At 42.3% G+C, this 70,678-nt stretch overlaps 5 protein-coding genes across 9 annotated transcripts in view; 3 read left to right on the top strand and 2 right to left on the bottom strand.

Annotated features, from left to right (window-relative positions):
* LOC146670856 (vesicle-fusing ATPase) overlaps positions 1-8,194 on the bottom strand; it is a 98,125-nt gene extending 89,931 nt beyond the window's left edge. For both annotated transcript variants that reach the window (XM_085402972.1, XM_085402971.1), the window contains exon 1: positions 8,071-8,194. In XM_085402972.1, the coding sequence (XP_085259098.1) occupies positions 8,071-8,082 (12 nt within the window). In that variant the 5' untranslated portion in view covers positions 8,083-8,194. The remainder of the gene's footprint in view (positions 1-8,070) is intronic.
* Positions 8,195-15,974: 7,780 nt separating this feature from the next.
* LOC146670858 (cyclin-dependent kinase 5 activator 1-like) lies at positions 15,975-25,666 on the bottom strand. Of its 3 annotated transcripts, none has more exons than XM_085402976.1 (3): positions 25,519-25,666; positions 20,072-20,711; positions 15,975-19,983 (listed from the first exon to the last, which is right to left on the bottom strand). In XM_085402976.1, the coding sequence occupies exons 2-3, from the start codon at positions 20,585-20,587 to the stop codon at positions 19,492-19,494; spliced, it is 1,008 nt and encodes a 335-aa protein (XP_085259102.1). In that variant the 5' UTR covers positions 20,588-20,711; positions 25,519-25,666; the 3' UTR covers positions 15,975-19,491. The 3 variants fall into 3 exon arrangements, with proteins under 3 accessions (XP_085259102.1, XP_085259099.1, XP_085259100.1); XM_085402973.1 differs by lacking the exon at positions 25,519-25,666 and adding an exon at positions 24,358-25,456; XM_085402974.1 differs by lacking the exon at positions 25,519-25,666 and adding an exon at positions 23,117-24,347.
* Positions 25,667-28,575: 2,909 nt separating this feature from the next.
* rpain (RPA interacting protein) lies at positions 28,576-31,292 on the top strand. Of its 2 annotated transcripts, none has more exons than XM_085402979.1 (7): positions 28,576-28,763; positions 28,863-29,054; positions 29,297-29,369; positions 29,449-29,560; positions 29,813-29,876; positions 30,904-31,044; positions 31,157-31,292. In XM_085402979.1, the coding sequence occupies exons 1-7, from the start codon at positions 28,692-28,694 to the stop codon at positions 31,184-31,186; spliced, it is 684 nt and encodes a 227-aa protein (XP_085259105.1). In that variant the 5' UTR covers positions 28,576-28,691; the 3' UTR covers positions 31,187-31,292. The 2 variants fall into 2 exon arrangements, with proteins under 2 accessions (XP_085259105.1, XP_085259106.1); XM_085402980.1 differs by having other exon boundaries at positions 30,907-31,044.
* A 1,072-nt stretch (positions 31,293-32,364) lies between these two features.
* Positions 32,365-44,369, top strand: LOC146670860 (26S proteasome non-ATPase regulatory subunit 11A). The gene is made up of 13 exons (XM_085402977.1): positions 32,365-32,515; positions 33,226-33,327; positions 35,307-35,503; positions 35,962-36,019; positions 36,227-36,421; positions 36,511-36,655; positions 36,772-36,832; positions 38,415-38,477; positions 38,611-38,736; positions 38,858-38,893; positions 39,013-39,064; positions 41,047-41,190; positions 43,103-44,369. Exons 1-12 carry the CDS (start codon positions 32,425-32,427, stop codon positions 41,187-41,189), a joined length of 1,269 nt encoding a protein of 422 aa, XP_085259103.1. The 5' UTR covers positions 32,365-32,424; the 3' UTR covers position 41,190; positions 43,103-44,369.
* Positions 44,370-45,867: 1,498 nt separating this feature from the next.
* On the top strand, positions 45,868-53,681 carry LOC146670861 (homeobox protein Dlx3b-like). The gene is made up of 3 exons (XM_085402978.1): positions 45,868-46,390; positions 48,752-48,936; positions 51,049-53,681. The coding sequence occupies exons 1-3, from the start codon at positions 46,039-46,041 to the stop codon at positions 51,493-51,495; spliced, it is 984 nt and encodes a 327-aa protein (XP_085259104.1). The 5' UTR covers positions 45,868-46,038; the 3' UTR covers positions 51,496-53,681.
* Positions 53,682-70,678: the final 16,997 nt, after the last annotated feature.

The raw sequence follows: 70,678 nt of genomic DNA on the forward strand, positions 1-70,678 counted from the left end.
CCTATATTGTTTATAATGCAGTGAAAATCAGACAAGAGTAGCATGACAGATATTTCGTTTGATTGCACAAAGGGTAAGTGATGGATAACAGCTCGTTTTATAAGGTTTTAAAGACATTTTTTTGAAAGTTTGACCTTATTTGACCTTGAAGATGAGGCCAGAGGTCCAAAGTCCCCATATATCATTCCCTATATGCCTATATGTTGTCAATTCAAATGATGGTGGGAAGAAACATAGTTTAAATGTCTCAACATTATCACTTTGACCTTCAGATCAATCTGCTGACCTTGAGGTCAAAGGTCTAAGCCTTTTGTCAGTTTTTGACCAGTAAATCAATAAATATGTTGACACTGAAGTCCAAGGTGGATGTAAGCCAAATTTTAATCAGCTGTTAGCATGACTCCACTCTGCGCACCTCCAAAGTTTTATCAGAATTAATTGAAAACTTTTCGAGCTATTGTCTTTATAGACAGAATGACGCGCACGCAAACACTATCAAAAACCTAACCTACTGTATTGTAAAACTGACAATAGTCACATATCATGTTTGGATTAAAATTTCCCTGATAACGGTTTTCCATCACTTTTATGTCTTGGTGAACTCTTGGCCCATGCTCATAATCGCCTACATTTAGTTTAAAAAAAGTCGAGATGAGAAAGTAAAAAGTGCGTCGTCAGCGACGTTCTGGCCCTCATTAGCTGATATGGTTTCAGGATTTTATCCACAAGCTCAGCATAATTCTCTGCTCTGTGATTGCCAAGAAAATTCTGGACATCTCGCACCAATGCATTCCCCGTGCTGAGTTACTGAACTCCTTGTCAAGAATCAGTTTACCAACAAACATTGGATGTGGTGTCACTTTTCATAAGACTGAACTTATTTCTTAAATTCTGAATCTCACTGACATTTCTGTCCAGTCATCCTAGTTGTCCAATCCTTGGAACATAAAAGCTAAAAATCAAAAATGGGACATGCTAGACCAAAACGGTTTATACAGTAAATCAAGCAGTATGGTGCATTTACAGTAACTTTGGCTTTAAGTCTTGAGCTTGTGCTCTCTAATCCAGAAGGCTTTATGAGGACCAGATGGCTGGTGAGACTGAATAGTGAGCCAAAGGTCATTAGTTCAATCGGCAAAGGGAACCCAAGTGTCTTACTAAACCATTTACTTCTCTCCAACCATAACCTGACTCGCTGCAAATTGGCACGAAAGCTATTACGAGGCAAAGGCAGAATATTCCCACATGAATTCTAATTTCAGTTTAGCATTTAACCTCAGATCAATAGTCACTTACTGCCTCACCATACTACCCAGGGTCGACACATCTTGTTCTTAAAGGTGATGTAAGGTTTATTATAAGCACTTTGACTGTGGTTATTTATTATTAGTGTAATGCACAACTCTGGGTCCTGCTGCTGACTGGTATTGCCGGTAGTGAACCCAGAGGAAAGGCTCCAATGAACAGCTGTTCATTCATTCCTGTAACCTGTTACAGACTCTGTTAACAAGCTGTATTTTATGGAGAGTTTAAAAAAAAGTGGGCAAACTCAGTAAGTGAAAACATAATGTGGGGTTTTTGTGATTTTGGAGGTCTGGTGTGGATGCATAAAATAAACCTGTATGATATGGGCAAAGGTATTGAGCCACACTTTCTTTTAGTCTTTACACACCTGATCTGTATTGTCAGGCTAGCAGCTGTGTAAACACTGTGAGTTCAGCATCACAGCGGGAAACCCATAGTTGTATCTTTTTTTGTCATTCCCGCCTCTAGAGCAAAGCCAACACAGTGTCAGAAACAGGAGATGAATGCTGGGCTTTTACAAATATGCTAACTCGTGCCGACATCTGGTCCATTAAGGATTTTTCTCTACTGCCTTCTAACCTCAAAGCTGGATGCACTTGAATAAAAATTGCTTGCTGACAAGCCACACGAGCTTTCCACGTTCTGGGCTTAATGCGTACATTTTGCTGGATGACTGTGCACACTGTAAACTGCTTTCATAGACTTTCTGAATGTTTCGCAGACAAAATCTTTAATGGTTTCTGGCTGATTATAAACAGGAGATGTGGCATTCATGGACTCCTGAACAGCAATCCATCGGAAAACTCCAAAATGCTACAGGCAGCATTTTTCTACCCTCAACAGCAAAGAATCAGAGAAAAGCTGAACCAAGAAAACATATGAGCTGATGTGTTGCAGTGACAACAGTGACAACAGTGATAACAGTGTTGACAGTGCGATCTTCCTATATTATGGTCCCGGTGTATGGTTACCATAGTAAACATGTGAGATATTAGAGGGCATAAGCGTTCTTGTTTTTATTGACTAATCGTATCCATATCTCAAGTTTGCATGTACTTATATTGAAGTATTTATTTGTATCTTGGTCACCAGTGAAATAAATGTTAAGGCTCTTAGCAGACCTAGCAAGTTTCTTTGATAATTTCATGCTTGCTAGCTTGTGTGGTAATATGCTTTAGAACAGGATTCTCTTGCTGAGACTGTTGTTGATGCCAGGACCGTTTCAGTTTGGGGAACTGTTTGCTTTGTCCTGATATCCTCTGACAGATGACTTTATGCCCTGAAACAGTACAAACTGTGCTGGGCACTTCAGAATGAAGGGTATACGAGTGAGTGCCAGCTGGGGACATCAAAAATCATGCCTGTGGACACTTCTGACAAGCTGGGTGACCAGGGGGGAGGACATGCTATCTCACACACACACACACACACACACACACACACACACACACACACACACACACACACACACACACACTGCACACAGACTTGGGGAAATGTGATACATTACTAAGTCTGGTAAAGGGAAACATGATAAGCTTTGTATTCATTTGTGGAACATGCTCTAATGCAAAGACACTGCTCAGTGCTACAACAAAGAGGTAGAAGATAATGAATGCACAGTAATGATTAGAATGTAATATAGACAGCAGAATGTTTTCAGTATTAGAGCACGGTCATTGATTTCCTTTTATCTTGTAAAACTAAAGTCAAAAAATTGTGAAAAGTTTAAAAATTTTCTGATGTGAATTTGAGGCCCAACGTATATATACACTGGAAGCATTAGATGTTTGTGAATAAAAACATGCACTGTAAAAAGATGATGATGCTTCTAAACAAGAAAAGAAAGAAAGAAAAGATTCTGGGTTCAAACGATTCTCAGGAGAAGACAGCAGCAGGGAGAATTTCAAGGTTTCCAGGAGTTGAAGCTTTATCGGCATCTAGCTGTGTGTATGTGTCAGGTACAATAGTATCTTAGATTATTGCATATTCAGTACTGGTGACCATTTTCAACTCAGAGTGCACTTGTTGCCAAATGCAGTGGTCTGATTGGTCAGATCTGTTTATTGAGCTGATAAAATAAATACTGCAAATTGGTCCTTTAAAGTTATGTGTTCAGTGTAAATGGCTGATAAAGAACAGGTGAGTTGGCAGAAAAAAATCGAATGCACAAAATATTAATACAAATTTTATGTGTCAGGTCTGTGAAGGTCTTAAGATTTAATTTTTTTTTTTACACTGAAATGTAAGCTAATTCTTCATGGCTCGAGAAAGGAAGACATTTTTCCTGGTGACAGAGAGCTAGTTTCAGTCTTTTAGCGTGATTTTAAGGATGTAACTCTTTTACTTTATGCACTTCTTTTAAAAATAAATTAACTGGAAACATCAAAAACTCAGACAGATGCAATCTTGTTTTGTCAGTTTACTTGGAGAACTGAGGTTAGCACAATTAGCTTGCTAGCTAATGTGAAATAAGAAGCTGCTTGTTCCCTTAACAGATTTTTTTTTAAAAAGCATTGCTTCATAAAAACAGCTAAGAACATGGAAATTAAACTAGCCTCTGTTGTCAGAGTAAACTCCAAAGAAGCTGTTTGACAGGGAAAGGTTTCTCTAAGTGTTAAAAAAAATCTTAAGAAGCTTTGATTTCTGCTCCCTCTAAAAATGTTTTAGAAAAATTTCCATCTTGAATTTTTATGGTCTTCATGGCTTGTCAACTTCATTTGTATTAGTTTGCGTTGGTTTTGAGTCTTTGTGCAGTTTTATTGATCCTTTGTGCTCATTTTGTGTCTCCATAGTCGTATAGGCTTGAATAGTTTGTATGAGCCTCTTTGTGATGATCGTCCATGTCTTTTTGTTCTTTTATGCTCTTTTTGTCTCTGTGCATACAGGAAGCTTTGGCCACACAATTATTATTAAATGATGCGTGGGTCTAGCTCATGTTAAGTTGTTAAAATATAGTACTATGAATTGTTGTTATATACAGCAATATAATGACAAAAACACATTAATAACACGCAGGCAGATTCCTCATCTAAATCATGATAAAAATAAAACCTGTGGTCATTTCCATGCAGTGTTGACTGAGCTCCCTTGAATGCTGAACCTCATAAATCAGGCAGCAGTTGGAATGTAAAGACATGCTGATAGAGTAAAACGACTGCTGGAGTATCAGAAAACAGTCCCACTGAGGGAGGAGGTGCTTCCACTTTAAGTGTGATGTAGCAGTCATGTTTTCCACTGACACATGAAATCCGGGCACACGCAGCTTGAGTCTCGTTGGATAACAGCACCAAGCTAATGGTGTGTGCTTGTGCTACTCTCCAGCTTTAGCATGCAGAGAGGTGATCAAGAGGTTAAAGACGTTATGTTAAAATACAGTAAATGTACCAGCACAAGGCACACCCTCAATCAGAAGCACACTGGGTTTCACTGTTTTTAGATGAGCACAGTGAGAAAGTTGTTGTGTGGAATGCTAAGGCTGTTAGCACCTTGCATCATGACTCGGCAGACCACCTGCACTTTTGTGCTGATGAGTCTGTCTTCAACTCAAATTAATACAAGCTCTGCACTGGAAATGAAGCTGCACTGCACCATTTACATGGTGACGTGGTAGGATGGGCTTTTTTCAGAAAGCCATTGTGTCGTAGACTTTGTAAGTGACTTGTTGGTTTGATCCATTTGCCTTCTGGCCAATGGTGACATGAGAAGGTTTAAACCTTTCTCATATTTGTGTAGTATGTAGCCAACAGCTGATGTGCTTAGCTCAGCACAAAGCCTGGATGCGGAGTTGGAAAAATGAGAATTGTGCTTTTAAGAAGAACTTTGTGCCAGGCTAAAGACCTATTTCATAACATCCATTTGACATTAAAAATAGGTGTTAACCATACTAATTAAAGTTCTGCACCTAAATAAAGCTGGACCTTCATTAATGCAGTTGGTAACACCACTGTTTACCTAAGATTTCATGTTAAAACAGCAGAACCTGAGACATTAAGAATCTCCAGGCAATAACTAATAAAGGGGACTTCTTATATTAATTTCAAGTTCCATATTTTATCATCTGTGTCTACAGAAGTTGCTTATTTATCTCACTGAGGAATCATGTGACTGCTAACTGTGTCATTAACTTGCCCGCCATTTTGGATAAGTGACAATCATGGTGACAATGTAGAGTGAGTGCACAAAGTCCCAGAGTCATGCAGGCCTACAGACTGATCCACAACCATCTGGCAACCACTGTCGGTGAGGCAAACACCTCTCTGCAACTGCTTTGGGTTGCTGGCAGACTGGTACAGTCACTGGAACATGCTGGGAATCTGTGATTGCCTATTAATGTTTGCAGACAAATACATGTCTTCCATCCAAAGTAAAGCTGCCCCAGCAACCTTCCATATGAATGGAAGACATCAGTTTGTCTGCAAACAATAATAGTCAAGCGGAAGCTATCATATATAAATCATAAGGAGGTTTTTGGTACAGACACTCCAGCGACAACTGGTGACCGTCAGGAACCACTCTCCAATCAGATACACATTTCCCCTTGTAACTAGTAGTTGTATCACATCCTATATGGTGGAAAGCTCTTGTGTAAAGTCCACATAATGTTGCATGAAAAACTTCTATACTGGGATGCGATGCTGCTCCTCAGTTCAGTGTTTCCTGTAGGGTAGGGTTTGTGCTCGGTCATGGACACGTAGCAGCGTAAGAGAGTGCGGACAAATAGTCATTACTGGCTTTTCAAGTCCACTTAAAGTTTGCCTGAAGTGAACATGTGTAAGTTAGCATCATAGTGTAGTATCTTGTAAAAAGGTCTTCGCAGTTACAAAAAAATGACAGACACGCATGTATCTAGTGATAAAATTCTGTCACTCTGAGACAAACTGACTTACATGATGCCAGATGTCAAATTTATCTTAAACTGGAGAGCTGGTGGGACAGACTCAATGCAAATAAGCTGTGGAACACTGAGAATACCCATATGGAAAAGAAATAGTAAAAACTTATATGATTTACTCATGAAAGTGGCCACTTTCTCATTACTTTCATACATTGTTTTAGTAAGTATCCAAAACATACAAGTTTCATTATATAATTTTTCAAGGGATCTTATATCTGTTTTCACTCTTGTATGCTTTTCATACAAGTTTCACACAAGACAGATACAAACTTTATAAGATTTATATATATCTTTTCCATATGGGTAAGGAGTGAAACTCAGTTAAATGAATTTCAATGTTTGGGTTATTTATGACACTGCTGATCTTAATTTCACATTAATTAACTTGAATTATTTTTTGTAATTGAAACTGTGCGGCGCCTGCTCAGGGCAGGTAGAAAACTTTCCGATTCGCAGCATGTAGGAGAAAAAAATCCCCCAAAGTTGATTACATGCAGACAGCTTAATATTGCCATCGCAATTTATACTCGATGGTTACGATAAAGCCATTTTAACCATTGTACGTGGACAAACGAACACATCGAGTACATTCGATATATTGCCCTATAATTCACCATTATAACAGTGTAGTCTTGGCACTTTCTTTTTACACAGTGAAAACAAATGTGATAAAACGTTATCTGGTAAGCTTTAGAGAAGAGCTTAGTCTGACTTGACTAACCATGTCCACTGTTTGCCTGTTTTATGCTAAGCTAAGCTGAGCAGCTGCTGGACGTAGTATCATAGTGATAGCAGGTGTCAATATGTTTCTCCAAAGTCATACATGGAGTCATGGAGGTAAAAGAGGCCTGGAATAATGATATATATACATCCACAAAAACGAGAACATCTGTCAACTGTCGATATTTATCTTTTGTGTTGGCTAAAAGTTCAGAAGCCCTGCAAACAGTATTGTTTGTTTACAAAGATTTCTCTGTTGGCTGAGGACAAAGGGCTAATAAATTACAACACAGACACAGAGGTGTTGGTGCTAGCTTTTCTCAGTATATGCCACCCTAGTGACCAGGTTGCTATTTACTGCGTTGCATAATAAAGGCAGCAGTTTGGGGGTATCAGGGTTTAACCCAATAATTCCTACTGCAGTACCAGTCCTGGTGTTATTGCCAGGTGTGACCTGTATAACTGGGGCTGTGTGAGAATGACACCGGGCCACTAGGGGAAGCTGAGGCCGGTTACCTGACATCATCCTCCCTCCTTTTCGACAGGTTGCACGCAACCTACATGTGCATATGTAGGTAGGTTACAGCCCACCAGTCAGCCGTGCTGCTCTGCTGCTTCACACCGCATCCAGCGCTCCCTAACGCCAAACACACACACACACACACACACACACACACACACACACACACACACACACACACACACACACACACTGGAGCACGTAAGGCTGTTTTCACCCTTGTCACCAAAGCACCACTCTGCGCGTCCCACACAACACCGTGCACCCTTCCACGCATCCACGAAGCTTCTCAGTGGTCGCTTTTCACGCAGTCGCGTCAAGGACAAGCAGAGCCCAGGATTAAGCACCGAAGCAGCTGTAACGGGGTGGGGGGGTGGGGGGGCTGGTGGCGAACACACCGTCCTGTAGCAAATTGCTGCACAAGCTACGCGTTATCACACGGTGTGAAATAAACACCAGAGTCCGCAGTCGCGGTGACATTCAGGTGCTCCGTGTACCGAGACCCCTGACAGTCCGCACATACGGCTCGTCCGACATTTTGCTCTGCGGGTGCGCTTCTTTCATTACCAGCCACGAGCCGGACTGAGAGCGATTTGTTACAGGAATAAACGCAGCGCACGGAGCTTACCCGGGTCGCCATCTTCACGGTTGCGGTAGATCAGGGGCTGCAGTTTGAGTCAGCGGCACACAGGACAGCAGGGACGGTCAGGGCGAAAGGATCGACAGCAGATGGGCTTATAAGCTGCGGCGCACTCGGCTCTGATTGGCTGATTCGAGCGGAAGCGGAGGGAGACGTCACCCTACTCGTCTGGCTCTTTGAGCAAAAGTGGGTCTACATTGTTAAGGGTGGCATCCCGGTGGATAGCGTTTGCATATTTGGCACGCGCACATATATTAGACAGTTTCTTTTCCCTTTTTCTAATAACAATAATGTGAACTCTCTAAATTCTAAAGTGACTTTCAGTGCAGTAAGTGTCATCCCGCCTCCATTCATCGGCTTTTTATTTTTTGGTAAATGAAACCGGAGCCTCAGATTTCTGCATGTCAGCACCACGGACAGCGCTCTGCCCCACACGCTGCTGAACTGCACCACCCCACGGCTGAACTAATTCAGCACCACGGACAGCAGCGCTCCGTCCAGGCTGTATGTTTGTTTGATCGCTTAAAGGTCCTGACAGCAGCTGAGACTTGCTAAAGCGTACAAAGTTAGAGCAGGAAGAAGCAGGAAGCTGAAGAAAGTCTCAGGCAACGATGATCGGCTAACTTCTGTGTTTACATTAAAGAATCATATTGACACAACAGATAACACTCTAACATAAACTGGACATTAATGTAGGGGTGTTTTTAAATGATTATTTTTACTCTAATATTATTCCTGCAAGATCTCTTAGCTAACTAGCAAAAGCACATTGAAACTTAAAACTTAAAAGCATACTTCTATTCTATTCTGTTCTATTTTATCAAAAGTTGGGAAGTTGTGTAAAATGTAAATAAAAACAGAATATAATGATTTGCAGATCTCAAAAACCCAAAATCTTTATGACAGAAAGCAAAGAAACCACCTGGGAAGGGACCATTGATGCTCAAAGGTCTATATACAGATTTCATAGCAACATCTGCTCCCATCCAGTGACGCCTCTTTAAGGGAAGGCCTTGAATATGTCAGTAAGACAATGCTAAACCAAACACTGCATCTATTATAGCAGCATGGAACAGCCTGCCTGCAATGCAGACTTTTCACCAACTCAAAATATTTGAAGTGTCATAAAACAGAAAGCAGAGCCAGGACTGCTGAGCAGCCAGAATCCTCCATCAGACAAGAACGGCACAACATTCCTCTCCAGCAGCTTCTCTCCTCAGTTCCCAGAAGTGGATGTGCTGTTGTTGAAAGAAGAAGTGATGCTGCACAGTGGTAAACATCACCGTTCCCAGCTTTTAGAGACACGTTGATGCAATCATATTCAAGGTGATCTCTCATTAAAACAATTAAACCCTTTAAGGCAGTGGTTCCCAAACTTTTTTTGCTAAGCCCCCCTTTGCTTTACAAGAAAAATGTTCGACCCCCCCCCCCCCACACACACACACACACACTCATATTTTGCTCCATTGCTGTTTATTTAACACCTCAAACATTTAGTAAACAATTAGGCAAATACAAGTAATTTGCAATAAATCACAGGCAGTAATAAAATAAACTACTAATTCTTTTACGCTGCGTCCGCACCTACACGGGTATTTTTTGAAAAAGCAGCTGTTTTGTCCACAGGTATACGGCATTTCGAATCACCAAAAACGCAGATTTTTTAAAACTGATTTTTGCGTTTACGTGTGGACGAGGAATACAGAGTTCGTAACACAATGTCAAAGGTATGTGCCTTTTTCACGTCATGCTGTGGCCACGTTATTGTTTACATGAGATGAATTGCAGAATGGCAGATAGAGACAAAATACTGTTAATCTGACTGTCTGCAGGTTTTACACGCTTACCTACACACACGCAGTTACTGTCCCTCCATTTACAAAGGCAGAGGCGTCACAGTGTGATTATTTTACGTGTAGTTGTTTTTTCCTGTGTAATAATATTCAACATTGCTGTCAATACATTTTTCAAAAAAATGCCTCTCTGTGCAAAATGGGTTTAAAAACATAAACAACTGTAGGATCCTGTTTGTCCGGTATTTGAACCGGGGAACAAATCGTGGCAGGATCAGCCTGATATTATTTGTATCCCACTGTAGCTTTACTGTATAAAGAGCTAACACCTCCAAAATGTCAGGAGTAGTTAGTCATTACAACAAGTGTTTGTGAACTAAAAATCAAGAATGTGAGATTCTGTGCTGCTCCCAACACAGGGAAAACCAATTCTGCAGGGAGACCTACCTCAGCACCTGTGCAGGTGAAACCAAAGGGAAGATTTGCTTCACCATATTTTCTAGTCTTTGGTTTAGAATGAAGTTGGTTTGGAAACATATTCAGCGATGCTTCATCTCCTGCTTTGCGTTTGTGTGGGCGCCCCAAGCATGTCCAAGCATTTGTTTGTTTTGGGGGTTTTTTCTTCCCTTTTCATACCGCGCCCCCCCCCCCTGCAATGGCTCTGCGCCCCACCTAGGGGGCGGCCCCCACACTTTGGCAAGGTTTGTGTGGTGGGGCGTGGTTTGCGGTGCCGTGCGGACGCACCTGCACGGCATCCGCAATCACGCCCGCCGTGTTAAAACACGGGGACTCAGGGGTTGGTGTGTGTGTGTGGTGTGGTGAGATGTAAATAAAGATGACTCTGAACGTTGCTCCGTGGTCCCGCCGTGTCTTATTCACGCCACATTGGTGCCGAAACCCAGGAGGCAGCACGGCGGGTCCATATCGGAGCCAGGGAATGGAGGAGCTGGCCCAGAGGGTGGCCGAAATGGCGGCCGCCCAGCGGGAGCAGGCGGCGGAGGTGCGTCGCCAGCAGGAAGAGCTGCAGGACCAGTCCGAGCGGCACCTGGAAAGGATTGGGGAGCTGGCGGCGCTGCTCTGGGCCTGGGCGCCACCCCCACAGGTGTGTCCCGAGGACAGTGAAGCGGTGGAGGAGCCGCGTGAGGCACCTCAGCAGCCGGAGGTGGCAGACGAGGCGCGCGGGGATCTGCGCCTGCCGGAGGAGGGGGAACAGCCAGGTGAAGGGCTGCTCCTGCCGGGAGTGGTGGATGAGCCGCTCCAACCGGAGGCGGCAGACGAGGTGCGCGAGGGTCTGCGCCGGTTGGAGAAAGAGGAGCTGCACGAGGGGCTGCTCGAGCCGGGAGTGGCGGCGGAGGGAGCAGTAGTGACGGAGGTGGTGGACGAGTCACGCGGGGGTCCGAGCCTGCCGGAGGAGGAGGAGCAGCCGGGTGAAGGGCTGCTCCTGCCGGGAGCGGTGGAGGAGCCGCTCCAATCGGAGGCGGAGGACGAGGCGGGCGAGGGTCTACACCTGCCGGAGGAAGAGGAGCCGCTCCAAACGGGAGTGGCGGAGGCGGTGGCGGAGCAGCTGTGCGAGGAGACGGAGGTCCCTGCTCCAGGGCAGCCTGCGCAGCCGGAGTTGGAGGCAGAGGAGCGGGACAGCCCCGCTAAGCCGGGGGTCGGCGGGCTGGCTAGTCCAGCCTCGCTGCCACCAGTCGATTCTGCGCGCCTGACGTCTGCCCAGCCGCCTGGGTACAGGAGCTCACGGCCATGCCTGTGGGGCCGTGTCCGCTTGCTACGCGGCCGACCTCCGGACCAACTTCGCCGTTGCCGCTGGATGCGCGGGCGGCCACCAGAATGGACGCTTCCCCGTCGCTTGGGCTGGGGCGCCGATGTTTTGGGCCGAGTCTCGCCCCAGTTCGCGGGGGGGGGGGGGAGTAGGTTCGGCCAGATTGCTCCCCGGCCTCAATCGGGCGATGGGGGTATGTGGTGGGGCGTGGTTTGCGGTGCCGTGCGGACGCACCTGCACGGCATCCGCAATCACGCCCGCCGTGTTAAAACACGGGGACTCAGGGGTTGGTGTGTGTGTGGTGTGGTGAGATGTAAATAAAGATGACTCTGAACGTTGCTCCGTGGTCCCGCCGTGTCTTATTCACGCCACAGTTTGCTTTAAGGGAAGAAGTAGAAGATTGTTACTGCACTTTAATTACTTCATTTCAATCTTTAAGTTTCCAAAATTTTGAGTTTGACTCTAACTTTGATCAAACATGCGTAACTTCTTCAGCTGTTGAGGTGGAAGGTTAGCTGACAGAGTTCAGTTAAGTTCAGTTTAAATGTACAGAATTAGACTCGTCTATATTCACTAGTGTTTGATTCAGATTCAGACAACTCCACACTTTAGTTAGTTATGGTGATTTATTGTTAAAAAAAATGGAATCACAAAGTTATTCCTGCCAGAGTGGGGCAACTACACTGGGAAAAGCAACTGATTGGGCTCCTTTGTTTTCCAAGCATTCAAAGGAAGCAGGTCAGAGGTTACATCAGCTGACTTATGTACAGTCATATTGTGTCATATGAGGTCTGTTCTGTAAGTCTGCCTCGTTCTTCTCTTTTCGTCTGTTTCTTAGTCATTTTCTCACCATGCAGGATCTAAGGACCAGTTTGGGCCTCCATCCTGGTGGTGTGAAATGTTCTTCTTCAAAGATGGTTGGATGGTTATCCTCTCTGGTTCCTGTAAGCACAGAGGAAAAATAAACTCACGAATAACAGTTCACCTGCACTCACGACCAGCACCTACCTGCATCTCGCCTACCTGACCATTCTCCACTGCCCTTCCTCTCACTTCTTGTTGATTATCTTGGCCTGCCTGCTACCCCACCATCACCACCTTAAAGAAACAAACTATATTTCCATTTAGGCTCTTGTAAATAATCTATAGACTTGCTATACTCACCAGACCTAAAGGTCTCTTTCTGTGAATTTCATAGCCTCTTTAATAAAAGTTGCAAACGCTCCCTGGTGTCAAATCAGGATTGAAATCAGGATGCTGTGCTGTGTCTCTTTCTTAGACAAGTCTCTGGTAATACCTTGGGTCTTTTGTCCCTTCAGTTTAGTGTAAAACTAGGTCTGTAGAAGGACTGTATGTACTATATGCTCAGAAGCCTAGCAGCCGTTGTTTTTTTGTTTTGTTTTGTTTCTCGCTTTTTATCAGACTACAGAGGTTAGTATGATCAGTTTTTCAATTGAATATAAACTCATCAGAAACTACGATTAAAGTTCAAGTATTTAAGTGTTTAGCATTATCAGTACGTTTCTCTTTATGTCAGATGTATAGAGCAGAATAATCAATGAATTGAGGGATTTGGTATTAAATTTTTTATCACCAATAAAAATTAAACCTGCTCTTAATGACTCTCAAGTGTCAGGTTAGGGAGCTAGTGAGCAGTAATTGCATTTTTTCAAAATTATTATGATGCTCTTCCTCCCAGCTCCTCTTCAGCTGCCTCAAATGTGCAGCTTCAGAGACTCTCTGCTGCCTTTCTGTGGTCCGAGTAAGAACTGTCTCAATGTCAGTCATAACACCTGAACAAAATACAGAACACCATGCTTGTAAAGGTTTTTATATAAAGTACCTGTAACAGTTGATCAAAGTATTCTTAATTTCTCACATACATATTCATACATCCACATAGTAACAGATTGCAGCATCAGCACTCTAGTAACACTAGTAGCCTTGACTTTGTTCACCAAAGATTCTTGTTTACACAATATGATTCACAAATGAAAAGGAAGGAAAACCAACTTCATCATTAGAAGCATATGTCACACAATAGTTTTTTTCTTTTGTTTTTTGTTGTTTTTTTGTCTTGTATGTCTCGCAAGATAAAATATGGCACATGGTTATGAGTTAATCAATGAGAGCATGAATCGGAGGGGGTGTTATCAACTCATACTTTCATTCTCCATTGCAAGAAAAAGGTTCATTTAGAGGACGGCTTTCCTTTACCTTCAGTTTTCTCTTTCTTTGTTGTCCCTGCACAGCTGACAGGCCTGGAGCAGGTGGAAAGTGGTCATAAATATTTTGGTAATTTTACACATTAAGAATCATCACTCCTAACATCAGTGTCAAAATCTGACACTACAAGGGTACTGAATACAGAAAATAGAATATTCAGTGTATCAGAGAACGAGTAGCGCTGACCGCTTGTGAAAAATCACGGCTTGTTTAATGATTGTTCAATCACAGCTTAGCAACTGTAACGCAGCACAAAAGGTCTTTCAAGCTTTGGGTTTGTTCACAATGTGGAAAGACGTATTTCCAGAGTTTAAGGTGGTTCCTTATCGGTGCCATTCCATGACAAATGAGTTAAGGTGTGTTTCTCATCGCTAACATAAGATACAATCATTAGCTTAACCAACAGTTGTTACCTAAAAGGCCAAGCAGCTAATTTTTTAAATAATGCAGTGCCCCTTTTATCACTAGCACATCCACTTAGTTGTATATACACTATCTGTGACGTTGATCCTATCAGAGTTTAAGCTAGTGTTAGCAGTGTTGTCCATTAGATCCAATAACATTTACTGTAGCAACCCTAGCTAGCATCACCCAAGATAACGTCACATTTAACAGACATCTTACTGTCCTAGCATTAAAAGGAAGAAAAAATAAGAGTCCTATTGACATTATTCCCTATAAGGTATGAACTGAACAGACTAAGTTGATAAGACCAATGTTTTTATTTGGTGAAGAAGCTAACTTTATGCTTGTTAGCTGTAGCCTTTGTCTTCAAGCATGAAGTTGTTTGTAGCAACCAGTTGCTTCATTAAAAGCCGTTTCATATCTCTCTAATAAATCAATAACTTTTTGTATCCGCTTGAGTGTGTCTGTTCTTAAAACTCTTGATAAATGTTCATCTACTTCACCCTTACTTTTGGTGTGTTTTGCTGAACATACTTTGGTTAAAGGTTGTTTTGTAAGAGACTACCAGTGACGAACAAACACTGGCAACCACAGTGACATCTAATCCCCATTTAACAGAGCCATGGGTGTTGGACAATTACATCTCATTAGGAAACCTGTTGTTTTGCTTTCCCTGTTTCAATTTAGCTGTTTATTAGCAACCATATATGCACACTTTATCCATTAAGTGTCAGCGATAGGGTTTCTTTAAAAAAAATACTAGCCACTAAAGCAATAGCTCGCTTCAGCTACTGGTTTATTATAGTGACACAAACAAGGCAAATGCTATTGTTAGCATTCACAGTTCACCTCTGCATTTTACAGACAGAATTCATTCCAACAAGTAATTTTGACATGACTCAGCTATGATTAATAAAAAATAATTTAGAGAATATTTTAGCTAATGTTTATGTCAAATAGCCATCAAGTTAGTTAGCCTTTGACTGTTGTTCTTTAAGCCAGTAACCGTTGTTAGCTAGAAATGAGAAATTTGTTTAATGGAATTCTTTTAAGTAATGAATTAATTATTTACTTTTGGATCAATTACAATCTAAGATTTGCCACCACACCTGCTGCCCTTATCAATGTAAGATTAGACAACTAAAGGCCTGGCCTGTGTTGTGGGGCTAAGCAAACCTTTACCCTTTAATTGGAAAACTGTGTCATTCTTCTATTAAATCTGTTAGATACTGAAAGTACTGACATGAATAAAAATTGCAAATTCTTGTATAACATTAACTTATTACAGTTCACATACATCTTGTTATGGAGTTGATGATTTGTAACCATTTGACCTTTCTTTTATCCTTTTGCCTGCAGAGAGAGATCCTTCTGGATCGTCAAGTACAACAAATTACAAACAGGATTATTCAACAGTCATCTTGTGAATGCCTTTGAGGAATATGCTACTTGTCTACTATTCAACCCATCAGAAACAGCTAGGAGGAAGGACATGTAAACAAGCATGTTTGCCATGGATTCATAGAGTGCATATTTGTCTCATGAGGTCTGACTCTGGAACAAGGCTACATGTTTTTCTTCAGAGCATGAAAGCGCTGCAGCCCAGTTGGTAATCATCTGAACATGAAACATCTCCTGCTTTGTGAAGACACGAGTCTGGAAAGAGGCATGACATTCTGTTTGATTAAAAATCCATTTCCTCATTTTTAAAAGTAAAGTCTTCATTTCTGTGTTTGTTTTGTTTTTTTCATATTACAAGGGAAGGCCAAATATTATTATACACAAATTAAACTGAATGTTGAACGCTCCAGTGTTGGATGACTCCAATTTTGGCATACATTTTGCAAAGTGACACACACAACTTCTCTGTATATTGAATTTACAAGCTTTCCATTTTGGCATGTATTCCTTACCATGTAAAGAAAGTCTTTTTCTTCTGGTCTACATGTCGGATGTACAATGCAGCAACATTATGAAAAGCTTACTCATGACAACTTTATAGTCTTTCTTGGCTCATGTTTTTTTGTTTTCTTTTTCTTTTTGTATGAAATAATGAGTCTTAGAATGATATGGCACAAGACCTCCGCCCTGCCGACAGGGCGCAGGTTTTCAAAAACTGAAAACATCTTATTGGCCGTTGTTAGACTTAGAGATATGACATCATCAAGGATAACACTCTCACCTCAGGGGGACATGTATAGGATCAGTATATCCATTTATCCATCATAATGTTTTGAAGGACTACCCTTACAATGGTCCTGTAATGGACCATCAAAGTTTTCCATAAATTTATTGGTGACACAGACTGAAAACTCTTCTATAATCTCTCTTGTGATTCTGGAGGAGCTTTCCAAAACCGAATCATAATTCCTTTGAGCTTCTTCATAAAATTCAGTTTTGGGGTTGAAGCTTCTAACAAGAAAGACCCATACAATCTGAAGATGTGGGGTCTTTAAAGGTGGACTTTAGGTGATTTAGGAAGAAAAAAGCACCAGATTTAAGCACATTATGGAAATTGTTTGATCACGCATCTTTAGACAGGAAGTCTGGAGATTTTATTCTGCCTTTTATAAGTTTTCAGCCTGAAAACATGGCTGCTTACCAAAAGTCAGAACTATTGTACTCTTTACCCTCTGAGGCCCAAGTAATCACCCTATACTATCAGAATATGTAATATTTGTTCATTTTTTCTAGCAATAAGGGGACAAAGAACATATTGGTTCTAACCGACACATCAAAATGTGTTGACGTTTGTCAAAAAAACCCCTGTTTTTCTTGTCTACAAAACTTAGGGTTTGGGGCTTAGATCTCAGATGGTTAATGTACAATAGGTTGCTGTAGAGCCACATAGGGGTAGGATTAGGGATGAAATGCATTTTAGCAACATGCTCAACAGGTATAGTTGCAGAAACGAGATGAAATTACCTTCTAAATCAATTCTTACTAAGATCGCATTTACGTTTGATCCAAAATGTAAAACATTTTGCTTTTACAGTTCATTAGTTCTCAGATTTCTCTTTGGACATACCAAATAAGTGACCAAAGAGACATAGAGGCTAATCTCGGTGGGCTCTTTTAGTCCTCTGTGTACATGAATACCAAAAACCTGTTTTAAGGGCAAGTGTTTGACCTTGCCTTGACTGATGGATTTATAGTAATGGCATGTCCACTTCTAACCTTTCACATATTGTCCTCATTGGATCGTCCTTGCGCCTGGATGTCACATCGCTCAGTCTAGCTTTCAGCAGTTCAGCATAGCAACTGCTCAGTCTCTTTCGTAACATGAGGCATGGCGTGCCCAACACAAAGCAGCATGCTAGGAAACCTATAGAAGCACACATGCATGTCAAACAACTCCGTGAATAAGTAAGCCATCAGGTCAGTGGACCAGAGAGTCTCTAAATATGGGACAACTGGACTGAACTGCACCAGACAGGACACGACCGGTTCAGACCAGACCGGAGCGATCGAAATGAGAGAGAGAGAATCTGTGTTGATTTATTTTGTCCATGTTGCTGTGGAGGGCCATGAGCAGAAGAAAGAGGGGTGGGTGTTGGGACTTCAAACAGCAGCCGAGGTCTCTGGTACCAAGTGGTGACGGCAACATCAAAGTGTTGTTGTGGAAGAAAAGTCACATCTACAATTGTTGTGTCTGGCTCTGCACTTCCACAGCTGGAGCATACTCACATTTACTTTTGATTACTAATGTGTGTAGTCATTGGCCGAGAAAAGCGATCACATGATCTGCTATAAGAACATATCCTCCATGACCCATCACCACCAGTCATTCACACAGTGTGATGCACCCAACACGAGTGTAGTCGTTTAAAAGTATTCTTTCTTTCTTTCTTTCTTTCTTTCTTTCTTTCTTTCTTTCTTTCTTTCTTTCTTTCTTTCTTTCTTTCGTCAGCACCAATATGGACTGCAGGAGAAAGTGCAGGGTAAGAGAAATAAATGAGCTCATTCCCTGTGTAAAATGTGCCCTGGAGGGGTCAGTATTGCATTTTCCCACGTATTTGTAAACAGCTTACACAAGGGCTTGTTTAATAATTATTCATCTGTGCCAAAAGGTTTAGCATGTCATCCTCTTAAAAATAGACAAATGGTCTCCTAATTCCCAGAATATTTGACTGGATAAACCCAAATGTTCCTTTAAAACTACAGTACTTTATATAATATGCGGATGCATGAATCCACTTCAGTACAATAAATAGGAGTGCCAATTAAACAATCTGGTTGACTTGATCTCATCCATGCTATGCAAGTTAATACTCTTTATGTTATGTGAATGGACCTTGCAGAACCACTTTTGATGAGTGCAATAAAGCTTGGGAAGGACTTTAGGAATAAGGTAAAGCGGAGTTGGCAATAAGCAAGTGGTCATGTGCAAGGACATATGAAGTGACCTCATGCAATGGTTCAATTCTCTATAGATAAAAATGCCTCAATGCTAAATATATACTGTATACATATACAGTATATATATATATTTATATATCCAGCCTCAGTAACTAAATCTGTGTTGTCTGGCGTCTCTAAACCCATTTATGTTTCTATTAACTTTCACAATAAAACTTAGTCAGGACTTTATTTCTTAACATAAAGGCCAGACTGACAAATTTCTTTACACCCAAGGTAAAAGGTAAGTACAATGGATCTCTTGCTCTCTCTATCATGCTGTTAATGTCACATCATGATCTCTGCTAGTCATGCTTTTGATGAAATATGACTTTCCTTTTCTTCATTGTCAGATATATTGTTACTGGGAATCACCGAATTTCCCAGAGGAACCCACCCGAGGGATTAATAAAGTTTTATCTTATCTCCTCTTATCTTATCTCAACAATTGTATCTCAGCTTTAAAACTTGTTACCCTGAGCTCAGGGACCTGGATGCTGAATGCCAACAAGTAGCCTGTTAATCTTGGGAATCTAATCAGATCCAGTCAACATGACTGGCGGTTTGAGAAACACCTCAGCAACCCTGATTTTATCTACTTTGTTGTTTAACTGCAGCCTTCGGGTAAATTTATCATCAACACTGTTTCATACAACGAGCTCTATCTTCTACATTTGAAAAGTTGGTTAATCATCACCAGTAGAGACGCCAGACAACATTACAGCTCAAAGGTAACATTACACTGGATTACATTAGTCTTCCTGTCCTTAACATATTCACTGTCTATCCTTCCACCCCCACCCCCCCACTCCCGGCGCCCTCTTATCGGTCAAGGCCTATGAGGAGCTTGGTCTTCTCTTCCTCTTTCTTGCTCTCATTTTTCAGATCAGCAAACACCTGGGTAAAGAAGTGTGGGTCGGTGTTGATCTGGAGCATCTTGCCACTCATGCGGTTGATGATGTCCAGGCAGCGGTCCCAGAAGGCTTCTTTCTCTGCTTCCACCAAGAAGGGCTTCAGTGGGTAGGAGATCTCGTTGCCCATGTAGGAGTAGGACAGGTAGAGGCAGGTAAGCAGTGAGGCCTGCAGCTCGCGCTCCGAGGCCACCTCAGTTGAGACCACGTCGCGGCACAGCATGTAGAGGAAGACCACGTTGGCTGGAGTAATGAAGCCCTGATCCTGCCAGCCCTGAAGAAGGAGGGAGCGGTCCACACTGCGCAGCCAAAGCACTGGATCTGTCGGGGATAGACGCTTTAATCTGTAACACCGACGGCACAGGAACTCGCCCAGGCTGCGCATAAGTTCACTCGTGGATGCCTGTGTTTAGGAGGGAAGGAGAGAAGACTTGATCAAATTATGCATGCGTGAGTTTTTAGTTTTCCTTTTGCTATAGAGTGAAGGTTACCTGAACAATGACTCGTTTTGGCGTTCCAGCTGCAGTGGAAGGCTGGATCCCAGAACCTGTGAGGGAATTCTTTTTGGCAACGACAGTAGCTACGTTAGCCAAGGTTTTGGAGGCGGGCAGGTGGGAGGAGGTAGTGGTAGTGGTGGCTGCTGGGTCCTGGCTGGATGAATAGGATGAGAGGTTAGCACAGGACTGAGACTTCTTGAGCTTCAGGCTATTGGAGGCTGAGTTGGTGGTGGCGGCTGCATGACCATCCGGAGAGCTTCCTTTCCCCCCATCCCCGCTGTCTGACTGTAATTTCTTGGACCCCTTCCTCTTCGCTGATACAGCCACTATACGTTTCCATGGGAGCACACTGATGATTGAGGGACGTTTTAGGGACTTTGCTGCTGCAGCAGCGGCATCCTTGGCATTCTTGCTGTTCTGGACGGCGGTGTAGTGGCCCACCGTGGCCGGCCCATCCTCAAACAAGGCTGCCTTGCGGTAGCTAGGAGACAGCGATAACACTGTACCCATGATGTCTGGTTAGAGTTAGCAGCAGAAACAGGGTACAGTGGAAAGTAGTGGGGGAAAGCTCTTTGACTAGTCTAGACAAAAAGCTTGGAAAGGGTCAGCGTCTCACTTCTGGAGGAGTTTGAACCTGTGAACAAACAAACAACAGAAAAAAAAGCAGCAATATTAGTTCGATTTCATTTCAACTGATGAAGTTTCATCAGTCTTCTCTCAGTAGAGAATGAGATGTAGATGTGGAGTGGTTTATCAAAGCAAAGAATAGACCTAGACGCTAAAGTTTTGCACAACCATGACAACTTAACACTCCACTCGCTGATGAATATTGAACACGAATGATGAATATTTTTTGCCTGTTTGCAAGACCAGAAGTGACATAAGACACTGACTCAAAAGAGAATATTTATCGTTGGGATGGTGAACTTTCCCCTAGAGCGTTCAGTCTATCGCCTTCCTCTGCTAAGAGACTTTCCTCACTATGAATTCAACCATCCAGTTAGATAATTTCATGAGGTTGCTGCTGTCAGCCTTGTCAAACATGAAAAATGAGCTACAGTCTCTGAAAAAGATCCTGGGATGAAAGAAAGGCTCGTAGTAATCGTAGTATGAGTTAAGTTTTCTTTTTACTATTTCAAATGCTACAATCCTCACGTCTGAGCTTTGGCTTGTTTTGGTGAGGAGAGAATGAGGAAAACCAAGAAACATTGTTAAAATCTCCCCAAAACATCTGTAAGTGGACCCTGAGTTAAATGGGTTGGGTTATACACAAACTAGTTTTCCAAGAGCAGAATGAACTGAAGCCTACAGCCATGACAAGGTATCCAGATGAAACACCCCAAATGGCTGCTGGACTTTCAGATAAGACTTTTCACAGTTTTCTCGCACAGGACTAAGGAGAGTTTTTACTTCTCCTTTTGAAAAAAGAGTAAAGAAAGTAACCATTGAGGCCCATTGAGTTTGACTACTGTCGGCTCCAGTCAACCATGAAATGTGGTTGAAAGGCTATTTAAGTCCAAAAAGGACCGCACACACTTTGGTGCTTGAGGTCTTCACACTAGTCTAGAAATGACCCCTTACCTTCTTTTAACCATAAAAAGTGACAAATTTGGTTGAGAGTCCAAAGATATTTTGATATCTTTAAGATCAGAAACATTCTATTTGTTTTAGTGAGGGAAAATGGGAAAACATGGGAAAATGTTTGGGAAAACCTATCAAGATATACTTTCTATTTGTTCCTCTTGGGTTTCCAAGTAACAAAGACCTTGAATATGATTTTAGAAAGTGAGGTTAGTTTTCGAAACCAGAAAGGACACTCTGGTTCCTACTTTGTGAAAGCAAAAGCAAGTCAGATGAAAATGGCCCAAACAACAGTTCTCAAGGTCTTCTTGCTAGTTATTCCTCCAAGGCCCTCAGCTTGGCTAAATTTTCTTTTAACGAGGAAGTCAAATTCATGACATTTCAGTATCTCTTTTGCAAACAGCATTCAGACACTTTTTGTTTTCTTTTGATGGAGGAAGAAATCCAAGCTCCTGGAGAAAACCCAGTGGACAAACATGGTTTTCAAGCTACAGGAAAATTTTGTTGTGATGCAACACTGCTAGCTGCCTGCTAGCTGCAGTAACATACAATAAATATCAATCATATCAATGTTTACAAATCACACATATATCATTGGTGATCATTGGTGAAAAACCTGGATTCTTATCTGCTAGACCATGAGAAACAACCTGTAACCGGCCAGATAGATATTTACACAGTGAATCTGCTATCCACTTGTAACAATGACAACTGAAGAAGCTCCTGCCTGGAGGAAGAGCCTGCAAATGCAGATGAAAGCAGGTCACAAGACCAGCTTCCCCTTTCAGAACACGTCAATAAGATGAGTTTAGGTTAGGTGGTGGGAGTGGGTTTTTTTTTTTTACTGCGCAAATCTCTGCTTCCAAGGTCCACATTGAGCTGTTGGTACTGTATGTTCATTAAGTGAAGAAAAGCACCCCAGAGCTTATGGTTACAGCAATATACCAACGAGAGAAAGAGTCAGCCAACTGCATTAGGTGTCTGTGCAGAAACTTCATAATAAATCGTGCAGCCACACAAATAGCTGGCATTCCATCACAGCAGTCATGTATAAATGGCGCACCTCCCCACATAAAGCTGCATATAGACGGCACTGGTAGCCCCAGCATGGGCCTACCAGTGTTCACCAGCATTATATAAGAACCGAGATAAGGCCACGGAGGCAGGGAAAAGAAATGTGCGCAAGCATCCATCTTAGCTTCAAAATGGAAGCCTTGAACACCCCCCCCCCCCCCCCCCCACACACACACACACACCCGAACACCACCAACACCAGGCAGCATCAGAAGCACACACCGAGAGGCAGCCCTGAACATTAGGAGAAAATGCTTTTTTCTCTCTTTTTGAGCAGGTGGCTGTGTACTGACTGATCCTGCGTTTATCTGAGAATTATTTGAGCGTCTTTAATATTTCATCACCTCACAAGGCTGGTGTTACAGGGAAGAACATGTTTCCTACCTTCTAATTAATCTTCTCTTCTTGTGAAATCCATGTATCCCACCTTGACCTCCCCCGTACCCTCGCTGCTGGGTAAGATCAAAATGTGAAAAGGCTTTCCGCCCACGGAATCCACAACCGCCGGCACGAGCTCGTCCAGCCAAACGGGTCTCGCTCGAACACCGACAGGTCTGCTGCCCGCGCCCCTTCCCTTCAGAGCCTCATTCAGAAAGAGTCTCTCGCTCCTCTGCGGGAATACACACGCAAAGCGAATATGTGCCGCACTCCTTCGCTCGCAGCGAGTGGAGAGATGTCTTCCATTGAGAAGCCCAAAAAACTACACGGTGGAGGCTGTTTGATGCTCACAACTCGCCCAGACATGAATCAAACAGCACGCCGGCCCGCTGGTCTAAAAACCTACATTAACACAAAAAAGCGGCGACAGAGAGAGAGGGGGACAGAAAAACATGGCCACGATAAAGTCCAAAAATAGACGGCAGCTTATTCCCTCGGTAAAGCAGCAAAGCAAAGAGCGAGCGAGACAGGGAGAGAGAGAGAGATGCGGGCATCAGCACTTATTCGGGTTGGATGTGCGAGAGAAACGGCGCTCTCTCATTGGCTGCTGCCTGGATGCTGCTGCCGCCGCTGAAGTCGTTCAGCCTATCGCTCTCCGAGGTGCTGAAGCAGCCGGCCAAACGTGTCGAAGCTGCTGCTGCCGTGCTGTGGTGGTGGAGGTGGTGGAGGGTGGCTGCTGAGGATCAGCGCAGTGATTTTTGTGAATCACTTCATCACAGCGAGTGAGGCCCCGTTAACACCGTGTTTGCTAACAAAAATAGCAGATTCACAGGCGAATCCACCTCTTACAGGTACAACCCCCCCCCCCCCCCCCACCAACACACACACACACACACACACACACACACACACACACACACACACACACACACACCCCTTCCCTTCCATCACAGGGCTAATACTGAGGGATGTACTAGTTGCTCTCTGATGTGTTCACTGAAATATGAATGTGTGTGAAGGTTAGACAGAAAGAACTTATGTTGTATAAATGAGTGAAAGGGGTTGTATAAAGTGCGCAAGCTGAGTAGATAAGAACCATTTAGTCAGCTGACTCAGTCTTAACCAGCTCCTCTCTCAGAAAGATGTTAAAAAATTATTTTCTCCTTACATACACAATCTACATAAATGTAGTGCCCTGGGACTATATTTTCTATTTAACATTCTTAAAGAGACAGAAAGCTACATACATGTTCCCAGTGTGTCCGCGCAGGTTGTGGCTGTCCAGGTCAGGGCTTCTTTGAGTGGTTGAAAAAAGGAAGTCAAATGGACTTCATCCAAGAGGTTTCTTCAGTTCTAAAACCAAATGGTGGAGAGTCCCAGGTATTTAACTCCTAGTAGGGATTGTTCCCATAGTTCCGAGGGTCACTAACCCTATTAATCATGTGAGTCATCACATGAGCCAAGGTGTGAAAAAAGGCGTGGATCTTTATCATCACCGGGATTAAGGGTGGAACCCCAGTAAAGAGATGAGATCTTCCCCCACCTCATCCTGCGCCTGAGAAGGGACCTCAGGACTCCTTAGGTGTTTTGTCCTTGTTTACTGGGATCATGATTTCCTCAGAGCTGAAACTTCCACTCTGATCCTGAAACCACGACTCCTACATTCCTGCTTTCTGAACCGTTTTATCCGTAAGCTGGTTGACATCACTACAACAGCAGGGATGACGTCTCACAATCAGAACCTGGCTAGAAAGCTGAAGCTGGCTCGGTTCACACAGATATTGCTGGTACATTTATTTACTTATTTTTTGCAATAAAAACCATGAAGAGCGTGCTCTTTCCAACTGTGTTACATTGGCCACCCCTTGATTGAATCACAGCAATCTGGCAGACGGCTCAGAACAATCAATGCCCACACGCACAGACTGAAAAACAATTGCTTCCTTAGAGCTATGGCCTTCATCACAACCCTCCTGCTCATCAAAGCACTGATTACTGGAAATACCCCCCCCATCCACACACACATTGCACTTACACATACAGATCTGACGCCGCTGCTCTTTTTTGGCTAAGGAGAGTGTTCACCTAAAATGTCATTTAACACTTAAGTAGCATTAAACGATATCTAAAATTGGAAACTATTATGAAAATAAACAGTGACTTCAGTGAAATTAGGTTTAAGGGTCTGTCAGCACAATTAATCAAAGAAGGCATTATTTTGATGAAGTCAGTGAACAGCAAAATGCTTTTAAAAAAAAGGAAAACTAGTGTAACTCTGAAAGAAGATAATGAGACAATAATCAGTTTGTCAGTTCAGCCAATCACTACCCAGATATTTCCAAAATGTACTTAGTTATGACATTATTTAAAAATGACAACCAGCACTGATCAGGAGGAAAATCACAAACCCTTTTGCAGCCACTTCCCTGACACTCTGCAGCAGACACCAAAACCCGATGCTTCCCGCAGTCTCTCTCCAGATGAAAGTCAGTGTAAAATCAGCCTGTACAGCTGTTTTCCAACAGCAGTAACACTTTTTCATCCATGATCCAGACTCCGTAAAAAGGCAGTGAGCTGGAAAATGGATTTATCTGAATGGCTCTCTTCCCAAATACAGCTCTACCCACGGGCAACAGAGGCCACTGAGTGCACACGAGGAGGGACTTTTGTAAAGCTTCTTAAAGAGGAAGCTTTATCTAAATCCTGCAAAGAATAAGATACACAGTAAAGCACAGCTGATGGGTGACTGTATGAATATATGACAAATAAATCAATATTCAGATTTATGGATCAGATGCTTAATGATTTTCAATATTCTTAAAGGTACAATGAAGCACAGTGGGGATACAGTATTGATCAGCAATCAGTGCGTTGCTGTTGAGCTTATGCTTTGTGGCATGATGCATTCAGGATGCCGAAACAAAGCAGTATTCAGGCTCACCTCTTGCACCATTGTGTCAACTCTCCCTGGTCCTTTGTCCTGTGTCTTGTGGTATAACCCTCAGCTTATTCCACTAAGGTTACAACTTACAATTGTCTTTAATTACAGTTTGTTCAGTGAACAAAACTTTTTTTAAATTACCAAACTGTTGCCAGATACATTTCTGCATCCTGGTTGGTTCCCAGTTGGCCCAGCGACATCTTTTTTCCTTTCCTGTGGCCCCGTAGTTAACCTGGCAATGAGCAGAAGTAATTTTAGGATTTAAATGAGTGTAGGAGACTGAGGATGACACAAGACTGTGTGTCAACAGCTGAATAAATCAAATCACTTTTATTGTCACATCACATGTGCAGGTACACTGGTGCAGTACATGTGAGTGAAATTCTTGTGTGCGAGCTTCACAAGCAACAGAGTTGTGCAAAAATACAATAACATAAAACAAGCAAAATATAAGAATGGCTAAATCTAAGACTAATAAATATATGTACAATATATAATAGTATATGCATTACTGTATAACAGATCAGGAAAGCTTTTAAAAATTTTAACATTTGATTGTTTTGCTTTGTTGAATTAGAAATATTATATTTAACTTATTATTGTTATTATTATTTATTATTTCAGGTGTAATTTATTAATTTTGTTTGTGGTATAGTATCTTAAAGGGTCAAAGCACCCCTCCAATAAAACCTCTGAAATATCGTCAGTTTCTTACTACAGTAAAAACATGTCTTTATATTCGTTTTTTGGTGTTTTCTCTCATAACATCTATCCCATAAATGGTGGTTTGGACACAGTTTAGAAATCTTTAAAGCAAGGGTGTCAAACATAAGCCCTGGGTGCCATAATTGGCCCGGCAAAAGCTCCATTCTGGCCCTGCTGCATTGGAAAACATGAAGGAGGAAAAATTACATTTTTGGACTTTTAACTGTTTAAGTTTTACAGCTTTATTTATTTATTTATTTTTACTAATGTTACACCAAAGTAATCAGGAAATAGATTTAAAAAAATACACGAAAGAGGAAAGTTCCTGTTTTTTCACTTTTTCACAGTGACTTAAACCCCCCCCCCCCCCCCCCCCCCCCCCCATTCAATTTTAGAGGCGAGTCACTGAGCTACACCTTCCAGAAGTTTTTCTAAAATTTGACACGTTTATTTCCGTACAGTTTCTTTATCATGTAGAAACATTGAGATGCTCTGTAGAAATTATACTTCTTATTATTTTAATGTATCTCAGGGCTTAAATATGCAATTAAACCTCTTTATGCTGATAGAAGATTAAAGTGGGATTTGCGTGGTCCATGAAGTAAAATCAGTTTGACTTTCATAAATTTTAATACACTCGTGTCTAATCTATAGATATAATAGATATAGATATAATTTATTTCGAACATGCAAATATAATTGAAATAACAACAGAAAAAAACAAAAAACAAAACTTAAAAATCATCAAGTTTTCATGAATATATCTTTGTCTACAGAATGCGTATGCTCGAAAAGGAGTAGATGAAGTTTACACTTTTCTTGTTCCTACCCCCTTATTTCAAATTTCATTGCTTACAAATCCATATCCAGGATTCAACATTATTTGATCATATATGGTTAACTATGTACAAGTCTAACACATTGAACATACACAAATAAAAACCATTTTCAGCACGTAAACCAGAACAACAACAAACTACATTTTTACATAAACGAATCACCCTGTCTATAACACCCGCTTAATCTCTGAGCTTGTTTTATATCTATGTGACAAACACCTTAATGAACACTTAAGGTTGGGTTACTCAGGCCTTGATCTATATAAAACAAAAAAATGAGGACACAATGAGACAACTCAGTCACTGAGAGGAAGATTTCTTATATTCATGCAATTTATTATTTTTGAACAATCATGTGAATTTTTGTATTGATGTACTTGTCTTGATTTCATCTGTACAGGTGTTCCACACACTAATTCCTCTGACTGTAATGCTCTGATATTTTACATTTGTCCTTACTACTGGCCTGCTGAACACAAGGATTCCTCTCAGGTCATGAGTATTTGGTCTTATTTGGAACAAGTTCTGAATGTTGTGGGGAAAAGATTTATTTGCTGCTTTATACATTGTTTGCACTTTAAATTTGAGAATATTTAATTTGATAAAAAGTGGATTTGATGGTTCCCTTGAAGTAGCTTTATTTATTATCCTTATTGCTCTTTTTTGCAGAATGTATATTGGATAAGTGTGTGTCTTATACGTGTTTCCCCACACTTCCACACAGTATGTCATGTATAATAGAACAATAGAGAGTATATAATGATGTTTGATTTATGAGATCCTTGACCTTATAGAGACTTCGATATTTTGCCTCTGATATGAGTAATGTGGGGAATCCAATTATTCATTACCCATATTATTTCAATTCTTTAAAGCTGACAGGACTTTTATTTTATTTATTTTATTATTTATTTATCTATTGTTTTAGTATTTTTCAGTCAAAAACGACATAACCCGTCATGCAATCCGGTCCAGTACACGCCAACTTCCGGGTGGCGGGGCGTAAAGCCGGAATGTTTTGATTTTGAAGTCTTCTCCAACTTTAGCCGGTTGTTTCAAAGAGCAATTGTAAACGGACATCCTCCACAGACGGTTGATGGACGCTCTGCACAGGCACCGCTCACTTTATAAAGGAACGACTCCGCCATGGAAAGAAACATATCGCAAGGTATTGCAAGGTGTCGGAGAGCTAGTTAGCTAGCGTGTTGCTAACTTTTTCAGGCTATGACTCTAACGCTGCAGTGCGATATTTTCTTGTGCTTTTAAGCGCTGTGTAGACAGGCTAAAAAACAGTCGGGCCAGGCTGCTGGAGAAATACCGGCAAATGGGGGAGAGCCAGCAGTGTAGCAGCTCCGGGGCCTCCATCATCGTCCAGGAGGTGATGGAGGAGGAGTGGAGCGCGCTGCAGTCCGAGGACCAGAGACTGCCCTCACTGTGGGGACCTGCGGGCATGGCAGAGGTCTGTCTCTCCCAGCATATCCTCATTTCTTATTAGGAATGTCTTCTGTGTTTGGATTTCGTTTGTCTCTCATTATTTGGTCATTTTTAGCTGTTAATTTAGATAAAAATCTTTATAATGTGAAAACTGCTTTGGCGTTCACACTGTGCTGCATGTAAAGGCTTGATTACAATCACTGAGAGCAGACGAGAGCTTAGTTGGTGTAATCTGAAGGAGAACTGGTCTGACACTTTTCTTTACAGATGTTGGGTGTAATGAGGGAGTATGATGAACTGGCGGTGTTTGAGGAAATCCAGCAGGAGCTCATGTCTGAAGGTAACACGGGTATTTTCAGTGGAGATCCAGCCTGTGTGATCCTGTTGATTCTGAGCCTCTGTGTTTCTCTGTGCTGCAGAGATGTCCATTATTGAAGAGTACGAGAAGAACCAGCTGTTTGAGCAGCAGTACATATCATCTGTCGTGGAAGGAATGGATGAGATGCGTATTATTTGCCCCATATGTCACACGTGAGTTTGGAAATCAATCGCTTTAAACACGTGACAGCAACAATTGGTTGTTTCTCATTTCGCGATTTCTAACTGGGATTTAAAGCGGTCGACTTGCCTTAAAATGTTTTCTGTCAGAGCGGTCGCACGCACACTTTCTTCTTTGTCACAAATAGAATCTGAAGGCCATTTCACACCGAGTGTGTCATGAAACACTGACATGAAATTCAGAATTTTTGTCAGTCAACCTGAGCTTGCTTCTTAATCTTACAGGAACAACTTGAACCTCAACAGCTTCTTTATCTCCTGCCCCTGTGGAGTTTATATCAACACTAAGGTTTGTCTGCTGAACTCTAATCTATTAAAAAAAACAACTCATTATGAAGGCTTCACTAACTTTAGAAATCATAGCTGGTTGGCACTCTGTTATTGTCCATGATAGCCTTATTTCTGTCAGTTTGCATCGTAAATTCAGTCTTTGTTCTCCTCCTTAATAATTTGACACAGTTTCGTAGGCCTGTGTGTTCTTCCCCTGTCCCAGCAGCCGTCTGTCCCGAGTTTAGATTTAGGCTAAAATGCCCCAAAAGTGACAATCTGCTCCTCTCTGTGTGTACGGGCACACAGTGCTGTGTCAGCTCGATTGCCTTAGTGAGGAGATTCCTTCACAGTGTATTCCCTAGCCTGTTCATCCTAACCACAACAATTATGGTTGCATGAAAAAGAACAGGCCATTATAAAAACTAAGCTTTTAAAATGATCTAAATACAACTACAGAACCTTGCAAAAGCACCTTTAGCTGCAATAACCTGAAGCCATCATTTCCTGTATTACCACCAGAATTTTGCTCTTAAGTTTCTACCACAACATTTCAGTATTTTTTCTTCTTCTGAGCCCTTCTGTTGTTGTTGCTGTTCTTGGATCATTGTCCTGTTGCATGATCTAGTTTCAGCCCAGCTGTAACTGTTGGACTAATGTCCTCACATTTGACTCTTCAGATGTGTGACTCTGTTACTGCAAGGCGCCCAAATCATGACCCCTCCTCCACTGTGCTTCACAGCTGTTATGGCCAAACATCTCCACTTGTAGTATTAAAAGGAATTTGTTCTTTTGGTTTTCCTTGTAGTTCCTTCATATGCAGCCTTCCAGACCTAAGCTGAGCTACTGTGTTCTTTTTAGAGACTTGGCAAACCTGCTGAGGACCAGATGTTTTATTTGAAAACTTTCTTATTAGAATGACTGTACGGACTGTCTTGATTTGAATAAAATAAAAATAGTGTACGTGGCTAAAATATGCTGAAAGCCTGTGAAGGTAAAGGAAGAGGAGAGAAAGTGGAAACATGATGAAATGTCTGCATTGTCCTTAGAAGCAGAGCATCACTCCTGATGTCCTGCAGCATCTTCTGGAGTCCAGGGTGTCGGAGCACATGGAAGACTGCCTCCACAACCCGGTGTTCTCTGTAGCTCCTAACATAGAAGGCTCTCCCAACCTCATGATAAGCTGCAAGGTATGGTGCCCGTTCATCCACACAGCTCGCACGTCAAGTGTCATTAACGTCTCAGAGTTTGAGGTGCTGTCGGTCTAAAACATCCAGATGTTCTCGTTTACTCTCACTTTAGGTTTGTGACTACCTATCCATCGTCCTGTGAACGCAGACGGCTGTCATGAGTGACTCCACTCGTGAGATTTGATTTTGAGTTTTTTGTGCTCTTTGTCTATTTTATTAAATAAAGGCAATTTTGTATATTAAACGGATGATGACGTTTCTTTTCTTTACTTTTTTAGCTCGGTAGAGTCGAGCTCTGATTTTCTCACTTTATCTCAGTCATGATGAAAATAAAATCAAGAATAAAACAAAAAATATACACAATATATACAATTTAGACAGTTTAACATTATTACGCTTGTCTGAGTTTACACAGCATATCATAAATGGCAAAGCTGTCACTGCTAAACTTCACCAAAAACTAGGAGCAAAACAGAAACAGTGTTGGTTTTCTAAACAATAATCGTGCTTGAGTTTTACTTTTTTTTTTTCTTTCATGCTTGTAGAACAAAATGACTGGTTTTAAATCAGAAGTTAGTCAAACTGGTCTCTGCATATACAGCTACCACTGGAAAAACCCAGAAACGATTCTAATGGTCAAATCACGTCTTTATTGATATACTCAGATGGCAAAACTCACCGTTAAGGGTAAAGTGGAAGCAGTTAAATGTTGTCTTTATGGGGAAAAAGTTAATATTTGCACCTTTACTGTATGTAAAGGATGTAGCTACATTCTGCTAACTCCCTGGTTTGGAAAGTCCCTTTGTAAAACCTGAGTGGTGTAGTTTTTTGTGTAAATGAGTGCACTGCACGGTACCATCATTTAGAACATATAAACCATGCTGTGTTCAGTATGAGTTAAAACTGAAAATTGAGCCCATCAGCAAAGTGTTTATTGAGGACACTACTGTAACACGTGATGTGTTTTTTGCACAAGAGAAAGGGGTTTAAAGCCCCGTCGCATTGGTTTGAAAACTGGAATATGTGTCCATCTTTAATATACAGTCTTTCCCTTGCTGCGTAAAAACCCATTCCTCAGCATTTTTAAAAAAACTTGTCACAGAAATGGCCTCGTTGAGGCTCTGCAGCCCCAGTCATTAACGCTCTGCATTAATGACTGGAGGAAACATGTATGTTAAAAATTGTTAAAACATAATTAACAAATGAGACAGTTAATGCTGTGCATTGCTGTTAGAGCTTAATATGCCGTGAAACTTTTCCAAGCGCCGTTTCCCAGCGTAGTACTGGGCGCGACCTGTAGAGGGAGACATTGTTCCAACCCTGTGAACGACCTGACCGGAAAACCACCAGCCAAGTGGAGCGGAGGCAGGCAGAGGAAAGATGGCAGCCGCGGCAGTGGCTGAGTTTCAGAGAGCACAGTCTCTTCTTGGAACAGACCGGAATGCCTCTATTGATATCTTACATTCAATAGGTAAATATATTCCGCAAAACGTGGCGCTAGAGAGAAAGTTATTTCACGAGTAGACACAGAGCCTTTTACTTTGCTCCATCAGTCCTGGAGCAGCTCAGTTAGCCAGGCTTGCTCTTTGCTCGCTAGGTAGCGGCTAAGCTAACGCGAGCTAGCTAGCTCAGTGCTGCCCGTGTCTTTTTGCCGACTGCTTTGCACAGTGAGTCAGCAGCAGCGGGCTAGCCGGCTAGCAATATACCGGCTAGCTTATTAGACAAGCTAATGTTAGCTACCCCGCTCATTCATTTGACAGTGACTTGGGTGACAGCTGGCTAGTTAATGTTAGCTAGCAGCCAGCGTTGTTAGCAGCTATCCCTTGTCTAGTCAGATGACAGGCCGACAAAGAAACTTAAGTGAAAATGAGTTTGTTGCCTAATATCACCGTCTTAATCATAACGCATGTCAGTGCGGGGTTGTGATTCTTTCTGTCGTTTGTAAAGGCTTAGCGGTTTAGTCGCCAATGCCGTTTATTGTTTCACTGTGACAGCTCCGGTATTTCGCAGCTTCTGGAGCCTCTTGGCTGCTCGCCACCCACCTCATTCCGCTCATGATAGCTATATCTTGTAGCGTTAAGAGACGGAGTGGTAATGGGACATCTGCATTTTCACTGTTTGTATATCGCGGTGATTCACGTTAACACGGATCAGATGACATCATCATTATGTGTGTTGTAGTGAAGCGGGACATCCAGGACAGCGATGAGGAGGCGGTGCGTGTCAAAGAACAGAGCATCCTGGAGCTGGGGGGGCTGCTGGCGAAGACGGGACAGGCCGCAGGTAAACACAACGCAGTGTCCTGATTTTTAACACACTGTTTATGATTTGTTTACATACGTTGTGAATGTTGAGCAGCTAGACCAATAGGAAACCAACTTTAACCAACTCTTGTTTGGGCGTCTTTGAGCAAACTCCTGAAAAACCTGATCAAGTACGATTGTTGTGTGTCCTAGGAGTTTGTTCTGGTCTAGGGGTTTGGTTGAATCATCAGGTTTGCTAAGAAAGGTTCATAAGTGAGTGAATGAAGTGAACCAGAAGTTAGGAAAGGTGTTTCATTGCTTCCTTCATTACCCCCTTTAGTTATGGATTCACTGGACCACTGAAAGGCAAAGAGACTGGATGAAAAATTATATTTTTGCCCTCTCAGTGTGAGCAGGACTGGAATGACCAACATGTTTACAGGCTTCCCGGCTGACATGGGCAGATGCCAGATCTCTGGACATAATGGTGTCACACAGGTCACAGCTAGGTTTAATAAAACTCGCTGTTCAGGGAAGCAAATAGGCAACACTACTGAAGCTTGATTTAGGCTTCTGCGGGAAACAATTGGGTTCGAATTTTAATGTAAGCTGTGATGTAGATCTGATGCAGAAGTATAATATATAAGTGACGAAGACGATCATGTCAATGAGTTCTGTCACTTCCTAGTATACTGACAGGCCTGTGTCTTGAACACCCACAGCTGAATTCTGAACCTTCGTGAAATCAGCTTGCTATGAAATTGTTTGGTATTGTATTAAATATGATGGTGGTGGGCTCTGTAGTGTAAATGTTTACATTCATCTAACACATGACAGGTCCTGGGTTCGAGACCAGGAGGAGTTATAAATACCTGCGAGGGTTGTGTCAGGAAGTGGGAAGAAAATCACGTCAAGGATGTAGATCCACCTGCTGTGGACGCAGCAACTGAAAGAAACTTCATTTGAAACGATAAAAGTGACATTTTTGCCATGTTTTAGGGTGATCATTAATTAACTGACTGCTGAGATAATGAAAGCCTTTATAAGAAAAAAGTTCATGTGGCTAATGGTAGCAGAAAAGAGATTACGTGAGCAGCATTTCTTAATACAGCTGTTTGATTTGACTGCTAATGAAGTGGTATGTTTGAGTTTCCTTGTTTGTGTAACCAGAATAAAACACCGACTATGATAATATAGGCATTGAAACTGTGCTTTTTGTAGTTCGACATTGGGACAAAGTAGTTTGAACACTTCAGACCCACAACATCAAAATTCACTGTCCCCTGTGAGGCTTTCTTTGTCTAAAGCCTTTAAGGAGAACCTAAAATCTCCTTCACATCTGTCATTAACTCCATGACGTTTTCACAATGAGGTCAACATAAGGTGACTGATTTTTGCCATGAAATCTGCCATGACTGATCCAGGGAAGAACATATGGAAGAGGCAAATGAAAGGAAACGTGCCAGGAGCTAGTAGAGAGGTGGGCTGCAGAGGCTTTGCAGGGTGCTCACTCTGCAAAGTCCTAAACCAACTGGGCCTAACAGGAGTGGCTAGGAAGAGCGCCTTCTGGTCTGTAGGTGAAGCCACAGAGAAGGCCACAAGGTGGCTGTGGATAAAGAGGACTGATCCATGGGTGGCTGCTGCTGGGATGCAGGCTGGGGTCTGATCAACCTTTGCTGGGTCGCCTGGGTGTAGGTGTCCGATGTTGAATGACCTGAAAGACCTGAATGCTGACAACTGCTGAGGACTTTAAAGGATCGAGTTTGTATTTTTATTGGCAGCAGTGAATGACACAGGCCATTCTTTTAAGTTGTCGGTTGAGTCCAAAGACAGAAAACATTGAGGTTTGTGACTTACAGATGAATCATAAGACATGTGGCTTTATTGAAATCTAAAAGTAACAGACTTAGCTTTTTCCTCCATTACTGAGAAAACAGTTTGAAGTTGCCTTTTTCTGAAATTGCAGTTTGTTTTTATTTGCCCAGATAAATAATTTTTTTCTATTTATCCTCTTCTCAGAGCTCGGGGGGCTGCTAAAATATGTCCGGCCCTTCCTCAACTCCATCTCCAAGGCCAAGGCAGCCCGGCTGGTCCGCTCCCTGCTGGACCTGTTCCTGGACATGGAGGCTGCCACGGGTCAGGAGGTAGAGCTCTGCCTTGAATGCATAGAGTGGGCCAAGGCTGAGAAGAGGACCTTCCTCAGACAGGCGCTAGAGGTGAGATGTGCTGCCGTTATGCCTCAACTGCACTGATCACTTTGTTCAGTGGCCGGGTCTTTACCTTTCACGTTTATTTGGGCGAGCAGTAACGCTCTGTGAACAGGCGGATGTGTTTAGTTCCCTTTTTTATTATAGTCTAGTCTTTTCTTGTGGGAAAGAAAAAGTGAGAAGGAAAAACTCCCTTTTAACAGGAAGAAGACCAGGATCAGGATTGGAAGACACCCAGAGAGGAGTAATAATAACTTAATTTGTACAGCACTTTATTTTTTTACCCATGGGAACCTAATAATAACATATAGCAGAGCTACAAACTAAATCTCAATAATCTGGATTGTGAGCAGCAAAGGAACCCAGCTCATCACCCTTTACATATCCCAGGATGTTCTTATCAGCAGAAATTAACAGTTTTTCAGGTTTACATTCAGGGGGAGAAATAACCTCTCCTCTCTCCTCAGGCTCGACTCATCTCACTGTACTTCGACACAAAGTGCTACCAGGAGGCTCTGCAGCTTGGTGGGTGAAAATCTCCTCACATTTCAGTTTTTAATTTGCCTGACAAGACAAACCTTGTGTGTACAACTTGCAGAAAACATATTAGTGTTCTATAAAACTATTTTTTAAAACAGTTTTAGTCCTTATTTAAGGACTCCAGGTTTTCCGCCTGTCTGAAGAAGAATCTCACGCTGAGATCTGACTCTACTGCATGTCTTCTTTCTCCAGGCTCCCAGTTGCTGCAGGAGCTCAAGAAGATGGATGATAAGGCCCTGCTAGTGGAGGTTCAGCTGCTGGAGAGTAAGACATACCACGCCCTCAGTAACCTGCCCAAGGCCCGCGCAGCCCTCACGTCTGCTAGGACAACCGCCAACGCCATCTACTGCCCGCCCAAACTACAAGCAGCTTTAGACATGCAGTCAGGTACCCTTCGTAAAAGCAAGAAACAAATCAAAATGCGCGTCTGTGCAGCGTTGCCAGCTTGACATTTGTATGTGCTCACGTGTTTCCAGGGATCATTCATGCAGCGGAGGAGAAAGACTGGAAGACGGCTTACTCCTACTTCTACGAGGCCTTCGAGGGCTACGACTCCATCGACAGCCCCCGAGCCATCACAGCCCTCAAATACATGCTGCTCTGCAAAATCATGCTCAATGCGTAAGTGCTCTACATCACTGGGGCCTTTAGAGGTTAATACAGCTACTGGAAATACAAAACTCTGTTTCCAAAGGGGTCGCCATGCTGTGTCTGACATATCTGCTTCTCTGCCTCAGGCCAGAAGATGTCCAGGCCCTCATTAGCGGCAAGCTAGCTCTGCGGTATGCCGGCAGACAGGTATCACTCTTTGTTTCAACTTTTTATTTTACTTAAAATACAATAGACTTTGCCTGGAACTGTTATTTCTATCCTAGCCAGACTTCAAAAAGGATGTGGAGCTTTGGATTGCTCTGTGCATGGTCCTGTAATCCAGATAAAGATGGACTAAGGTCGTGTCCAAATTCATGGGCTGCATCCTCCTGAGGACCCGGCCTTCGCGGTCTACATGGGCCGGGTCCTCAGAAGGTTGGGTAGGCCGGAAGTAAACGGCCGTGAAATTGGACGGTCTAGCCTTCTGATTAGCGTCCCCGCTGTCTTGGTGGAGTTTAATAAACTCCGCCGCCTGCTCCTTGCTGTCTAAAATATAACGGTACACTGGAGTAAATTCTCGACTGTCTCATACTTCTGTTTAATCAGTTTTCTGTTTGACGTTTAGTCAGCTGTGTAAAAACCAAGGAGGAACCCACCCGGGGGATTAATAAAGTTTTATTTTATTTTATCTAATCTAATAACTTTAATCTCAGCCAAACCGATTTACTCACGAACAAACAAAACACTGAAAAAAGCCCAACAATAACATTTTTAGGTTGTCTAAGTGACTTATATATTACATTTAACCCGAGCAGCGATAGTCCGCGATGATCTGAAAATGATGTGCCGGGAGTTGTGCCGTTCTCGGCCGCATCAGTGACCCTCGAGCTCCCGGCTAGCTGTCGAGCTGGTGGGTAGCAGACGCCTCTGAAAACGTCGAAGCACTTTTGCAAATATGGGATATCTTGATAAACCGAGCAGATATTTGATGTTTACACAACTACTTTCTCGCCTGAAAATATGTTAAAAGTTTATTTTGTGACCCAGAAAGATTAGTATGAGTAATTTTAAAACTTAGTAGCGGCCGCCATTGCTGGAAACTGGAGTTTGGCTGGGCCGCGCTATGAATTCTGGGATATGGTAGGCCACGAAGGACACACCCGACCCATCCTTCAAATTCGGGGAAAAGGAGGACGCATTTGTCGGCTGCATTCGGAGGAGTCTACGAATTTGGACAGCCTTCGGCGCGTCGCTGTGACGTAATCGGTCTACAAATGCGGCCTCAGGAGGCCTCATGAATTTGGACACGACCTTAGTGATGGGCTAGCATTGCTTAAGTCTGCTTTTGAATTACTTTCTTTTGGAGCCAGAAGTGACCCAGTTAACCGTGTTTGTGGTTGTAGCACAAACACATGTAAATAAGCCTGGTATTTGTAGCATCCACATGTTGCTGCTTAATCTCACCCCAGCTGAACACCTGTTGGAGGTTTTGGACCGATGCGTTTGCACAACAGCAAATGAGGGAATGTGTTTTGGAAGCATGACGTTCCATCCCTCCAGTAGAGTTGCAGAGACGTGATCTTCACTTTGCACCATGAGCTGCATAATATGCTGTGTGAGAATGGGCGGCCGTGGCAACAGTAACCATTTTACCCCAAATGGACGGCTTTCTGCAGGATTTACTGTATATTTGTGAACACTTGGTTGTTTTGTGTCCAGTATCTGTCAGTAAAAGCTGTTCGGTCATGTTGACTCTACTGTTATCCATCCCTCTCTTTCTCTCCCACAGACAGACTCGCTGAAATGTGTGGCACAAGCCAGCAAGAACCGGTCGCTGGCAGACTTTGAAAAGGTGAGTGTATGTAGAGTTTGATGACTTTTTCCTTGACATTGTGGTTAGTAGACTGGTTTGTGTGGGTTACATTTTCAGTTGTAATAATATTTGAACCCCCTCCTGTCATTTGCCCTCTACTTCCCCTCCCCAGGCACTAACAGAGTACAAAGCAGAGCTGCGGGATGATCCCATCATCAGCACCCACCTGACCAAGCTGTATGATAACCTGCTGGAGCAGAACCTCATCAGGGTCATCGAGCCATTCTCCAGGGTCCAGGTAATCCTCTCCAGTCACTTCTGACAGATATGAACATGGCTCATATAGAATAACAGCTACCTGTGTAGTGCGCTGATTACTGCTTAGTGTTTATAAGCACTCGTATTCTCTTCTCTGACAGATAGCACACATTTCCTCCCTCATCAAACTCTCTAAGGTAAGGTTTTGCTCTTGCTGGTTAGTATTTCATTTTCATTATGCACCAGTTGCCTGCTTTAAGTATTTCCAAAAGGTTTATATTGTGATCGCTGCACTCATGCTGTGTCTGTCTTGCAGGGAGACGTGGAGAGGAAATTATCACAAATGATCTTGGATTCGAAGTTTCATGGTACGTGTGAGCGTTTTTTGTCAATGAATACTTGGGTTGTGTACATGATATGGGTGGTGTAATGTCTTAGGAATGAAAGGATGCCACATGGTTTGATGGAAATAAAAACGATCAACCTACACAGGGCTGAATTCAAAGACACAAGTAATAAATGATGGAGTGGGCTTGTCCATTTTGCCAAAATGCCACAATAGTAGCTCAGAATGGTACTGTAGATGATGGATGGTGTCCAGCAGAATCTCCTCCCAGATCTGGACCAGGGCATCACTGAGCTCCTGGACAGTCTGAGATGTAACCAGAACATAATGTCCCAGAGGTGTTCTGTTGGATTTAAGTCAGGCCAGGATGGAGGCCAGTCAGTGGTATCAATTCCTTTATCTGTCAGGAACTTCCTGCATCCTCTCACCATATAAGGCTGGGCATTTTCGTGCACCAACAATAACCAAGGACCAGCATGGGAGTAGGGTCTTACACTGGGTCCAAGGATTCTATCCTATTGCCTAACAGCAGTCGGGGTGTCTGTAGAACTATGTGTGTCCCTCCATGGATATGCCTCCCCAGACCATCACTGACCCACCAAACTGGTCATGCTGAACGATGTTACAGACGGGATACGTCTCCATGGCTACTCCAGACCCTTTAACGCCTGTCACAGGTGTTCAGGGTAAACCTGCTCTCACCTGTACAGATTGCTATTGTCAGACCTTCCAATTCTGCTGTTCTACAGCAAATGCAAGTCGGAGTCCAGGGTGTCGGGCAGTGAGCACAGGGAAAACTAGAGGATATCGGGCCCTCAGGTCACCCTGACAAAGTCTGTTTCTGATTGTTTGGTCAAACAAATTCACACCTGTGGCTGCTGGAGTTCACTTTGAAGCTCTGGCAGTGCTCATCCTGTTCCTGCTTGCACAAAGGAGCAGGTATTGATCCTGCTGATGTGTTGAGGATCTTCTACGTCCCTGTCCAGCTCTCCCAGAGTAACTGTCTGTGTCCTGCAGCCTCCACAGTCTCATGTTCTTGAGACTGTCCTGGGAGACACAGCAAACCTTCTGACAATGAGGTGGCTGTAGCTCAGGCGGTAGAGCAGGTCATCTACTGATCGGAAGGTTGGTGGTTCGATTCCTGGCTTCCCCTAGTCTGCATGCCAAATATCCTTGGGCAAGGTAGTAACCCCAAATTTCTCTCCGACGCATCCATCGGAGGGTGAATGCTACTTAGAACAATGTGCTTGTGTGAATGGGTGAATGCACAAGTTGTGTAAAGCGCTTTGAGTGCTCAGAAGAGAAGAAAAGCGCTATATAAGAACCAGTCCATTTACCATTTACCATCCTGGAGTAGTTGGACTACCCGTGCAGGGTTCAGGTATCGCCTCATGCTACCAGTGGTGACGGTCACCTTAGCCAAATGCAAAACTAGTGAAAGATGAGAAAGGATAAAATGTCTTCCAGCTGTAAAACCAGTCCTGTTTTGAACGTTGTCTCATTGTTGCTGTTAATCAGCTGAAACTCTGCTACTTCACATCAATGTCCCACAAGTTTAACTGACTTGATGCTACAAGTGTTCTTTGATTCTTGAGCGAGGTATATAAAGTGGATATCTGATACACTAAGTTTTCTTTGCTTAAGCAAAGTCCTTGGGACAATATTTTAAGCTACAGGTAGAGTAGCTCAATAACTGTTGACCTTTGCATATGTTTGCTTGTTTGCATATATATAACAACTAAAGCAGTTTTACGAAAGTTTAACAAGAAGCCCGCAAATATTCCGATCAGCTGACGGCTGTCTATTTATGTTCAAACATTAATTGTCCCTGATCAAAGGTCTTTTTTAAAAATAGAATTTAATTGTGCAGTATGGTTTATAACGTTCACTCACAGTCCCAGTCCTGATGCAGGTCTTCTATACATCACTGTGTACGAGTGTTTTCCTCTTTAAATAATGATGTTTTGTGGCTCTTTCCTGCTTTCACTCCTTCCTACTCCACAGGTATTTTGGACCAAGGTGAAGGCGTCCTGATTGTGTTTGATGAGCCGGTGGTGGATAAGACGTACGAGGCGGCACTAGAGACCATTCAGAACATGAGCAAAGTGGTGGACTCTCTCTACAACAAAGCCAAGAAGCTTACATAAGGTGAGTCTGATTGAGATCATTCACATGCACTGTAGAAAGATGCTTTTACTTCATTCCAGCAGTCTTGAGCAGTGATGAAGTAACTACACAATAAAGTGAGTTACTCTCCAAAGTATGAATTTTATTTTAATTTCTAAATATTTGGAATCCATGAATCAGTAAAATGTGTGTCTGGCTCTGCAGATTTAAAGGAGGCCAAGACCAATCCTGTAAAAATGAAACCTCGGAGCTTATTTGTGGTGACTCTGACCTGTTTACTGTAAGGTATAGAAAACCTCCGTCAGCCTGTTTGTTACTGAATTAAAGATCAGAACCAGGGGTTCAGTTAGATGCCGCTGCCGTCTCTTTCTGTCACATAACTCGTATTCACCTGCCAACTGTGAGTCTGGGTGTGGTGTTTGCCTTCAGCATGATCATTATTGACTCACAGCGAGTTGAAGGTCCTGTAGTTAGCGGTTTAGTGTGAGTGTTTACTGCTTCACCTCCATCTCATCGCTGTAAACTGAGCCTCTTTGGAGTTTTGGACTGATGGATGACGAGATGAGATTTAAAGGTTTTAAAATGTGTTTTGACAGGTAAGATTGGGAATCGTTTGAGTGAATAGTTCTCCAGGATTTAATGATTTCATCAATTATTCTGGTAGCTGATGAAAATTGATTGAATAATTAATTAATGTTTTGCGGGTTTTTCAGTCAATACAGACTGATATGCGACGCAGCAGGAGAAAACACGGCTAAAGTCAAATATTTTTTGATGATTTCCTTTTTTTATGTTTCCTAAAATGAACAAAAAACCAGGTTTCATTTATGCATTTCAAAACACTTTGTACACGACGATGTCAAAATAGTCCATTCTTTGAGTTATTGTAGTTCAGTAATAATACAAACACGTAAATACACACTTATAGAACGATTGTAAATTTTTAAACTTGTCATTAAAAACTGCTGAAAAAGCAAAAGTCACCAGTGTCACTAACTGCAGATTTATGCTTCAGCAGAAAATCTCTACCTCAAGCACCTTGAGACTACTGTTGTTGTGATTTGGTGCTATATAAATAAAGTTTTGCCTCATTGTGAAAACACACAGCGATGCAGACTACAACTATTGTTGTATTGATTCCTCGTGTGTATTACCGGCTACTTTTTCACTGCAGTTTTTTAATTTATCACAGAGAGAATAAAAATCACTGTCTCAGTATGAAGAATAATGATCCTTGCACTCATAAAGAATAACAAATGTCAGCAAATTCCTGGAGGGAGATATATGAAGAAGGTACACGGTGGTGTGGCTGCGCTGAGCCAGGGTTTCCTCCTCATGGCGTACAGGTTTGCTGAACAAGGACCTGGGTTACAAACGTGCTTTGTTTATTTGCAGTTTATTCATCAGAAGCTGTTCAAATGATATTTTTCAGATATATTTTTGAGAGATTTTTTGCACACAATGAAGTTAAGATTGCAAAATATTTGAAGGTCTGCTTGTTCTTGATTGTGTTTTTTTGTGTGTGTTTGTGCAGCCAGGATTCTGGTTCTGTATCTTTAGCTGAGTTTTTGTGTACTGGGTCACGTGTGTGACAGGTTGAGCACAACTCCTGCTGTAACAGGTCCAGAGGTTTTATAAATGACTTTATCATTGGCACAATAGTATGTAGGTGACAGGTTAAAAAGCGTGTGTCCGTCCTCAATCCTTGTAGGTAGCTGTCTGATCCCTCCATCACCCGACGTGCCCAATCCAATGTTCAGCACGTAGCACAGAAAAAAGAAGAGCGGTTTCTGTCTGCTCTGTAAATCAGAAGCAGCTAGCCTGGTCCCGAGTGTGGTGTGTCCTGCTGCCTGTAAGGCAAACATAAACTAACCTCATCCTGGTGTCTGTTGATCATTTTTTCTGTCTTGTTTGTCTTTATGGTTCTTCTCAGAGTGACACCATCTGTCCTCCTGTCTGGAGTGACGTGGGCCAGTCTGACCTTTGTCGATTGCTTCACTTCAACCCGGGAGGGACGAGGGGAGAAGGATGAGGAGATCACAAAACACTCAACAACCCAGCAAGCAAAACAACCAGCTGCCCCACTGAAGATGACCCAACAGAACAGCAAACTGACAGGGTGGACTGCCCGCTCCTCCTGGTCCTCCCTCAGCCCTCTGCTCTCCCGCCCCTCCTGTCACTGTCTCTTCCTTCCAATCTAATTGGGGTTGATCAGACACAAAGTGCTCCTCCCTATGGACAAATCCAGGCACTGCGCCTTTCTTCTTTTCTCCCACCACTGATTTTTACTGTATGTAAAATTGGATGAGCCTCTTTTCCTTTTCCCTTTTGTTTAGTTTTTATTTTGGTTCCTGTTTCTCTCTGCGCTGGCCATCAGGGAATCTTGTAAAATACCAGTAAAGAATACATATACAGCACTTATACATAAATGTATTATAAACAGACACACACGCACACACACACACACAAATGTTTGATCTGTTCTCAGAGTGTAAAAAAGGGTGAAGGTGGGTTGGTTGGTAGGTAGATCTGAATTCTACCTGCTCTGTTTAATTTTCCAGCCAACCCTGAAACCGAACATTTGAATTTTATCTGTTGTTGTGAAAAATGGACCCCGTGTTGTCCACAGGACATCAAACAGCCCTTCTTTCCTTACCACAACTTTTGCCACCCTCTCCCTTTAACGTTTTCACCCTAAGTGTGCTCATTCGCTCACTCACAAGGCATTCTGGGATTTGTGGACCATACAGGGAATTGCTCTTCTGTCCACTTGGGACCATGCCACAGGAAAAGGGGAGAACAGTCATCACACCATGCTGGGGTCTCCAATACCCCCTCCTCTTTCCTCCCCTCTGCACTCCCACCTCCTGTTTGTATATAACATTGCCAAGCGCCTCTGTTCATCCCAGGCCTGATGATGTATTCACACTGTTCCCCTTTTTTTATAATCCATAAGAACAGAGTATACCTTGCCACTGAGAGCTCGGTCAGTCACATGAAGAGCTTTTGAGGCTTAAGATATGACTTGATGGTGAACTCTGTGTTCTGAGATATGATGAGTCGGTTGTGCAGAAAAGGGCAGGCTTTGCTGAAGAAAATAAAGCTGTACATTTCTGGGAACTTAATTTTGCAAGGACTCAAAGGTTTACCATATATGACATAGAGAAAGAAAAATGCTAATAAAAAAGTCAAACCTGCAAGCGGTGTGCTTTTACAACACTGGGAATAATCACCCATTCACTCTTTATTGTTCCAGCAACTTTGGTAGTATGTTGAAAATGACATTTAACTTGTTTACTTGCCTGTAGTAAACTAACTGTCAACCAATGATATTGATAAGAACACAGTTGTTCAGTTAATTATAAGGGGAGTCTGCTGAGCATCTTCTGGGTGAGCCATGTAAAAGCTAGCATGTGAAGAAGGCTATACAATCAAAGGCAGTGGTTACAAAATCTGCTTTTACTAATTCCAATAAAGAAATGTATAATTAGCTAAAGGTAGCTGATACATTAATAGCAATGAATATGGAAATGGCTACAGTAGCTACAATTCAGGTTGAATGTGTTTATGAGCAGTTAGAGAAAACTCGGTGCAAGCTCAAGTATATTTCTGTTACTAAGGAAAACCAGTAAATGGTTAAGATGTTTTCTTTAAAGCAAAGAATGGTTAACCAAGAAACATACGAATAGATACAGTAACAGTTTCAGGTTGGCAAACATGCATTCTAAAGGCGATAGTTAGCTAAAAGTAAAGACTAACTTGCTAACATAGTTAGCTAAAAAGAAACAAGTATGTGGTTTACATGTGTTCCTAAAAGAGGGAGCTTCACAGTTAAAAGTGTTAAACTTGTGAACAAATCCTGCGGTTAGAGGTAAGAACAGTTCTATTACATCAGGCCGGTTGTGAAAGCGTTTTCATTAAAAACCCCTGTAGTCTCAACAGCGACGCCTGGTGGTGAGATTCAGTGTTATTCGATCAAAGAGCCTGTGAGGGAGATGGTAATTTGTGTATGCAAAAAGCCAAATTAGCATTCAGTTTTTAACAAGCTCCCTCTGTTACTGCAAACTATAGCACTTTGTACTGTTTCACTTCAAACTGAGGTACTGCAAGGAAGCTTTACCATTATCCTCCTGTATTGTCTCTCGGGAATGTCACATGCACTCAAAACTTATAGTAGGTTTGTTGCTGGCCGTTTCTCTCCCCCCATCCCAGGCAGAGCAGAAGCCCGGGGCCCCACATTGACACATGTAAAAGAAGAAAACGACGAGCCTTGATTAACTGTAAATAACTCCCAACGTGTTCTTAAACAGCACCTGGCTCTATTTGCATTTAAATGGGAGGCAGCACTATTACGTTAATGCGTTAACACTCCTTATCGCAACACCATTACGCATAGTTTGGTTAGTAGCTACATATTTTATCTGCTCTGCTCACGGTTCTCTATGTTAACTTGAATATATTTCGAGGTAGATAAAATAAGGACTTTTGAGTAAGTCCTGCCAGCTATTTACGCGCTCTGGTGAAGGCCCTAGGAGAGGCTTACTGGAGGTTTATGTGGGGAAAAGAAGGGAGCCAGACAGGCGACAGCGCTGTCTTGGCCTCAGGGCAGAGGCAGGGAACGAGCAGGCGAGCCAATGAGAAGGAGACATCCACTCCTCTCTGTCCTGCTCGGCTTGGCTCAGTTCGGCGCGCCCTGTAATTAGGGGCTCTAGTTGGGTTGGGCGCCGCCACGGTGGACAGCCTGGCTGCTGCGTCAAGGGAGTTTGGGAACGCAAGCTTCAGACTGTGTGAGGAGTTTCTAAACAGTGCTGCTTCGGAGCTCAGAGCAAACCCGATCTGAGACGACAACAGCGAGATAAACGCCTGAAAATGAACGGGCAGTCCTCACCTGTCTTCGAGGAGAAGAAGCCCTCCATCCCCGTGGCCGGTGGTTCCATCTCGGCTTCCAAGGATTCCCCGACCATGCCGGAGTCCTCCTCCACAGATATGGGCTTCTATAGCGGTCAGAGCGCGCTCCACGGCTCGCAGGATTTCTACCCGGCACAGCAGCCGTACTCCGCTCAGCACATGAACCCGTACGCATACCACCACTACAGCCTCAACGGAATGGGTCCCGGCGGTGCCTACCCCGTTGGGAAGGCAGAGTACCCTTACCCCCATGCAGCATACAGGGAGCACGGAGCATTCAACAGGGAGGTTCAGCCAAGTCTGCAGGACAGCGGTAAGTTCACCCGTAACGGAAAGTTTTTAAAAAAAATATGAGCATAAATGTGATAAGCACTGTTGCGTAAGCTGCTCTCCATCTTTGTCAAAGCCACACTGACCACCTGAGGCTGATGTATGGCAAGAGCTCATGTCTCGCCACATGAACCCAATAATTGCGCATGAGTTTTACGCACGAGAAAAAAAAAGAAAGTTATTTTTGTTTTTCATTTTTCCACTGCGTCCAACTCTCCACACATCACATTTCATAGATATGTGGAAGCATTCAACGGATTCTCAAATAACTTTCTATTGTTCATCACGAGAAAATGATTAGGCAGGAGCAAAATCCCACACACAATGGTGCTGGGCTCCGGGGAGAGGCGCTGGCTATCACTTTGTTGAGAAATAACCTTGTAACGTGTCTGTGTAAAGAAAGAAAGAAGACTCACAAAGATATTATGAAGAGTAGCTGTTCTTCAACTCTACAAAGTAAAAAAAACAAAACAAAACAACCATGTTCATATGCAGCTGATGGAGTGCTACAGTTTGTGTTACCTTGTTTTAAAAGTCCCAAACGTTTTAAAAAAGGAAAGACAAGTCTATAAAAATCTAAGCTTTAACGTCGATAAACATATCAATGGGAAGCTTGTCTGGGATATCACAAACAATTAAGGCATCAGTGTAGTTTCTATGAGGCAGGATGACGTGATGGGTATATATTCCTCGAAGAAACGGGGATCATCACCGGTGAGCTTCAGTCACTGCGAGCAGAGCCTCGGTGCAAAACGCTCCTGTTTATCATCACTGCTTTGAACCTGATTCAGATCGTATTTTGATAGGGAAATGACGAGCAGGCCGAAGGCCTTTGGATGGGAGCCACGTTCCAGCTCTAATCAGTGACTTTTCAACCTCACCGGTATCAGCAGCGAACGACTCATTTGTTAACACGCAACCGGTTCACAGTGGGCTCAACGTGCTGATCCCGTGTCGGTATTATAGCACAGCAACGTCAACATTTTCAACAACAACCATAAAGGGAGTTCTCTGTAACTTCCCTTTGAGTGCAAAACAAACAAACAAGAAAGATTTCTCTTTGGGCTCCTTTTTAGAGCTTGGAAGGTGTGCCGGCGCAAACTACAGGGAAAAAACAAGCTTGACAGACTGGTGTACTGTTTTTGGCATTCCAGTTGGGAGTTCACTCCTGGAAACGGCCCCGGGGGACTTTGGCCCACAGCCACGTACATCAGGTGTCACGACTTGTCAGTCAGCCTTGGCCTTTGAATCATTCAACGTGCATGGTTCCTTATCACGCAAAGCCTGTCGCCACGCCCAGAAAAATAAATAAACAAACAAAGGTGCAAATATGTAAACCCTATCATCCGTAACCAAACGATTAATGAATTTGAACACAGCCTAGAAATGTAGACCTTTTAGTATAAACTGGTTCTTTAAATACATTTTATTCTCCTTTATAAATCCTTTAAATTCTCTTTCAAAAGTACGGAGTCTAGCACATGACTTTTTAAACAACCACAGTGTGTGGGTTTAATATAGAATATAAAAGTTTAGCATAGAATAACTCCCACTTTGGCTACAAAGCCTGCAAGAAAAACACTGGAGTGGAATGTAATGAGTCTCTTTTGGAACTCTTACACGTGAAAAGCAATTTCAAAATGATGTTTTTAAGCCTATTATAATTAAAATAGCTTGTAAAAAAAACTGTCAATATAGACTGCTTTGTAAATAGTTGCCTTTCAGATTCAGGCATGCATGCAGTACTTTACTATTGTTAAAAAGCTGCTTTATTCAATGCACCTGTACAAATCACACACACTGATGATGCAATGGGGATTCATTTAGCATTGATTATTACTACTCACTTGTCGAACACTGCAGACCGGAGGAGCCGAAGATCAATTTGCTGACTTTCTTATTACTAAATAACTCACACTATGTCCTGGACCAGAGCCGCCCAATGTGTTCTTCCAATACAAACAACGAGGGGTTGTATATTTAAAGAAAGACCCCCAAAAAAGGATACAAGAATAACAACAGGACAAATGAGCGGCGTTGTATACAGTCAGGCCTCCAGGCTACATGAAAAGCACCTATAAATCTCTGTCTCCCTCCCCAGCTGTGGGAGACACTCAGACCAAAATTATAAGCTCAGAGTGCTGGCGGAATTTCTTTGAAATTTCGGGGTTTGCAGTGGCTCTGGCTATTTTTGTGCTAAAACTTCTCTGCACCAACTGCCCTGTAGTAAAACAATGCAAGTTTAGTTCATTGTATGAGAAACGTAGGCGTGAAAGGGTAATACGTCAGTTAAAATATTGCAGTATTTTTACTTCTTTTTTGTTTTCCCTCGCCGCCACTGCAGTGAAAGAAGAACCAGACGTGGAAGTTAGGCTGGTCAACGGGAAGCCCAAGAAGGTACGCAAGCCCCGGACCATCTACTCCAGCTACCAGCTGGCAGTTCTGCAGAGGAGATTCCAGACAGCCCAGTATCTGGCCCTGCCAGAGCGGGCCGAGCTGGCTGCACAGCTGGGCCTCACACAGACGCAGGTGAGACTTTATGGGTGATAACTTTGCAGTTCAGTCATGACTTGCAGAATTTAAAAGCATCGGAAGTACCGGCCAAGTGGAAGCACGGAAAGGATGTGAAGTGTCCTGTGAAATGGATGCGCTGATAGTATTTCACATTCAAATTTGGCTTCCTAAGGTCATTTTATATGTAAGCCAGGGTCTAAACTGAAAAGGCCCTAAAGCAGTGGAACTATCAGAGACGTGAGAAATGAAAGCAGCTGAATGGACAGTGATGCTGGCTTTTTAGCAGCGATGTCAGCTGAATGCAAAGATTCACAGCGCAGAAAGCTGAGGTGTTTGAGGTGTACTCTAAAGTTTCAGAGGTCTCAAAACTTGAAGATAAAGATGCTACAATATATAAAATTTACAAAAAACTGAACTGGAATCACTCCGAAATAAAAATGTGAAATGTATAAAAAAATCACGCTTTAAAACTCCCCCAGATGAAAATAGAGGAGAACACAAATACACTACACTGAACGTCTGACTTTGACTGTAGGCAGCGCTGCGAGTTGTTGCAGTGTGTCAGTCTGGTTTTTGCTGTCGTAATCTCCGTGCCCTGATGATTTACTAGCAGACGTATTATCTGTGCTTGAGTGATAAAAGACAAAACTTGAGGTGTGAGTTGTTTTATCACAGCTGTTGTAAATCATTGCACTGCGTCATGCTCGGGTAACATTCCCAAGCTTTAAGCAAACACAGACATGAGCACAGTTCCCTTCAGCTTGAAAAAGCATGAAATATGATTTGAAGCATTCACTGACAAATAAAAGAATAATAGGGTTAACAATCTCTTTAAAGTCCACATTAAACAAGAATTAATATGCCTCATTCTTTTTTTAAAGCTTATTTATTGTTTAAAAATTAGCTGCATCAAGATTTATTTGGTAACAGCTGTTGAATAGGTGCATTTTAGAAATGACTTTGAGATGAGATTAAGGCAATGATACAGACATTTAAGTAAGGCAGTGAGTTTTCAAAAAAATTATATAAATCTGTATTTCTTTAAAATACTGGTTAATGAAATATAACAAACATTATAATAGACTTGGAATACTTTGTCTTGGCCACATAATGGATATAACTCAGTTTTTGCCTCCTCGGCAGCTAAATGCTACATAGCGTTTACTAGCTAGCTGCTAAACTTGTCTGTAATTCATACAATTAAGACAAATTGCCTGAAATTAGATTATTTAAGCTTTTTACTGCATGTTTTGGCTAGAAAGCCTGAGAAAACTCACATTTATGCAGAGAAATTCTACTTGATTAGCAAAACAGTGCTAAAAAGAAAGAAGAAAATAGGTACATTAAAAACTGACGGTAAGCTAACTAGGTGCTGGCTTTAGCTATAGAGTTAGCATAGAAAGTTGAAGGAAGAATAAGTTTATCTTCAAACTCTCCCCATTCTGCTTGTGGCTTAGATTAACACTATAATGCACCCATATCTCTGACTAATCTTACCAGTCAATTATGCGTAATATAGGCAGCTGGTTTTGAAAAATATGAATAGAAATTTCTCACATAAGTTTTCCAGTAGTCACGTGGAAACCGGTCATGGAGGAACAATGTGTATTCCACAACTGTCACAAGGTGCATGCACTTAAAACCACCTTGTGATTGCCTTGGTCATGAGCAGATTACCACAGTCGCCTGTAGTTCTTGTGGAAGATGCCGACTTGTCTGCAAACATTCACTGCTAGTCGATTGGAAATACAAGTTTCAACATCAAAAGTTGAACCTCCCCGCTACAGCAAACACAAAAACGGCTATTGAGGCAAACTTCAATAGCTCTGTTTCTGTCGTAGTTATTTTGATGCTTTTTTTAAAAAGCATAAAATAGATGATTTTGCATGTGAAGGCAAAAATATACGAAATTCTAAGATGGAAAAAATCCAAACCAAGGTGACACCTTTATGGTATCAATCCTAGTGAAATTCCAAACAAGAAGCCAAATAAGGATATTTTACTATTTCAGACTTTATAGTTACAAACTATGCTCAAACTATATAGTTACAATATGTCACACACTAGTGGCCAAAAAACAAATCCTAATATTTAAGTTGCTTCAACATTTTATCTTCTTCCTCTCAGGTCAAAATCTGGTTCCAGAACCGTCGCTCCAAGTTTAAGAAGCTCTACAAGAACGGAGAGTTTCCGCTCGGTGATATTCCTCTTGAACACAGTCCAGACGCCAGTGACTCCATGGCCTGCAACTCTCCTCCATCCCCAGCTGTGTGGGAAAACAACAACAGTAGCAATGGTAACAATAACAGCAGCAACCACAGCAGCGGGAGCGGCAACAACCCAAACGTCAGCAATGGTAGCGTCAAAAATAGTGCAATGCTGGATCCTACCAGTAGGGGGCAGGTTCCCTATCAGCCTCCGGTGGATTCTCCACCTGCCTATATGGGGGAGTACACACACCAGAACTGGTACCAACAGCAGGGTGCACACTTAGGTCTCTCACAGTCAGGCCAAGTGCACCACGCACCACCAACTGCTCCGTCGGCCACACAGAGTATGGGAGCCGTCTACTGATGTAGAAAAATGGACAACATTTCGACTGGAGTCCTGGGCTTCACCTGGGGCTTTTTTTTTTTTTTTGGATGATTCTGAGCTGTGCTGTGTGCAGAAACACCTGACAGTGATCATCAAATCCGAGTCATAACTGCAAAAACCCGAAACACATGTTGTCACACAGGCTGCAAATGTGGATTGAAAACAAGTGTCGGCCTCATTTACCCTCCACCGCCCACAAGGTGAACTCACAACACTGTGGGAGACCGGGGTGATTCAAATGGGTTTTTTAGTGCAGAGACTGACATTTATATTCAATATCACTGATAACAGTTCATGTTTTGTTTATAAATATTTGAATTCTGAATATATTTATGCAGAAAAATATAGAAATGCTCAGTATTTCCCTCACACGTTTCTTCTTTCTGTAAGGGGGAGTTAGACAGACTTATTCCACTAAAACTGGTAATACTACTGAAAGTCGCCCATCAAAAGAAAGCCTGCCACACTATTTCAGCGCAGGGCTTGGAATTGATATAGAATAAGAATATGACAGCTTGATGACCATTACACGCATAACATATCAACGCAACAGCGAAACAGAGGAGAATAATTACCAGCATGTAATTTCACATTTGCTGGAATGAAACTTGTTTTCCTCTGTGGAACAACAAAGCGGACTTAGCAACACAAGCAAACAGGTGGTTTTGGTTTGTGTGGAAGTGAAGAGCAAAGCTTGTGCTCTCAGTTTAGAGGTTTGGCTTAGACTAAAAGTGATCCCCCCCCCCCTTCAGATAGAGCCGCACCTCTTGTTCCAGTATTCACACCAAGGGTTAGGCAGGTTAACCCGCTGCTGGTTGTAGCTACAAAGTCAGCATCTGAACATGAGTATGAGCAGTGTATTAAACTCACCTCTGGGGGCTAGTGGCTAAAAGCCAGAATAGCTGCTTCTAGCCAATATAGTTAGTTAGAAACAAAGCTAAACTAGCTGAAATATGTTTTAAAAACACTTAAAGATGCTCTTTTAAAAAGTGGCTCATATTCAATCCACCCCATAATTTCAGTGCATGGCATGATGCAGTCTGCCATATTGGTTGTGAAAAATATATAATCCCCATCTGGTTGGCGAATGAGTCCTGGAGGTTGCTTGCAGCCAACGGGTGTAATTGGTCACAAAGGGGGTGTTGCATCAAAAACCACTTTGTAATTGCTCCAATCAAAAGCAGAGTGCCACAGCTGCCTGTAGTTTGCATAGGAGACGTGGACTTGTTTGCAAATCATACATGGGATAAAAGATGAGTCAATTAAAAAAATTAAGACAGAAGAGAAAGTAGCTGGAAGCGCAGAGGAGGAATCGGCAATACTGGTCTCAAAAGTGTCAGTGCAGGTGGCGCTGATCCGAAACATAGTTGTATTTATAAGGAAGCACACATCAGATTATGGCGTAAGTTGCAGTGTAGGGTTTTAAAAAGTTTATAAGAGCATATAAGTAGAACTAATCTAAGTTAAGATAGGCTAAGCTAACTAGCTGCTAACTGTTGCTACACAGTGAACACACATACTTGAGCGGAGTTTGACTCCTCTGCTGGAATCCTCCACTCCCGGTCACAGAATATGCGTTGCATATCCAAAGACAGACATATTATTCAGTTAATCTTTTTTTTAATAATAAATGCCTCCAACAGAGGTTTGGTGCGCAGCTACAAAAAGTTTAAGGGCAGCTGAGCCTGAGCCAAGCTGTAAAAATGCTAATGCTTAAAATACAACCTACAAGTACCGTAATTCACCACATTGTAGTATAAATTCCCACATCTTTTAAACATCATAGCCCGGCCTTTCTTTAAATCTTAAACCGAGATAACCCTGATTATATCACTTTAGTTATTTCCTCACACTTTTAAAGCCTTTTGGTGTTTTCGCTAGCTCAGTAATACTTTTTTTATTTTAAAAAACAAAGCAAAACAAAATCCCCTGGCCTTTCACTTCCTAGCAAGTTGGTGCTAAAATATTTTTAAAAACAAGCTGTTTATAATCTTTCAGAAGTGTGCTGTGCTCAGGTTTTTTATTTATAGTGTCAAGTGTAGATATGAAGTAGCACAACAGTTTGTGCCTTTGGAGCTTTTTTTTCTGTAAAGTTGAAAAAGCAAACCGAAAATAAAATGTACTATTTTGTGTATTTCAATCTGCTGCTGGTGTTTTCATTTCTACCCGTGTTTACGCGTGAATACACCAAACACACAAAGGCGTAGTGCTGACGGTGCGCTCTTGGTGTGCCTCTCGGAGTGAGTCAGACAGCAGATCCAGGTTGCGCCCATCTATATATTTTACACACACAAACAGGCAGGGTGCGTGTAAAGGAGGCTGTGGGAGGTGACAGCGCAGCAGACACTCTGGAGTCTCTGGATGCTAATAACACACCGCTGACACTGAGAGAGACGGGTGTACGCCGCTTTCATGTGGCACACACTTGAAAAGGGGAGGAGAAATGTTTGTGTGGCAGAGTTAGTGTGTGTGTGTGTGTCTGTGACAAACAAGCTACACTTAACCAACCAAACCCATGGGTTAGCTAACAAAAAGAGGGTGTGACAAGGAAGAAGAACACAGACTTGCATGCTTTCAAACAATGTTACTAGGAAGAGTGAAAACATGACATTGTGTCTTTGTCTGAAATACCACGACATTAAAAGGAATGGCAAGGAAAGTTATGCAGAGCAATGTAACCTCCCACGAAATAAAATAATCTTCCTCCATTGTTCAACACCATTAGTTCAAATGCATTTCTAGATTTTATGATGCCTGTCTTGCATTCTGTTGTGCTCAGCATTGGCATCTTCATATTTCTGCACTCCTTCCTGGTTACCAAATGCTTAGATTTTACTACTTCTAAAGTCACATGGAGGAAAATGTTAGAACTATTCTTATAGTCTAAAACAGCTCAGTATACATAAAGCCTCAACATATACATTAGGAGCAACTGTGACTACATAATTTCCTCTGGGATTGATAAAGTATTAAAGCAAGACTGGCGACCTGTCCAGGGCGTACCCCGCCTCTCACCCTATGACAGCTGGGATAGGCTCCAGCGCCCCCCGCGACCCTGAAAAGGATAAGCGGAACCAAATGGATGGATTAATAAAGTATTCTGACTCTGATTTATCACTAGCACCAAGTGCATTCATCAGGACCTGAAGTGGGAGCCCACCATCACCTCTGTCATTAAGAAAGCCCAGCAGAGGATGTACTTCCTGAGGCAGCTGAAGAAATTCAACCTGCCAACACGGACGATGATGCAATTCTACACCGCAATCATCGAGTCCATCCTCACCTCCTCCATCACCGTGTGGTACGCTGGAGCCACTATCAGGGACATACAGAGACTGCAGCGTGTTGTGCGCTCTGCTGAGAAGGTGATTGGCTGCAGACTCCCATCTCTGCAGGACCTGTACACCTCCAGGACATTGCGGCGTGCAGCTCGGATCACAGCTGACCCTTCTCACCCTGGACACAGTCTGTTTGACCTGCTCCCCTCAGGCAGGAGGCTCCGGTCCATTTGCACCAGAACCTCTCGCCATAAGAACAGTTTCTTCCCCTCTGCTGTTGGACACATGAACAATAAACGTACGACTGTTCCCACCACTAACACATGACCCTACACTGCGTTCACTGCATCATTCCATGTTTGGCACTGATCACCACCTGCACTCATGTATATATCATGTATATATCTATCCACTTAGCACTTTTAATTCTTATTCTTATTTTTATTTTAATGTCTATTTTAGCGTAATTTATGACAGTATGTTTGCACTGAAGCACCGCAGCAATTTCCTGATGTTGTAAACCTGCTCAACATTTGGCAATAAAACCTTTCTGATTCTGATTCTGCATACAGGCCAACCTAACCAAATACAAAAAGTGCTGACTGAAGTAACACACTGAATATATCTGTGGGCTTACAGTTTTGTGTGTGTGTGCATGTGCTTTTAAGTATGGAAGCCCGTTTCTGCCACAAAAAAACCCTATCCATAACTCGAAATTTCGAGTTAGCTCTGCCAATCTGTAATCTACGTAAATGACGTCATTTTCTTGTTACCCGGAAGGATATGGTGCAGAGGAATGCACACTCAAATCCAGACTGCAACAAACTGACGCTTTCGAGAGTACGTGGCTGATAGTAACGCCATGTGATTCAGCTAATAACACAAGGATTTCATCATTTGTGAAGCCTCACTGAAAATACTCAGCAATCTGTGCATTCATGACTGGCTGTGATACTGGTAGCTTAGCTGTAGCATTTGTAGCTGAGGGCTTCAGCTTCCGGGTAACAAGGAAATGATCTCATTCACTGATTGGAAGCGCTAACTCGAAATTTTGAGTTATGGATACTTTTTTTTCGTGTGTGGCAGAAACGCTCTTCCATAATTATGCCATGTTTAACACATCCCAACGAGTATGTTGTATGTCATTGCTATGTGGATGCTAATCCTGGACACTAAGTCACAGGCTCGTGTCAGCAGTTTTTGGTTATTCTCAATGCTCAAAAACCGCTAATCTGCCCTTCTGTACTTGCTGTTTGTTCTCTAATGTGAACCATTCAAATTTCATGCATTTTATCACATCTTCATGTAAACATATAATAAATGACGCCTGAATTGCTGTAAAGCAACACTGAAAGCTCAAAAACTTGGATCAGGCATTCCTTTGGCCAATAACGTTTGTTTTCAAGATTTTATCTAAGAAATCTCATACCTTGCTAAGGCAGAGGAAAATGTGAGAACTATACTTAGATGTCTACATTTGCTTGACACGTTCCCCTGAATCCATAAGTGTGCAGGGTGTGGACCCTAAACCATAAATCCACTAAAACACCTTCCATGTTTGCTGAGGTGCTTACCTTCCTGTGCTGAGCCCTCGGCTTCCAGGTGTCAGGTAGGAATGTACCTGAACATCACAGGGAGACAGACAGTAAGGGCAAACAGAGACTTGTAGCGACCTGTGACTGGTACTCCATTGTGGGTTTTTGCCTGACAGATTACAGTTTTAACAAATAATCTTCAGCTTATATTCATGCAACCAAAGACAACCATGCCAAGTTATGACTCTTTTTTTTTGTCATGAATGAGTTTTACAAGCATGTTCACTCACTTGGAGAAAATGAACATCTTATTTGCGCAGTGTGTTTGGAGGGTTAGCTGAGGTGGCAGTTAAAAAAATTCTTTAACATTTGCAGGAGGGCTGAAAGGGTGAGATGAGGTGAGAAGAGGTGACGGCATAACCTGATGCAAGCCAAGTTGAAAAAATCCGCAGCAGAAGAAAGGTTTATGACAGCTTCTTGACAGACTGGAAGCTGACATTACTTTCCTTTCCCTGCCTCGAGGTGTAATGTGTGTGCTGACCTGGGAGAAATATGTGATTTTGAAATCTGATACTAAAGCCACCATCTTTATTCCGTCTGTGTCCATTTTGAGATATTGCCTTTTATGTTACAACAAAAATAAAATACACGACAAACCAAATAATAACAGAGGGATGTTCTTTTCTGAAGAATGCACTTGCTGAAGAGTCAGTTGACCCATTTGGGGGGGCAATCGTGGCTCAAGAGTTGGGAGTTCGCCAACAGGAAGGTTGCCGGTTCGAGCCCCGGAGTCTCGGTCGTTGTGTCCTTGGGCAAGACACTTCACCTACCGCCTACTGGTGTTGGCCAGAGGGGCCGATGGCGCGATATGGCAGCCTCGCTTCTGTCAGTCTGCCCCAGGGCAGCTGTGGCTACAACTGTAGCTGCCTCCACCCGTGTGTGAATGGGTGGATGACTGGGTGTGTAAAGCGCTTTGGGGTCCCTAGGGGAGACTAGTAAAAGCGCTATACAAATACAGGCCATTTACCATTTGAGCCCATCAATTTGTTTAAGCCAATTCAATTTCATTTATATGGCACCAGTTTACAAAACAGTCATCTGTTGGTACTTTATATTATAAGCACAAATCCAGTAATATTATAGACAGAACTATCACACCATCCCCTATAAGCAAGGACAAACAGGAAGGAACATACTATAAGTGCAATTTATGTCTCTCAGTAATAACATAATGTAAACAAATGGGTGCTACAGATAATGCCTAATAATCAAAGCTACATGTATCTGCGTATTTCTATAGTAACTAACTGCTTGTGGTTAACAGCTCACGATTTTGCAAGGAGCAAATCACAACAACAGTTGCCTCGAGGCACTTTATATTGTAAGGTTAAGACCCTACAATAATACAAACAAACAGAACAGCAGCAACAGCAAGAAAGTCCTCGGTTTGAATCTGCTAGCCAGCCTGAGTATACATGTTCTCCGTGCCAGTTTGGCTTCCAACAGGTTTTTCCTCCCACATTACAAAGACATGTTTGTTAGTGTTGTTAATGAATATTAATTGAATGCGACTGTGAGAGTGTGTGGTTGCCTCTTTGTGCTAGCTTTCTGATGGACTTGGGTGAAATTCCTTGAAATAGGATAGGCTGACTTGCTCATGTGCCCAGATAACTATAAGTTTTGGAATTTTGATATGGGCCAATGTATTTGGAGAAAAAAAGTGGATAAAACAGTTCTATAAAAATAGGAAACCAATTTGGTTTCCTATTTTTCATGACCAAAACTAATACTGGTTATTTTGGATCCAAAAAATGCATTTAGACTGAAATAAAATGTGTACACTGTATGACAGTTTGCCCATACCTTTACCCAAGCGAGCCTTATTCCAGTGTATGTCACTCAAACAAAGCATATTTGTATTTAGTGTTGTTGTAACACTGCTTCTTGGCAGTAAGGCTTATACTGTTGGAAAGCCTGTTTTAACACTTACTTGCTGCCACATTTGTAACGAAAATGCATTTGTGGGTTGAGCAGCAGAGTTGATTATGTGGGTTGCGCCCATGAAAAACTTGTCAAATCTTTTCTTTCGGTGCCAGACAGGTTATTCTGCTACTGACTTGTTTGTTTTTTGTTTACTGGATTAGATGATTTAAGTCTGAAGAAACAAGACATACTGGCTATTTAACAATTTATTCATTTAACAAACAGGGGCTTCAGGAGCAAGCATTATTATCTTGGAGATCAGAGTTTGGTTGCGAACTGTGTTAATATGCCACTGGTTGCAGAATCTCATCTTAATATCTCTGTGCATTGAGATTGCCCACAATAATGACAAGTCTGTCTTTCTAATGAGGGAGATGCTCTGCCACACCATCATGTAGCCTCCACCAAAAGCCGTTACCCTATTGGTGCTGCCATCTCCACATCTTCTGCGCTGAGAACTGCCTTAGGCTAAATCTGACCTCAACACTGAGCATAAAGTTCTTCCACATGTTTAGGTTCTAGTGCGCATGTTGGGCCTAATGGTAAAGGGCAGTCATGACAGGCCAGGGATTTGCTGTGTGCATCCTGTTCCAGATTGTCTGGATAAAGGCCGTATAGTCCTGTAAACCTTGTAGAACACTGCATACAGTACAGAGGAAACGGTCTTCTTGTGGTGTCAGCTCCTGGGGATCTTAACTTTGCAGCTTGTCTTTGACATTCGATTATATGAAACTTGGCCTTCAATTTGGTGATGGTACTAGGGCTCACTCTAAAGAATGTTGTTATTGGTTTTGTGGAACTTGTGCAGCTTGAAGTCAACCAGTGGCATGTCTCCTACTCCCTATGGTGTGCTTTGAGCAGACGCAAGTTCAAAACAAGAGTCAGAATAAGCTGTTTGGTCCAAGTTGTTCATTGGCGCTACCCACATGCTCAACTCTGCTACTCAACCCACTAATGCATTTTTTTTGTATAAATGTGGCACCATTTAAGGGGAAATAAAAAGGCATTCCAATAGTATAAGAATTATTGCTAAGAAGTATTGTTACAACAAAGAAAATATCAACCAAACAGAATTACCTTAGTTTTTGTGCTATGTTATTTTTGGGACATTTTTAATATAAATTCAAAGATATGTACTTCACCAGTGAAATCAGAAAAAAGGGATTCTTAGTTCCAAGTATTGCATATCTGTTGATATATCTCATAAATTGCATTATTATTTTTTTTACTATGTTTCTGTAATGAATATGCACTTAGAATGCAAACAGTAGAAATGGCCAGTGCAGGGTTTTACATTGGTTGATTGTGCATTGACCTATTGGTAATTTCTCCAAAAGGTGGAAAGGTAATTATCATAAACAAACTCCTATGCACTTAACATTTTACTCGTAACTGTTAATTCACGGCTGTTCAATGTGATAGAAAGAGGTGGATTATTGACTCTATTGTGTTTGGGAGTTCCTGTCACTGTCTAAGCTAGTGTTGCTTTTGTCTGAGCATATTGTTGTAGCTATTCTGTAGTATTTGCATTCCAATTAGCCATTGAAAGGTTTATAGTGCTTAGAACTTAATTTCATCAGTTTGAAAAGTCAGTTAATGTGTCAGCTAAAATATATAAGTTAAAAAGATCTATTTAGTTCATGTTACATGTAATGATGAAAGTAATGTCACTCAGACCCAAGTTGACTCTAGTGGACGCGGAAAGTAAAATGTAGACTTGGTAGCAATGACTATAACTCGAAGTGAGCACAGACAAATGTAGTCGAGAGCTGTGTCTTCTCTTTATTCATTTCCCGTCATTTTTTTGTTTTTGTTATGTCACCGTTTAAGGTCACAGCACATTAAACAATTAAATTTCCCATCTAACCCCTTCCAGCCTGTCTTCATTGTGTATCCTGCACTGTAAATACATTGTCCTTATGTAACTGATTTTAGTGTCTGTAATTGTATTATTTTATCTGTACATTTTGCCACATCCTGAGCAGTATAGTAAGTAAAGTATATAACACTAATGGTTACCATCAGACCTTAATTTAGTAGAATTTGTGGTCATTATTTCAATAATTTTATGTTTAGAAATGTAATCCTTGTGTATATGAAAGGAATTTTTTAGTGGTTGTCTGGCAAAGAACAGTTGACACTACATTATTGATACAGGAAATGTAGGAGATGATTGAAACCCCTGGATGACGCGATCGTCTGGTATCGGTCGATATCATTGTGCATCAGTGTCAGGCTTATGCATTAGCGCATTACAGAAACCTTGAGATGTGCACACACACACACGAAGCCACATTCTCATACACTTGGGCAAAAACAACCAAGGTTCTGCAGTATCTCCGTTGCACTTAAAATCTAAGCATGCATGTGTTTCTGCACTGCATGGGTCAACTTTAACAAGCAAATAAAAAGTGACCCCTGCTGCTTATTACTTGTTTTAATTAATGTGTTTTTTTTCTCATCTCGCTCCCTCAATATGTCTCATTCATGAATCCCCCTCTTTATTTGCTTTCTACTCTCTAAGGGGTCACATGCTGTCATCTGCCCAGTAGCAAGTTGTGAAGGCTTTAGTTTTATAGTTTTTACTTTTTAGTCCTCACGCAAGAAGGAAAATTTCTCCCCTTTATTTCCTATTCATCCTGCACATGCCTGATGTCTTCTTATACCATAATGTACTGTGGAATACCATGTTGTGAATGTATATGAATATTTGGATGGGAAATTACTTAAATATAAAAAAAAGTTGATGATAAAAAGACTTGATAACAAGTCCAGATAACTTAGTAAGTTGCTTGTTAGGCCTTTAGCATCCAGCTAGGAAGTAGCAGTTTATCTAACTTGCTGCTGGCCCATCTGCTTATTTATGGTTCACTCGGTTACAATATTTTGTAGCCACACAAATGGCTGGTGCTAGTTATTAGCTAGGTGAGTCATATATATCCATTAGTAGATATCTTAAGTTCCAACATTTAAGCTTGTGAGAGGACAAGCATACTGAGAATTTAATTGGTTCTTGCAGTACTGATTGTTTTCTGTTCATTCACTGTAAGGTTGTGCTTTACAAGTATTTGCATTCTATATTTATATTGCATCAAAGTCCACAATATACATGGAAAAATGAACTCACCTAAGTATATTATGTAGTAATCTGCCTATTAGGTTTAATTACTCAAGGGAAGGGAACGGTAAGTGACGGAAGTGATGTTGTAGGTGACGTCAGACGCCGGAGATTTTGGCGGAGAAAAAGCAAATGGTAGCATAGAGTTTAACAAAGGTTTTCCAAGCTTCAGTATTACCAAATATACTAATCAATTGTCATATAACTAACAACATCTGTTTTATCATCTCTAACACCCTGGAGGACAACGGGGAGAGTTTAGACGCTCTCCAAGATTACATCGACCGCTGTTTTCAAGATTTAGTAATGCATAAGGCCCAGAGTGCATCTTCCCCGGCCAAAATCGAGACGCCGTCATCGAAGAGAAGTCGCCAGGCAGACTCCCCCGGTACAACATCGCCTGCCGGCAAAGACATCGCAGAAATCCTGGAGTCAATCGACAAGCGATTGTCCAGTTTCGATGCGAGGCTGTCCCTGGTGGAGATTTTACACCGGGAATTTAAATCTCTGAGAGAATCCCTGGAATTCAGCCAGCGGCAGGTGGAAACGCTTGCCGCTGAAAATGCCACGCTACGGGAGTCGGTTAAATCTCTCACCGATAACGTGACCCAGCTAAACATTGAAAATAAAAAAATAAAAGAGTCCGTTATCGATCTACAAGCCCGTAGCATGAGAGATAATCTTGTGTTTTCTGGTATTCCAGAAACTGCCGGAGAGGACGCAGAGGCAACGGTGAAAAGCTTCATCAAAATCCACCTGAAGCTGCCGGAGGACACCGTAAAGAACATCGACTTCGATAGAGTACATCGCTTGGGGGGCGCGCGGTCGCGGACCGGGAGACCACGGCCTATTGTGGCCAAATTCAGTCAATTCAAACAGAAGGAACAGGTGAAGAGTCGCGGCAGAGAGCTGAAAGGAACGGACTTCAGCGTGAACGACCAGTTCCCCAAAGAGATCCTGGAACGACGCAAGGTCCTGTTCCCAGTTCGACGTAGCTTCATCCAGAAAGGCTCCCGTGCTGTCATCGCCGTGGACCGGCTCTACGTGGACGGACAGCTTTACCGCGACCTCGGCACCACACCGTGGTTATATTAACTGCACTCCAGATAAGAACCCGCTACACTCTTTTCTTATTCATTCACACTCTCTCCTTTAACATGAGTTTAAGCTAGTAATATCAGTAGGATGTCATAGCAGATATAACACCGTCACCCTCCGTCATTGCTTTAATTGGAATGTTTCCGTTTCGTTTCTTTTTTTTGTTGTTGCTCACAGTTCATGTGGTTTCTTTCTTTCTCTTGTCTTTCACTGCTGTGGTCACCTACTTCCCCACTCACCTACAAACAACACCCTCTATTTCTCCATATTTTCACAACACGATCACGCAAACACATCAGCTCAACGGCAGCACATTCACAACAGCCTCACAGCACGCACAGACTTGCAGGACACATAAGCAAGCCACGCTTGTTCATATTAGTGAATATTCACACACATAGTCAGACTTATGGAGTCTCTCACCACACTTCTTTTTCTCTTTCTATTTACAAACAAGGGATGTTTCCATATTCTCTCCACCTGTCTAAACGAAACACCCAGCATACATCATTAGACATACACGCACAATTAAGGGCATGCTGAGGTTTGTCACATGGAATGTAAATGGAGCTGGCTCCAGAGGAAAGAGGTTAAAAATATTTAACCAGCTTAAAAAACTACAGGCAGATGTTGTTTTATTACAAGAAACTCACAAACCTGTCACAGGTTTAAATGAACTTAAAACACCTGAGTTTCCTAACGTGTTTGCAGCCGGTTATAATTCTAGACAACGGGGAGTAGCAATTTTAATACATAAAAATGTTAATTTTACAGTACTCGATACAGTTATAGATCCAGAGGGTAGATTTCTAATTATTAAACTATCAATATTGAACAAAAAACTATGTATTGTTAGTATATATGGTCCAAATGTTGATGAACCCTCATTCTTCCACGGTTTTTTTAGTGCACTCTCTGAACACCTTGATTGCACACTCATTCTTGGCGGTGACCTCAACCTTGGACTAAATGAAGAAATGGATAGGCTCAACACAACAGGAACTCAGCGTAATTGGCAGTCCACAAATATAATCAAACAGTATATGAACGACTTTGGTCTTTGCGATGCATGGCGCTCCCTTCACCCCACCAGTAAGGAATATACTTTTTTCTCGCATGTTCATCACTCCTACTCTCGTCTGGATTATTTTTTGGTCAGCAGCTCACTGCTGTGTGACATTTCAGACACTGAGATTCATCCTATAGCTGTCAGCGATCATGCTCCTGTATCTTTAACACTAATGCACAAGAATAATACTACGCCAAGTAAAAACTGGAGATTTAATATATCACTACTTAAAGATGAAGACTTTATTAAATACTTTAAAAAGGAATGGACTTCATATTTAGACTTTAATGACACTCCCGGAATATCTGCTTCTGTTCTATGGGAAGCAGGGAAAGCTGTGATGAGAGGTAAAATAATTTCTTTCTCATCACACAAAAAGAAAGAAGAAAACAAAAATATTCAGGAATTAGAAAAAAACATCAAATCACTAGAAGAAGCCTACGCGTCCCACCAAGATCAGGAAACATTGAACAAAATATGCAAAACAAAACTAGAATTAAATGAAACTATTAATAAAAAAAACACAATTCCTTATACAAAGACTTCGCTTGCAGAATTTTGAACACAGTAACAAATCAGGTCGATTTCTAGCTAACCAGCTAAAAATAAATAAATAAAAAATAACTATATGTGCTGCTAAAGATTTATCGGGGAACACAATATATGATCCTGGAAGAATAAACAACATTTTTAGGGATTTCTATGAAACTTTATACTCACCACAAATAAACCCATCTAAAAATGAAATTGATCTGTTTCTTGACAACGTAACTCTTCCAAAATTACTAGACAGTCAAGCAATGGAACTGGATTCGCCACTGACGCCAAGTGAACTCCAGGAAGCCCTGATAAGTATGCCCAATAATAAGGCTCCAGGTCCAGATGGCTTCCCTGCAGAATTCTACAAAGAATTCTGGACAATTTTGGCACCAGTATTCCACAGCATGTTGCAGGAAATCGAGGAAAAGGGCAGACTACCACCAAATATGAATTCTGCCAACATTAGTCTCCTGCTAAAACCAGGCAAAGACCCTTTATTTCCCTCAAGCTATCGTCCAATTTCTCTTTTAAATGTAGACCTTAAAATAATCTGCAAAGCTCTCTCAAAGAGATTAGAGAAAATGACCCCCCTCTTAATTCATCCTGACCAAACTGGTTTCATAAAAGGTCGGCACTCCTCAACAAACACTCGTAGATTACTTAATTTAATAGACTACTCATACGATAAAAACATCGAAACCATAATATTATCTCTAGATGCAGAAAAAGCATTTGACAGAGTTAATTGGAAATTTTTATTCGCAACTTTACACAAATTTGGTTTTGGAAACTCTTTCATAAACTGGATAAGAATATTATACAATTCCCCAACGGCTCGTATCAGAACAAATGACCAGACATCCTCCAGCTTCTGTCTCCTGAGGGGCACCAGACAGGGATGCCCACTCTCCCCTTCACTTTTTGCAATTTTTATCGAACCTCTAGCAGCAGCATTTAGACAGGCTACAACAATTAAGGGCATAAAATGTAAGAACATAGAACATAAAATCAGTCTCTATGCGGATGATGTGTTGCTTTTTCTGCAAAACACACAAACCAACCTCTCTGAGGTAATTACTTTAATAAACTGGTTTTCAAGAGTTTCAGATTATTCAATTAACTGGCCAAAATCTACAGTTCTCCCCATTAACTGCTCCTTCCATAATTCTTCCTCTGCCCCACTGCAATCCGGAAATATTAAATATTTAGGTATTAATGTCTCTCCTAAGCTTTCAGACTTAACTAAACTAAACCACATCCCACTTCTAAAGAAAGTAGAAGGCGATCTGACTAGATGGAAATCTTTACCCATATCACTCATGGGAAGGGTCGCCACTATAAAAATGATGATCTTGCCAAAAATAAATTACTTATTTTTGATGATCCCTAACAAACCATCACAAGATTGGTTCAGATCTCTGGATTCATATATTTCCAAATTCCTTTGGAAAGATAAACCCCCGCGTATTAGCTTAAAAACGCTACAAAGAACCAAGGATAGAGGAGGATTAGATCTGCCTAATTTTCACCAATACTTCTTAGCCAACAGGCTTCAGTTAATCTCAGAATGGTTAAAACATACCTTCTTAGTTGAGCCCTGGCTAGATGTTGAACAGGCACTATGCAAGGATCTAGAGATTTCAGACCTACCATTTATTAGCTCAAACATCAAAAGACATGAATGCTTTAAAAGTATCAACATCAGCTTTTCTCTAACAGCATGGTGGGAGTTTCTAAAAATAACGGAGTCTTCATTAATCCCATGCAAACGTACACCTATCTGGAATAACCCTGACATATTACAAAACAATAATATGATTAATTTCCCAGAATGGAGTTGTAAAGGAATTAAATACTTAGAAAATATATTAGAGGGAACAGAATTTATTCCATTTGACAGACTAGTTGAACAATATGGGATCAACAAGACAAGGTTTTTAGAATATCAACAAATTAAATCCATAGTAAAAAAGAAATTTAACCTCAGTCAAGTTGAATTACAAACACCACTAAGTGCGGCACATTTTCTTACTCTTAAATCCCCCAAATTATTATCTAAAATATACAGAACACTTTCTAAATTAGATGAATCAATATCCCTTCCTACTGCAAAGTGGGAAGCAGATTTATCAGTCAACCTAGACCAAAACTTCTGGTCTCAGATTTGCTTAAAAACTTTTAAATTAATTAAAAATCCCAGTCTGCAATTAATACAATACAAAATACTTCATAGAGTGCACTATACAGGTCATCGGATGTTCAAGATGGGCTTTACATCTTCCAACAACTGCTCACACTGTCAAAGCAATACACCAGACACTTACATTCACGCTCTTTGGTTCTGTCCACCAGTGCAAAAGTTTTGGCGCGAGATATGTGAAGACTTATCAAAGTGTCTGAAATGTAACATCCCAACTTCCCCCTTAGTGTGTCTACTGGGCAGCTTAGATAATGTCACTTCAGAAAAGAATATAGCCCATATGATCTTCACTGCCCTATGCATAGCCAAGAAAACAGTCCTCATGAACTGGAAAAATAAAAATAATCTTAATTCTAACCAATATAGAAATTATCTATTAGATTACATTAGTCTTGACACAGCCTCTGCCACCACATTAGATCAATTGCTCTGGGCCCCTTTTATCAGCTCCATCACCTAGTGGGGGTGGGGGGTCATAGTTTGGTCCCGCCTTCACTGTTGTGATTGGTGAGGGGGTAGGGACAGGCTTAGGGCGTCGGGGGGTTCCCCGGAGGCATCTTCCTTGGGGAGCTCAACCCGGGGTAGCGGTCACGTCCGGTTGGGGGCTCTGTTGGCTCTCAGGTGACTGTTTCCTCGCGGCTGCGTGCAGCGGGGCTAGGGGAGGGTCTGTGCTGACGGACGTGGGTTACTGACCTGGCAACCTGGCTGCCCCTGGGTGGGTCCGGGATGGGCGTGAGGTTCTGGGGGCGCTCCGTCTCTGGGCTGGGGCCCGGGCCGGGCCTCGGGGGCAGAGGAGGCTACCCCCCCCCCCCCGTCCCCTTCTGGCTGCCTCTGCCTCAATTTTATCCCACAACTTAGACATTCACATTATTCACACTCTCATTACACATACATATAGGATCTTGGGGGTGGGCACAATCACGGAGTCCAAATCACCATCAGGGTGTACACCTCACCCCTGACGTCGTTGCCCACCTCTCAATTTTAAATACACTTAGTCATTGAGGGCTAGCAGGAGGGACTATGCGCTTACCTGCTGCTCCTTGGCAGGTAGCTCCAAGCCCTCCTGGGTTTTAATTGCACCTTAGAACACATATGCATCAACACTACAATGAGCGGGTGGAGGGAGGTTTGGAGTCTTCTCCCACCCCCATTCTCTGCGGCCTGCTGGAGCGGGAGGGCTAGTAGGAGGAGTTGGCCGTCCGACTGCGGTCTGGGGTGTGGGGCCTCCCTGCTGCTGCGGAGTCGGGGTGGTCTGCCTCTCCCCACCGCAGGGAAAAGGGTAACACCACCTGGGTCTGGGTGCAATTCCCCCCTCCAGGGGCAAGGGTACCTAGACCCGGTTTGTAGAGTACGCTTGGGGAGTGTGATCGTGTGTACAGCGTCTCTTTATGTCTGTCTCCACGTTGGTTGAGTGTGGAGTGAGTGCATATGAGAGCATGAGGGTGGGAATGGATGTTTGTGTCTGTGTGTGCCTGTATGTCTGTGTCTATATGTCAGGTTGGGTATCAGACGCCACCTCTCTGGGGACACCTCAGGCCCTCCAAGGTTTGGAGGCCTATCTCCACCCACCACCACTTCCCCTGCCGGTGGCGGACTCCCTCAGGTGTCGGTGTGTTGGTGGTTCTTTGTGTCTGGGGGTGGGCGTCCGGGTACACACCGGCTCACTCCTTGGCGGCCGCTTGTCGGGGCCTGGGGCCTGGGGCTCGCTCGGGCCCCTTTGGAGGTGGGGTGCCCCCGGCCTCTCGGCCTGGGGCTCGGTCACTCAGGCACAGCTGGGGGCCGGCGGAGCTCACGGGCGCGTCACTGCAACTCCCCCTGACTTCTGCTCCGCGGCTGCTGGGCGAGCCCTCATCTGGGACTCTCCTCAGCTCTTACTGGGACAGTGGCGCGGCTGCCCCTCTGTTGGTCTTCCATGGTCTCTTGTGTTCTGGGGGCCTCTGGATGTCTGGAGTTTTGATCTCCTCCATACCCGCTTCACACCCTGGAGGACGGGGCTGTGGCCCCCCCACACTCCCTAGCAGATCATTACATGGAGAAACCTTTGGAATGCAAGCCTGCTGATCCACACAGGTATGCACACATGGGTATTCACAGACGCGGACTAAAGCTTTCTTGGCTGCTGCCTCAAAGCACACTGTGCGCTGTCTATCTTGCGTGCTGCACAATATCGTTTATTATTTAGTAAATATTGATATCTATGACTAGCTAGTTTATTGTGATGGTGCTTTGTTTTCTCTATTATTATGTTACTCTTTGTTGTTTGCTGTCTCCTCTGTTTGTTTTTTTTGTTTGTTTGTTTTTTTTCTCCATACAGGTGACCCAGGAGTTCTTTTTTTTCTTTTTTCTCTCTCTTCCCCCCCCTTCTCACCGTCTCTTCTCCCCTTTGGTTTTCTTTCTTTCTCTCCCCCTCTTTCTCTCATTCATTCCCCCTGTCCTATTTATTAAAAAAAAAAAAAAAAAAAAAAAATGACAAAGGATGAACTGAAGCTCTGCCATCACGTAATGTCGCATACTGCTGTTTCTGATGTCATTTAAAAAAAAAAAAAAAAAAAAAAAAAGGTTTAATTACTCATGTCAGAATTGCAAATCATTCTAGCTCAATTTAACTCAGAGTATACAGAGTATGTATCTTTTTTCATCTTTAAAAATTGTCCTCCCAGGTCTTGGCAATCAGGGGACAGAAAATAATTATTCTAAATAAAATCAAAAATATCAGAGGCTCCTCTCGTTTCCCCCAAAACATACTTTCTGCTCGGCTTCTAAACAGAGTGTAAAGGTACAGAAGAGGATTAGGGCCACTGGGGAAAAAATTGCCGTTTTTTTAAAATCAAGAATTCCAAGATAAAAGAAAAAGCTTTTTTTTCCTTTTTCCAGTGCCCCGAATCCCCTTCTGTATAAATGTCTTTACACACCAGACGCCCTAAAATTCTTTTTCAGACTCATTTGTTCTTACTGTTCCAGTTCACTGGACAAATTTGCAGCATTAATTTTTTTTTAACCAAGTTCAATTGTTTATTTTTTGAGGTTCCAAATGAACTGATTTGACCAGTCAGACAACCGCATTTGGCAACAAGTGCATTTGTAGCTCAACACATCCTCCAGTACTGAATATACAATGAAATGGAAATAATAAGATACACAGACACACAGCCAGATGCTGCTTTGGGTCAATCGGATCTCTGCAATGATTTCTCTGCCTCCTTAGGTGTGGTCCAGACTCTGCCAACAAGAGCTCAAACTGCCTCACTGACATCCGGAAATATGTATGAAATCGATTGTGATACAACTTCAACTCCAGGATCAAACTATGAACTTCTCCCTTTATTGTGGGTATTTTTCAGTTTTCTAAATGAGCAAGGAGGAAACAAAGAATGTCTTTAGGTGTTCCTCCTCCTTTTTTTCTCCCTGAAGAGTGTATTGAGTTTATGTTGGTCTGGACCTGTGTAAGATTACCGTCCTCAGCCCTCCTTTCCTTATAAATGTGACATACCACATTGTAGCTGAAAGTGCTCAGTCATTTAGTCATACAGAAGGTTTGAATCCTCTTGTGTACTGACTGTATTCAAAAACAATGTGAACATGCTTTTTAAACATAATCCTCAAAGTTTTGTCTGTTATTAAGGGAATAAGAAAAGGACTTTAGGAAATATCAGAAATGCTCCTGTGTTTCGGGCTCTGTGTTTTATCAACAGCAGCTGGCAGGCTAAGCCTGGAGGCTTGGAGAATAAAAGGCAAAGTCAGCACACAGGATCTGTACCTACATGTCATGAGCAGATAGCAGTTGTTAGTGGTATTGAGGAGTTAGGAAAACAGCAGCATCTCACTGGACCCAAGTGATATTTGCAGGTATGTGGAAGCAAGGCTTCACATGCAGTGCAGGGAATAGACTAGAATTACCAAAGTGAAACTAAGGGGCATTTTAATTAAAATAATTCAAAGAGTGTATATAAAGATCAATCTTAGTCCTTAAAGTCATCATCATCCCCTCAAAAGTGTTCTCTTAATCAACAACCATCATATCCGCATATCTAAATGGCTGAATAGGTCTCCCTCCAGTGACTTCCAACATACTAAATGAGTGTTTGTAGAAATGACACAAAGTTCAGGGACATCTATTTGGCCACAAATGGTAAAGATCTTTACCACAAACAGCAACATGACTATGAAGTATTACGCTAACTGTCCATTGTTGCAGTCCCAGCAATGAGACAAGCATGGCTATGCTCAGAGCTCTTAATGATTGCACTTTTCTTAAAAAGTCAAGGAAAGGCATCCAGCAAACAATCAGGTATTTTTCGTCATGCTAGCATAATGTTTGTTTTGGAACAAATTTTCAAC

Source organism: Rhamphochromis longiceps, linkage group LG4 (genome assembly GCF_057381845.1).
Source record: "Rhamphochromis longiceps isolate RC_006_pf linkage group LG4, R_longiceps_female_GT1.1, whole genome shotgun sequence".
Taxonomy (NCBI): Eukaryota; Metazoa; Chordata; class Actinopteri; order Cichliformes; family Cichlidae; genus Rhamphochromis; species Rhamphochromis longiceps.

What these genes read in the sequence shown, in the direction of transcription:
- rpain (XM_085402979.1), top strand. Translation starts at nt 28,692, where the DNA reads ATGGACGCTCTGCACAGGCACCGCTCACTTTATAAAGGAACGACTCCG. An exon ending in GACCTGCGGGCATGGCAGAG is followed by an intron (nt 29,055 to 29,296) that starts GTCTGTCTCTCC and finishes TTTTCTTTACAG; the next exon opens with ATGTTGGGTGTAATGAGGGA. An exon ending in ACCTCATGATAAGCTGCAAG is followed by an intron (nt 31,045 to 31,156) that starts GTATGGTGCCCG and finishes CTCTCACTTTAG; the next exon opens with GTTTGTGACTACCTATCCAT.
- LOC146670860 (XM_085402977.1), top strand. Translation starts at nt 32,425, where the DNA reads ATGGCAGCCGCGGCAGTGGCTGAGTTTCAGAGAGCACAGTCTCTTCTT. An exon ending in TGATATCTTACATTCAATAG is followed by an intron (nt 32,516 to 33,225) that starts GTAAATATATTC and finishes TGTGTGTTGTAG; the next exon opens with TGAAGCGGGACATCCAGGAC. An exon ending in CTTGGATTCGAAGTTTCATG is followed by an intron (nt 39,065 to 41,046) that starts GTACGTGTGAGC and finishes CCTACTCCACAG; the next exon opens with GTATTTTGGACCAAGGTGAA.
- LOC146670861 (XM_085402978.1), top strand. Translation starts at nt 46,039, where the DNA reads ATGAACGGGCAGTCCTCACCTGTCTTCGAGGAGAAGAAGCCCTCCATC. An exon ending in GCCAAGTCTGCAGGACAGCG is followed by an intron (nt 46,391 to 48,751) that starts GTAAGTTCACCC and finishes CCGCCACTGCAG; the next exon opens with TGAAAGAAGAACCAGACGTG. An exon ending in TGGGCCTCACACAGACGCAG is followed by an intron (nt 48,937 to 51,048) that starts GTGAGACTTTAT and finishes TCTTCCTCTCAG; the next exon opens with GTCAAAATCTGGTTCCAGAA.
- LOC146670858 (XM_085402976.1), bottom strand. Translation starts at nt 20,587, where the DNA reads ATGGGTACAGTGTTATCGCTGTCTCCTAGCTACCGCAAGGCAGCCTTG. An exon ending in CAAAACGAGTCATTGTTCAG is followed by an intron (nt 19,984 to 20,071) that starts GTAACCTTCACT and finishes TCCTAAACACAG; the next exon opens with GCATCCACGAGTGAACTTAT.